Source organism: Oncorhynchus mykiss, chromosome 5 (genome assembly GCF_013265735.2).
Source record: "Oncorhynchus mykiss isolate Arlee chromosome 5, USDA_OmykA_1.1, whole genome shotgun sequence".
In the NCBI taxonomy this organism is placed as follows: domain Eukaryota; kingdom Metazoa; phylum Chordata; class Actinopteri; order Salmoniformes; family Salmonidae; genus Oncorhynchus; species Oncorhynchus mykiss.
In genome coordinates, this window is record NC_048569.1 from 20,862,069 (window position 1) to 20,933,397 (window position 71,329).

At 45.8% G+C, this 71,329-nt stretch overlaps 3 protein-coding genes across 5 annotated transcripts in view; all 3 read left to right on the forward strand.

The window, feature by feature from the left end:
- The first annotated feature begins 19,869 nt into the window (after window positions 1–19,869).
- On the forward strand, window positions 19,870–35,799 carry LOC110522818 (adipocyte enhancer-binding protein 1). Its single transcript, XM_036977024.1, has 19 exons — window positions 19,870–20,108; window positions 20,464–20,547; window positions 20,800–20,844; window positions 20,943–20,987; window positions 21,187–21,246; window positions 21,873–21,950; window positions 22,745–22,854; window positions 26,242–26,381; window positions 26,736–26,820; window positions 27,632–27,776; window positions 31,328–31,407; window positions 31,715–31,838; window positions 31,960–32,156; window positions 32,359–32,532; window positions 32,659–32,790; window positions 33,261–33,516; window positions 33,746–33,885; window positions 34,055–34,154; window positions 34,707–35,799. The coding sequence occupies exons 3-19, from the start codon at window positions 20,832–20,834 to the stop codon at window positions 35,312–35,314; spliced, it is 2,487 nt and encodes an 828-aa protein (XP_036832919.1). The 5' UTR covers window positions 19,870–20,108; window positions 20,464–20,547; window positions 20,800–20,831; the 3' UTR covers window positions 35,315–35,799.
- Window positions 35,800–36,052: 253 nt separating this feature from the next.
- On the forward strand, window positions 36,053–48,569 carry LOC110523395 (synaptobrevin homolog YKT6). Its single transcript, XM_021602058.2, has 8 exons — window positions 36,053–36,338; window positions 36,737–36,881; window positions 37,380–37,462; window positions 37,605–37,705; window positions 39,015–39,119; window positions 39,318–39,383; window positions 46,766–46,867; window positions 46,982–48,569. Exons 2-8 carry the CDS (start codon window positions 36,778–36,780, stop codon window positions 47,015–47,017), a joined length of 597 nt encoding a protein of 198 aa, XP_021457733.1. The 5' UTR covers window positions 36,053–36,338; window positions 36,737–36,777; the 3' UTR covers window positions 47,018–48,569.
- A 12,376-nt stretch (window positions 48,570–60,945) lies between these two features.
- Window positions 60,946–71,329, forward strand: part of ccar2 (cell cycle and apoptosis regulator 2) — a 21,030-nt gene continuing 10,646 nt past the window's right edge. Inside the window, exons 1-8 of one of the 3 annotated variants that reach the window (XM_021602060.2) lie at window positions 60,946–60,961; window positions 67,846–67,919; window positions 68,006–68,091; window positions 68,319–68,439; window positions 68,652–68,799; window positions 69,123–69,222; window positions 69,305–69,442; window positions 69,551–69,764. In XM_021602060.2, the coding sequence (XP_021457735.2) occupies window positions 67,908–67,919; window positions 68,006–68,091; window positions 68,319–68,439; window positions 68,652–68,799; window positions 69,123–69,222; window positions 69,305–69,442; window positions 69,551–69,764 (819 nt within the window). In that variant the 5' untranslated portion in view covers window positions 60,946–60,961; window positions 67,846–67,907. Of the gene's footprint in view, window positions 60,962–61,600; window positions 61,818–67,845; window positions 67,920–68,005; window positions 68,092–68,318; window positions 68,440–68,651; window positions 68,800–69,122; window positions 69,223–69,304; window positions 69,443–69,550; window positions 69,765–71,329 lie in introns of those variants that run through there. The other 2 variants (XM_021602061.2, XM_036977025.1) reach the window with 2 other exon arrangements.

Consider the following 71,329-nt stretch of genomic DNA (forward strand, 5'->3'; position numbering starts at 1 on the left):
CTCCAGACACCTGCATGCGTCTGTGTTTCCTTTCTTCGTTCTCTGCCAGGAGACTGCTTTAAAACCCTGAGCCCACAGCTCTTTCCTGCTCCACCACCAAACAGGCCTGCGCTCTGTACACATCTGCACACCAAACCTTTCACCGCAGCTTTCTACAAACCAAAGCATTTTACACACCAAAGTTTTATGCACATTTTTTTCAGACTCCATGGCTACTGGAAGGAACCAACCAGAACTCATCTCTTCAAGCTCTCAGAGACTCTACAAGACAGACTGACTCCAACTGAGACTTCTTCTACACCTGAGGACTGTTGTTGGATGTTCTGTGTTGTTGCTCGTCTAGCAAATGCAAGTCATCTGTTAGCTGACGGTTCTGACTGGTCTGTGTGAGAGACTGTGGGTGGCCTGGGGCCTTTTATGCTTCACTGAAACAGGAGTTGGGCTGAGGAAGCTTCTCTTGCCTTCCTAGAGCTGGGGTCAGGTTCCACTGCCAGTGCTGGTCTTGGTAAATCTGGTTCAAGTCTGGTTTAAGCTGTAGGCTGATTTAGTCCGGTCCTGCTTCTGAGTGTAGTAAGACGATGAGGGGGGCATTGTTGGGTTTGTCGGTGTCTCTGGCCCTCTGTTGCTGTGTTCTAGGCTGGGATGGAGGTGTAGAGGGACAGGGCACCACAGGTGTCCAGACACAGGTGAGACAGGCTGGACCTGTGGAACATGGGAGAGAGTGGGAGGAAGAGAGAGAGGACGTTATGATGGATGACCCTGGTACGGAGGTGGAGGAGATCAAACCAAAGAAGAAGAAATCCATAGAGGAGGTGGAGGCAGGTAAGAGGTGACTCCTTTAGTTCTTGTTCTCCTCTTCTTCTTCTTCTTCTTCTTTGTCCTTTATCCTTTTCTTGTCCTCATTCTCTCCTTGATTGTATATTCATGGAGGTCCATCAACTAGCCATCCCTGTTACAACCTCTTGGGGACAAACTTACCAAACACTTGGCCCAGTTTTCCCTTGTTAGAGCATGTTCACTAACATGCGTGGAGACCTTGACCTTGAGGTATTGACAGAGATGAACATGGTCTAGTAGAGCTCACAGCTGCATGTGTCACACACTGATGAGCTACAGACGGATCTTAATTTGATCACTCTTTTGTTGATGAGAAATGTCCTGCACAGCAGGAAATACAAACTTGCAGTGTACTTGAGTTTTTAAAAGTTTTCTAAAGTTTGTTGTTTCCGCATTTACATTTCAGACTAGAGTTGCCCTAACAAAAACTGTATCAACCCCTACAAAGATGTCCATTAATTATAATCCACATAATAATTCACATGTCCTGTTGCTGCAGGTTTATTTCCTTTCTGTAGCAAACTGGCTCAAATTAAGATCCTACATCAGTACAGACACACGGCTGTGTTCAAGTTGCAAGTTTTAATGTCACGTGCACGTGTACAGTGAAATGCCTTTCTTGCAAACTCTAAACCCAACAATGCAGTAATCAATGTCAATTAAGTACTAAAAATCACATAAATGAGAAAAAAACACACAAATAAAAATAAGAAATAAGAAGAAAACAAGAAAGAAAGAAGCTATATACAGGGTCAATTCCAGTACCATATTTACAATGTGCATGGATACTGGAGGAATAGAGGTAGATATGAATAGGGGTAAGGTGACTAGGCATCAAGATATATGATGGACAGAGTAGCAGAAGTTTATATAATGCGTGTACCTGAGTGTGTGGGCGTGGGTGTAGATTCAGAATAAATATGTCTGCATGTTATGTGTGTGTTGGAGTGTCAGTATGCGTGAGTGTGTAGAGTCCTGTGAGTGTGCATAGAGACAGTGCCACATATAAAATACAAGGGTCAACTCAGATAGTTTGATTAGCCATTTTGTTAGCTGTTATGACTTAGGGATAGAAGCTGTTCGGGAACCTGTTGGTGTGGCTAGAACATTTAACGATTTTCCGGGCCTTCCTTTCACACAGCCTGATATAGAGGTCCTGAATGGCAGGGAGCTCAGCCCCAGTGATGTACTGGGCTGTCCGTACCACCCTCTGTAGCACCATGCGATTGAGGGCAGTGCTGTTGCATAACAAGCAGTGATGCAGCCAGTCAAGATGCTCACAATAGTGAGTGCAGCTGTATAACGTTTTGAGGATTTGAGGGCCCATGCCAAACCTTTTTAACCTCCTGAGGGTGAAGAAACCATTTTAAGTCCTTAGTGATTAGGACACCGAGGAACTTGACGCTCTCAACCCCCTCAACTGCAGCCCTGTCATTTTGGATGGGAGGCGTACTCGCCCCCCGTTTCCTATATTTCACGATCAGCTCCTTGGTCTTACTGACATTGAGGGAGAAGATGTGGACCCGGCACCACACTGCCAGGTCACTGACCTCCTCCCTGTAGTAATGGCGCCAGAGGGGATGACTGGCGCTTTACGGGCTCAAAACCAACTGTGCAATTATTAATATTTTTCTGCATTGTTTGTAACTTATTTTGTACATAATGTTGCTGCTACATAATGTTGCTGCTACGGATTACCAACAATGACGAGACAGCCTACAGGGAAGAGGTGAGGGCCCTGGGAGTGTTGTGCCAGGAAAATAACCTCTCAATCAACAAAACAAAGGAGCTGATTGTGGACTTCAGGAAACAGCAGAGGGAGCAACCCCCTATCCACATCGACGGGACCGCAGTGGAGAAGGTGGAAAGCTTAAAGTTCCTCGTCGTACACATCACTGACAAACTGAAATGATCCACCCATACAGACAGTGTGTGGTGAAGAGGGCGCAACCTCAGGACCCAGAATATATTTGGTTTGGCACCTAAAACCCTCACAAAGTTTTACAGATGCACAATTGAGAGCATCCTGTCGGGCTATATCACCGCCTGGTACAGCAACTGCACTGCCTGCATCCGCAGGGATTTCCAGAGGGTGGTGCAGTCTGCCCAAAGCATCACTGGGGGCAAACTACCTGCCCTCCAGGACACCTACAGCACCCAATGTCACAGGAAGGCCAAAAAGATTATCAAGGACGACCACTATCCGAGCCACTACCTGTTCACCGCTATCATCCAGAAGGCGAGGTCAGTACAGGCGCATCAAAGCTGGGACCGAGAAACTTAAAAACAGCTTCTATCTCAAGGCCATCTGACTGTTAAATAGCCATCACTAGAACCTTAGAGGCTGCTGCCCTAGATAGACTTGAAATGACTGGTCACTTTATTAATGGAACACTAGTCACTTTAATAATGTTTGCATATTTTACATTACTCATCTCATTTTAATTGTTTTATTTATTTCACCTTTATTTAACCAGGTAGGCAAGTTGAGAACAAGTTCTCATTTACAATTGCGACCTGGCCAAGATAAAGCATGTCACGTTCTGACCTTTATTTCCGTTGTTTTGTATTTATTTAGTATGGTCAGGGCGTGAGTTGGGTGGGCAGTCTATGTTTGTTTTTCTGTTTTCGGCCTAGTATGGTTCTCAATCAGAGGCAGGTGTCATTAGTTGTCTCTGATTGAGAATCATACTTAGGTAGCCTGGGTTGCACTGTTTGTTTGTGGGTGATTGTCTATGTTGATGGCTTGTTTCAGCACAGTCCATATTTATTTCACCTTTATTTAACCAGGTAGGCTAGTTGAGAACAAGTTCTCATTTGCAACTGCGACCTGGCCAAGATAAGGCATAGCAGTGTGAACAGACAACACAGAGTTACACATGGAGTAAACAATTAGCAAGTCAATAACACAGTAGAAAAAAGGGGAGTCTATATATACATTGTGTGCAAAAGGCATGAGAAGGTAGGCAAATAATTACAATTATGCAGATTAACACTGGAGTGATAAATGATCAGATGGTTATGTACAGGTAGAGATATTGGTGTGCAAAAGAGCAGAAAAATAAAAATAAATAAATAAAAACAGTATGGGGATGAGGTAGGTGAAAATGGGTGGGCTATTTACCAATAGACTATGTACAGCTGCAGCGATCGGTTAGCTGCTCAGATAGCAGATGTTTGAAGTTGGTGAGGGAGATAAAAGTCTCCAACTTCAGCGATTTTTGCAATTCGTTCCAGTCACAGGCAGCAGAGAACTGGAACGAAAGGCGGCCAAATGAGGTGTTGGCTTTAGGGATGATCAGTGAGATACACCTGCTGGAGCGCGTGCTACGGATGGGTGTTGCCATCGTAACCAGTGAACTGAGATAAGGCGGAGCTTTACCTAGCATGGACTTGTAGATGACCTGGAGCCAGTGGGTCTGGCGACGAATATGTAGCGAGGGCCAGCCGACTAGAGCATACAAGTCGCAGTGGTGGGTGGTATAAGGTGCTTTAGTGACAAAACGGATGGCACTGTGATAAACTGCATCCAGTTTGCTGAGTAGAGTGTTGGAAGCAATTTTGTAGATGACGTCGCCGAAGTCGAGGATCGGTAGGATAGTCAGTTTTACTAGGGTAAGTTTGGCGGCGTGAGTGAAGGAGGCTTTGTTGCGGAATAGAAAGCCGACTCTTGATTTGATTTTCGATTGGAGATGTTTGATATGGGTCTGGAAGGAGAGTTTAGAGTCTAGCCAGACACCTAGGTACTTATAGATGTCCACATATTCAAGGTCGGAACCATCCAGGGTGGTGATGCTGGTCAGGCGTGCGTTTAGTACCTTGAGCGTGGCTGAGGTACACCCGTGACCGGCTCGGAAACCAGATTGCACAGCGGAGAAGGTACGGTGGGATTCGAGATGGTCAGTGACCTGTTTGTTGACTTGGCTTTCGAAGACCTTAGATAGGCAGGGCAGGATAGATATAGGTCTGTAACAGTTTGGGTCCAGGGTGTCGCCCCCTTTGAAGAGGGGGATGACTGCGGCAGCTTTCCAATCCTTGGGGATCTCAGACGATATGAAAGAGAGGTTGAACAGGCTGGTAATAGGGGTTGCGACAATGGCGGCGGATAGTTTCAGGAATAGAGGGTCCAGATTGTCCAGCCCAGCTGATTTGTACGGGTCCAGGTTTTGCAGCTCTTTCAGGACATCTGCTATCTGGATTTGGGTAAAGGAGAACCTGGAGAGGCTTGGGCGAGTAGCTGCGGGGGGGGGGGAGCTGTTGTCCGAGGTTGGAGTAGCCAGGCGGAAGGCATGGCCAGCCGTTGAGAAATGCTTGTTGAAGTTTTCGATAATCATGGATTTATCGGTGGTGACCATGTTACCTAGTCTCAGTGCAGTGGGCAGCTGGGAGGAGGTGCTCTTGTTCTCCATGGACTTCACAGTGTCCCAGAACTTTTTGGAGTTGGAGCTACAGGATGCAAACTTCTGCCTGAAGAAGTTGGCTTTAGCTTTCCTGACTGACTGTGTGTATTGGTTCCTGACTTCCCTGAACAGTTGCATATCGCGGGGACTATTCGATGTTAGCGCAGTCCGCCACAGGATGTTTTTGTGCTGGTCGAGGGCAGTCAGGTCTGGAGTGAACCAGGGGCTATATCTGTTCTTAGTTCTGCATTTTTTGAACGGAGCATGCTTATCTAAAATGGTGAGGAAGTTACTTTTAAAGAAAGACCAGGCATCCTCAACTGACGGGATGAGGTCAATGTCCTTCCAGGATACCCGGGCCAGGTCGATTAGAAAGGCCTGCTCACAGAAGTGTTTTAGGGAGCGTTTGACAGTGATGAGGGGTGGTCGTTTGACTGCGGCTCCGTAGCGGATACAGGCAATGAGGCAGTGATCGCTGAGATCCTGGTTGTAGACAGCGGAGGTGTATTTGGAGGGCCAGTTGGTCAGGATGACGTCAATGAGGGTGCCCTTGTTTACAGAGTTAGGGTTGTACCTGGTGGGTTCCTTGATGATTTGAGTGAGATTGAGGGCATCTAGCTTAGATTGTAGGACTGCCGGGGTGTTAAGCATATCCCAGTTTAGGTCACCTAACAGAACAAACTCTGAAACTAGATGGGGGGCGATCAATTCACAAATGGTGTCCAGGGCACAGCTGGGAGCTGAGGGGGGTCGGTAGCAGGCGGCAACAGTGAGAGACTTATTTCTGGAGAGAGTAATTTTCAAAATTAGTAGTTCGAACTGTTTGGGTATGGACCTGGAGAGTATGACATTACTTTGCAGGCTATCTCTGCAGTAGACTGCAACTCCTCCCCCTTTGGCAGTTCTATCTTGACGGAAGATGTTATAGTTGGGTATGGAAATCTCAGAATTTTTGGTGGCCTTCCTGAGCCAGGATTCAGACACGGCAAGGACATCAGGGTTAGCAGAGTGTGCTAGAGCAGTGAGTAAGACACACTTAGGGAGGAGGCTTCTGATGTTGACATGCATGAAACCAAGGCTTTTTCGATCACAGAAGTCAACAAATGAGGGTGCCTGGGGACATGCAGGGCCTGGGTTTACCTCCACATCACCCGCGGAACAGAGAAGGAGTAGTATGAGGGTGCGGCTGAAGGCTATCAAAACTGGTCGCCTAGGGCGTTGGGGACAGAGAATAAGAGGAGCAGGTTTCTGGGCATGGTAGAATATATTCAGGGCATAATGCGCAAACAGGGGTATGGTGGGGTGCGGGTACAGCGGAGGTAAGCCCAGGCACTGGGTGATGATGAGAGAGGTTGTATCTCTGGACATGCTGGTTGTAATGGGTGAGGTCACTGCATGTGTGGGGGGTGGGACAAAGGAGGTATCAGGGGTATAAAGAGTGGAACTAGGGGCTCCATTGTAAACTAAAACAATGATAACTAACCTGCACAACAGTATACAAGGCATATTGACATTTGAGAGAGACATACAGCAAGGCATACAGTAATCGCAGGTGTTGACTTGGGAGAGCTAGCTAAAACAGTAGGTGAGACAACAACAGCTAATCAGCTAGCACAACAACAGCAGGTAGAATGGCGATTGATTAGGCAGAGAGGGTCGGATTAACTACACACAGAGCCTAAGTGCGGCTGGGGCCGACAGATAAAACATAAACAAGCAGAATGGATTACCGTGAATTAATGGACAGTCCAGCATGCATCAGCTATGTAGCCAAGTGATCAGTGTCCAAGGGGCAGCGGTGGATGGGGCAGGGAAGCTGGACTGGCGAGTGTTATCCAGGTTAGAAAACTAACAATGACTAAATAGCTTGTAGCCAGTTAGCTTGTTAGCTTCTGAAGGTTCTTGAGTGTGTTCTAAAAATGTAAAGATAATAGCGGTTCCGTATCACATTGGGTGAGGCAGGTTACCGGAAGGTATAAACAAATTAAAAATCGAAAAGGGATAGAAAGTAAATATGGGTTCAGTGAGTGTTTGGGACGCGGCGATTCAGATGGTTAGCAGGCCTGTGCTAACAAGCTAACAGTTAGTAGACGGTGCTAAACACGGTAGCAGTTAGCGGACCGGGCTAAACAAGCTAGCAGTTAGCAGGCCGAATTTGCAAGCAAGGCGATAGCAAGGGCTAGAGAGTTAGCCTTTGGGGACGTCGCGATGGGGGGAGTCTGTTTATTCCTCTTCATGCGGTGACATCAATGGACCGGTCGTGGGTCTGGATATGTAGCCCAGGAGCTCAAAATGTTCCGTTTGCGATGGGAATCCGGGGGTGAAAAATAAAAATAAAATAATAGATAGGTCCGTTATGCTCTGGTTAGAGTCGCGTTGTTCGAACTGGCGAAAGCTTTCCGAGCTAAAGGTTAGCTGATGACCGGTTAGCTGACCGGTTAGCTGAAGACCGCTAGCAATGTTTTGCTGAAGCTGGTAGTTAGTTGGCTAGTTGGCTAGCTTCAGTTGAGGGGTTCCAGATCCGAAGTAAATATAAATACTTTAGGAAAAAAGCTACGTTGGGTGAGGCGGGTTGCAGGAGAGTATTTAGAAGAAGTTGAGGTTCAGCAAAAAGTTTTAAAGATATGTGAAGAAAAAAAAACGAAAACGAAACGAAAACAAACGATATATACAAGGGACACGACAACACGACACATCCTACTGCTATGATTAGCTTCACGGTTGTTATTTTGTTTACTGGTTTTGTATAGTTTTCAGTGTTCACTACTTTCTTTATTAAAGATTGACCATGGACACTTACCACGCCGCGTATTGGTCCTCAGATCCATCTCGCCTCTCCTCTTCAGATGAAGAGGAGGACGGCCGTGACAAAGCAAAGCAGTTCGACACATACAACGACACAGAGTTACACATGGAGTAAAACAAACATACAGTCAATAATACAGTATAAACAAGTCTATATACGATGTGAGCAAATGAGGTGAGATAAGGGAGGTAAAGGCAAAAAAAGGCCATGGTGGCAAAGTAAATACAATATAGCAAGTAAAACACTGGAATGGTAGGTTTGCAGTGGAAGAATGTGCAAAGTAGAAATACAAATAATGGGGAGCAAAATAAATAAATAAATAAAATAAATACAGTAGGGAAAGAGGTAGTTGTTTGGGCTAAATTATAGGTGGGCTATGTACAGGTGCAGTAATCTGTGAGCTGCTCTGACAGTTGGTGCTTAAAGCTAGTGAGGGAGATAAGTGTTTCCAGTTTCAGAGATTTTTGTAGTTCGTTCCAGTCATTGGCAGCAGAGAACTGGAAGGAGAGGCGGCCAAAGAAAGAATTGGTTTTGGGGGTGACCAGAGAGATATACCTGCTGGAGCGCGTGCTACAGGTGAGTGATGCTATGGTGACCAGTGAGCTGAAATAAGGGTGGACTTTACCTAGCAGGGTCTTGTAGATGACATGGAGCCAATGGGTTTGGCGACGAGTATGAAGCGAGGGCCAGCCAACGAGAGCGTACAGGTAGCAATGGTGGGTAGTATATGGGGCTTTGGTGACAAAACAGATTGCACTGTGATAGACTGCATCCAATTTGTTGAGTAGGGTATTGGAGGCTATTTTGTAAATGACATCGCCGAAGTCGAGGATTGGTAGGATGGTCAGTTTTACAAGGGTATGTTTGGCAGCATGAGTGAAGGATGCTTTGTTGCGAAAAAGGATTGGATTGGAGATGTTTGATGTGGGTCTGGAAGGAGAGTTTACAGTCTAACCAGACACCTAGGTATTTGTAGTTGTCCACGTATTCTAAGTCAGAGCCGTCCAGAGTAGTGATGTTGGACAGGCGGGCAGGTGCAGGCAGCGATCGGTTGAAGAGCATGCATTTAGTTTTACTTGTATTTAAGAGCAATTGGAGGTCACGGAAGGAGAGTTGTATGGTATTGAAGCTTACCTGGAGGTTTGTTAACACAGTGTCCAAAGAAGGGCCAGAAGTATACAGAATGGTGTCGTCTGCGTAGAGGTGGATCAGAGACTCACCAGCAGCAAGAGCGACATCATTGATGTATACAAAGAAGAGAGTCGGTCAAAGAATTTAACCCTGTGGCACCCCCATAGAGACTGCCAGAGGTCCGGACAGCAGACCCTTCGATTTGACACACTGAACTCTATCAGAGAAGTAGTTGGTGAACCAGGCGAGGCAATCATTTGAGAAACCAAGGCTGTCGAGTCTGCCGATGAGGATGTGGTGATTGACAGAGTCGAAAGCCTTGGCCAGATCAATGAATACGGCTGCACAGTAATGTTTCTTATCGATGGTGGTTAAGATATCGTTTAGATATCATCATATGTACAGTTGAAGTCGGAAGTTTACATACACTTAGGTTGGAGGCATTAAAACTTGTTTTTTAACCAATCCACACATTTCTTGTTAACAAACTATAGTTTTGGCAAGTCGGTTAGGGCATCTACTTTGTGCATGACACAAGTCATTTTTCCAACAATTGTTTACAGGCAGATAATTTCACTTATAATTCACTGTATCACAATTCCAGTGGGTCAGACATTTACATACACTTAGTTGACTGTGCCTTTAAACAGCTTGGAAAATTCCAGAAAATGATGTCATGGCTTTAGAAGCTTCTGACAGGCTAATTGACGTCAATTGGAGGTGTACCTGTGGATGTATTTCAATGCCTACCTATAAACTCAGTGCCTCTTTGCTTGACATCATGGGAAAATCAAAAGAAATCAGCCCAAAACATTGTAAACTTCCACAAGTCTCATTGATCCTTGGGAGTAATTTCCAAATGCCTGAAGGTACCACGTTCATCTGTACAAACAATAGTACGCAAATATAAACACCGTGGGACCACGCAGTCATACCGATCAGGAAGGAGACGTGTTCTGTCTCCTAGAGATGAACGTACTTTGGTGCAAAAAGTGCAAATCAATCCCATAACAACAGCAAAGGACCTTGTGAAGATGCTGGAGGAAACAGGTACAAAAGTATCTATTTCCATAGTAAAATGAGTCCTATATCGACATAACCTGAAAGGCTGCTCAGCAAGGAAGAAGCCACTGCTCCAGAACCGTGATAAAAAAGCCAGACTAAGGTTTGCAACTGCACATGGGGACAAAGATCAGACTTTTTGGAGAAATGTCCTCTGGTCGGATGAAACAAAAATAGAACTGTTTGGCCATAATGACCATTGTTATGTTTGGAGGACAAAGGGGGGGGGGGACGACGACGACTTGCAAGCCGAAGAACACCATCCCAACCGTGAAGCATGGGGGTGGCAGCATCATGTTGTGGGGGTGCTTTGCTGCAGGATGGACTGGTGCACTTCACAAAATAGATGGCATCATGAGGAAGGAAAATTATGTGGATATATTGAAGCAGCATCTCAAGACATCAGTTAAAGCTTGGTCGCAATTGGGTCTTCCAAATGGACAATGACCTCAAGCATACTTCCAAAGTTGTGGCAAAATGGCTTAAGGACAAGAAAGTCAAGGCCATCACAAAGCCTGACCTCAATCCTATAGAAAATTTGTGGTCAGAACTGAAAAAGCATGTGCTAGCAAGGAGGCCTACAAACCTAACTGTTACACACGCTCTGTCAGGAGGAATGGGCCAAAATTCACCCAACTTATTGTGGGAAGCTTGTGGAAGGCTTCCCGAAACGTTTGACCCAAGTTAAACAATTTAAAGGCAATGCTACCAAATAGTAATTGAGTGTATGTAAACTTCTGACTCACTGGGAATGTGATGAAATAAACAAAAGCTGAAATAAATAATTCTATCTACTATTATTCTGACATTTCACATCCTTAAAATAAAGTGGTGATCCTAACTGACCTAAGACAGGGAATGTTTACTAGGATTCAATGTCAGGAATTATGAAAAACTGAGAATGTATTTGGCTAAGGTGTATGTAAACTTTCGACTTCAACTGTGTATACTGTATTCTATTCTATTCTACTGTATTTTAGTCTATGCCGCTCTGACATTGCTCGTCCAAATATTTATATATTCTTAATTCCATTCCTTTACTTTAGATTTGTGTGCATTGTGTGTATTTTTATGAAATTGTTAGATATTGCTTGTTAGATATTACTGCACTGTTGGAGCTAGAAACTCAAGCATAACATTTGATAAACATGTGTATGTGACCAATAACATTTGATTTGATTTGATTTGCTGCCGTCTCACATGACTGAAAATACCTTCTGGACATCAGAATAGCGATTACACACCTCAAACTGCACAAAGATTTTTTTATTTAACGAGTCTGACGCAAGGAATATACTGCTTTCTTGAGACCAGGCCAGAATGCCCATCCTTTGCGTGAAGAAAAGACGCAGAAAAAGGGGGCGGAGGTCGGGGTGCCTTGTGAGAATTTGTAGGCGAGTGAGTAAACCTCCACTTGTCTCACCATGATCTGTTTCACCTGTCCTTGTGCTTGTCTCTACCCCTTCCAGGTGTCGCTTATTATCCCTGGTGTATTTATTCCTGTGTTTCCTGTCTCTGTGCCAGTTTGTCTTGTTTGTCAAGTCAACCAGCGTTTTTGTGTCTCAGCTCCTGCTTTTTTTCTCTCTTTTCTCACCCTCCTGGTTTTGACCCTTGCTTGTCCTGACTCTGAGCCCGTCCTGCCTGACCACTCTGCCTGCCCTGACCTCGAGCCTGCCTATCGTCTTGTATCGTTTGGACTCTGACCTGGTTTATGAACTCTCGCATGTACCCAACCTGCCTTTTGCCCTTTTGCTATAATAAATATCGGAGCTCAAACAGCTGCCTCCCGTGTCTGCATTTGGGTCTCGCCTTGTGCCCTTATACCACCACTACCATCCTATATACTGGATGATCTACAATTAAGACATAAAAAACTGTAATATCTTATGTTTCACAGAGTCGTGGCTAAACGACGACATGTATAAATAGAGCTGGCTGGGTTTTCTGTGCATCGGCAGAACAGAGCAGCTACGTCTGGTAAGATAAGGGGCAGGGGAGTGTGTCTATTTGTCAATAACAGCTGGTGCGTGATCTAATATTAAAAAAGTATTGAGGTATTGCTCGCCTGAGGTAGAGTAGGTTAGGGAGGGTTTGGCCGGTAGGGATATCCTTGTCTCATCACGCACTAGCGACTCCTGTGGCGGGCCGGGCGCAGTGCACGCTAACCAGGTCGCTAGGTGCACGGTGTTTCCTCCGACACATTGGTGCGGCTGGCTTCCGGGTTGGATGGTCGCTGTGTTAAGAAGCAGTGCGGCTTGGTTGGGTTGTGTTTCCGGAGGACGCAGGAGTTGTAGCGATGAGACAAGATAGTAACTACTAACAATTGGACACCACAAAATTGGGGAGAAAAGGGGGTAAAAAAATATATTAAATCTTTCTGCGCCCTCAGACGAACCATCAAACAGGCAAAGCGTCAATACAGGACTAAGATTGAATCCTACTACACCAGCTCTGACTCTCGTTGGATGTGGCAGGGATTGAAAACTATCATGGACTGCAAAGAAAAGCCCAGCCGTGAGCTGCCCAGTGACGTGAGGCTACCAGAAGCTAAATGCCTTTTATGCTCACTTTGAGGCAAGCAACACTGAAGCACGCATGAGAGCTGTTCTGGATGACTGTGTGATCACGCTCTCTGTAGCGATGTTGGCAAGAGATTTAAACAGGTCAACATTCACAACGCCGCGGGCCAGACGGATTACCAGGACGTGTACTCAAAGCATGCACAGACCAACTGGCAAGTGTCTTCACTGACATTTTCAACTTCTCCCTGACTGAGTCGTAATACCTACATGTTTCAAGCAGATCACCATTGTCCCTGTGCCCAAGAAAGCGAAGGTAACCTTTCTAAAAGATTACCTCCCCGTAGCACTCACGTCGGTAGCCAAGAAGTGCTTTGAAAGGCTGGTCAAGGCTCACATGAACGCCATCATCCCGGAAACCTTAGACCCACTCCAATTCACATACCGCACCTACAAAATCCACAGATGACACAATCTCAATCGCACTCCACACTTCCCTTTCCCACCTGCACAAAAGGGACACCTTTGTGAGAATGCTATTCATTGACTACAGCTCAGCGTTCAACACCATAGTGCCCACAAAGCTCATCCCTAAGCTAAGGACCCTGGGACTAAACACCTCCCTCTGCAACTGGATCCTAGACTTCCTGACAGGCCACCCCCAGGTGGCAATGATAGGCAACAACACATCTGCCACGCTGATCCTCAAAACTGGTGCCCCTCAGGGATGCGAGCTTAGTGTCCTCCTGTACTCCCTGTTCACCCACGACTGAGTGGCCAAACATGACTCCAACATCATCATTAAGTTTGCTGATGACACAACAGTGGTAGGCCTGATCAGAGACCTAGCAGTGTGGTGCCAGGACAACAACCTCTCCCTCAGTATGAGCAAGACAAAGGAGCTGATCATGGACTACAGAAAAAGGTTGGCCGAACATGCCCCCATTAACATTGACTTGGCTGTATTGGAGTGGGTAGAGTGTTTCAAGTTCCTTGGTGTCCACATCACCAACAAACTATCATGGACCAAATACACCAAGACAGTCGTGATTATGGCATGACAGCACATTTTACGCCTCAGGAGACTGAAAAGATTTTTGCATGGATCTCCAGATCCTCAAAAAGTTCTACAGCTGCACCATCGAGACCATCCTGAACGATTGCATCACTGCCTGGTATGGCAGCTGCTCGGCATCTGACCGTAAGGCGCTACAGAGGGTAGTGCACACGGCCAAGTACATCCCTGGGGCCAAGCTTCCTGCCATACAGGACCTATATACTAGGCGGTGTCAGAGGAAAGCCCCAATAATTGTCAAAGACTCCAGTCACCCAAATCATGGAATTTTCTCTCTGCTACCACACGGTAAGCGGTACCGGAGTGCCAATTCTAGGACCAAAAGGCTCCTTAACAGCTTCTACCCCTAAGCCATAAGACTGCTGAACAATTTTTCAAATAGCCACCCGGACTGTTTACATTGATCCCGCTGCTGCTACTCACTGTTTATTATCTATGCATAGTCACTTTACCACTATCGACATGTACAAATTATCTTGACAAATCTGTACCCCCGCACATTGACTCGGTGCTGGTACCCCCTGTATATAGCCTCATAATTTTATTGTGTTACTTTTTCATTTTAGAATTTTAGTTTTTGTAAATATTTTATTAATTATATTTATTGATCTGCATTGTTGGTTAAGGGCTTGTAACTAAGCACCTGTTGTATTCGGCGCATGTGGCAATTTGATTTGATTTGTAGTTGGTTTCATCATTGCCGGTGATCAGGCCTACCACCGCCGTGTCATCACCAAACTTTATGATGGTGTCGTGCATGGCCACACAGTCGTGGATTAACAGGGAGAACAGGGGGGGGGGACTAAGCACAGACCCCTGTGGGTCCCCCTTGTTGGGGGTCAGCGTGGCGGAGATGATGTTGCCTAACCTCACTTCCTGGGGGCGGCCTATCAGGAAGTCCAGGATCCAGTTTGCAGAGGGAGATGTTCAGTCCCAGGGTCCTAGGTTTGGTGACAAGTTTAGAGGGAACAATGGTGAGCTGTAGTCAATGAACAGCATTCTCACATAGGAGTCCTCTTATCTAGGTGGATAAGGGCCGTGTGGAGTGCAATTGAGATTGTGTCATCTATAGATTTGTTTGTGCGGTGTGCAAATTGGAGTGGATCTAGGGTGTCTGGGATGATGGAGTTGATATGTGCCATAACCAGCCTTTCAAAGCACTTCATGATTACAGATGTGAGTACTACAAGGCGGTAGTCATTGTGGCATGAAGCCTTAGAGTTCTTGGGAACAAAATTGATGATGATCAGTTTAAGACGTGTGGGGATTACAGACTACAGAATATGCCTGCCAGCTGTTCTGCGCATACTCTAAGAACTGTCCTCGAATACCATCCGGCCCCAAGGCCTTGCGAGTGTTGACCTGATTAAAAACCTCTCGGAGAGCGAGATCACCCAGTCCTCTGGGTCGGTTGCAGCCCTCAAGCACAGTATGGTGTTGTTATTGTCGAAGCGTGCATAAAATGCATTGTTTTTGTCTGGTAGAGAAGCATTGTTGGGCAGATCCCGGCTGGGTCTTCCTTTGTAATTTGTAATGGACTGCTGCCCTTGCCACATGCGGCAGGAGTCGCAGTCTTTGTAATATGATTCAACCTTATTCCAATATCCTTTTGCTCATTTGATTACTCTGCGGAAGTCATACCAGGGCTTCTTGTACTTATTCTGTCCTCAGCCGTAGGCTCAGGGTTGTCCGCGATAGCCCTGTGTGTGGTAGCACTGTCCTTTAGCTTAGCGCCAACTTCAGTGTTAATCCAAGGCTTTTGAATGGGAAAGCAGTGACTCTTCACTGTGACAATGAAGCCAGTGACGAAGGTGGTTAGCTCGTCGATGTCATTGCCGGAGATTTGGAACATATTTCAATCAGCGCCAGCAAAGCAGTCCTGTAGCATAATCTCTGATTCTGATGATCATTTCTCAACAAAGCAAGTCAAGGGTACTTCCTGTTTGAGCTTCTGCCTGTAAACAGGAACCAGGAGTACTGAGTCATGATCTGATTTGCTGAATGGGAGACGAGGGAGGGCCTTGTATACTTGCTTGTGGGTAGAGTAACAGTGGTCTAGGACTTTATCAACGCTAGTGGTGAAAGAGATTTGGCATCATGTGTCAATGACGAGGTATTAAAATCACTGGCAACAATAAAAGCAGCCTTCGGGTCCAAGTTTTCCTGTTTGTTTATAGCCTCGTACCGTTCGTTAAGGTTCAGCTTTTTATATTTTCTGGCCTGTGGTGTAATGTACACAACAGTCACGATAACAGCTGAAAACTCCCTCGGGAGGTAGAAGGGTCGGCATTTGACCATCAGGTATTCCAAGACGGTGAACAATGGGTCGAGACTTCCACTGCGCTCGAGTCAGTCACCATTTTGTTGTTGATGAAAAGGCAAACCCCTCCCCATCTCTGACTCCACTGTCCAGTCCGCTCAGAGAACGGAGAATCCGTTGAGTTGGGTAGCCATGTTGTACGAAAGCCATGTTTCAGAAAAGCAGAGAATATTGCAGTTACGAGAATCCCGTCAGTAGCAAATCCGCGATCAAAGGTCATCCAACTGTGACCGTACATTGGCCAATAGAATGGAATGAACAGGTGGCCTGTTTTCCCTTCGCCTTAATCTTGCCAGGCTCCCCCTCTCTTACCTGTGTAATGCCAGTGTTTCGTTTTGGATACCCCAAAAATTGGGTCAGAATTATAGAAAGAGCCCAGAGCATATGAGTTGAAGTTGAAGCTGGAATTAAGGCAAGTAAATATGCCGATCTGATGTTCAGAAGTTCTTGTCGGTTATAAGAAATGATAGTGGATACATTTTGTGAAAATAATATAATAAAAAATAGAAGAAAATCAACTTTTTTTTTTAAATAACAAAGTTGGGTTGGAGCTCACAAAATGGCAGCCATACGGTACAGTGCCATATTTTGTGGGTTCCTCTCTGAAACCTCTCTGCCTGATTCTATCTGGCCTGAGAGGGAGAGTAACTGAGAAGCAGAACTTTCAGAAATATTTTTAAGAAAACTTTTCTCTACAGTTCCGACATGTAGAATTGTCTTGTAAAACACGCCTGAGTCAGTTACTCCTTAAGCATCTCACTGTAAAATGACTCACAATTACTCACAGGAAACAGGAAACATTCCAGTTCAGTAGTGTGTGTGTGTGTATGTGAACTTCATCGGGATTGGTGTCCCTTCCACGGGAATGTTGAGCTAACGTAGGTTATTGCGATTAGCATGTTGTAAAAAACAAGAACATTTCCCAGGACATAGACATATCTGATATTGGCAGAAAGCTTAAATTCTTGTTAATCTAACTGCACTGTCCAATTTACAGTAGCTATTACAGTGAAATAATACCATGCCATTGTTTGAGGAGAGTGCACAATTTTGAACATAAAAAGTTATTAATATACAAATTAGGCACATTTGGGCAGTCTTGAAACAACATTTTGAACAGAAATGCAATGGTTCATTGGATCAGTCTAAAACTTTGCACATATACTGCTGCCATCTAGTGGCCAAAATGTATATTGCACCTTGGCTGTATGGAGTTGTGATTAACGGTGTGGTGTGTGGCTGATTATGGGTTTTCAGTAACTGCGTGGTGTATGTACGTGTTTGTTTCGTAGTGGAAAAGTGGAAAGACTCCCTGCTGTATGGAGTTGTGATTAACGGTGTGGTGTGTGGCTGATTATGGGTTTTCAGTAACTGCGTGGTGTATGTGCGTGTTTGCATGCATCTGCATGTGTGTATGTGTGGCTAACACTACAGTAATTCAGTGATGAGGGAGAGTGTTACTGTGATATGCACTTAGAAGTCTAAAAGTGTTTTCTTGGCAGAACCAACTTCAGTCTGTAATGACATGCACTGAGAGTCGGGAAGTAAGTTCAGGGAGTGAGTGTTTTAATAAATAAACGACACATAATACAAAACAAGAAACACTAACAGCACTCAGACATGAAACAGAAACAATGACACCTGGGAAAGGAACCAAAGGGAGTGACATATATAGGGAAGGTAATCCGGGAAGTGATGGAGTCCAGGTGAGTCTGACGACACGCAGGTGCGCGTAACGATGGTGACAGGTGTGCGCCATAATGAGCAGCCTGGTGACCTAGAGGCCGGAGAGGGAGCACACGTGACAGAGGTCTCATGACCTGGACTAAGTCCAGCCGTAATATAATATGCTGTTTAGATAAAATATTGCATTATTTGGCAATCTGATTAAATATATTATTTAAAAATGTAAGATTTTTGTTGATTTCCTGCATACCCAGACCCTTGATTATAAGAAGATTAAAATATAAATTTGTTCAAAATACCGAAAATGGGAAAGACAATGTATGACTGGGCCCAGTTGTAACAATGAAACTTACGTTGTATATGCACAGTATTACATTCTCCACTGCATGGAGCAAAGCCATAAGCCTACTAGTTCTTTCCCAAGCCATAAGCCTTCTAGTTCTTTCCAAAGCCATAAGCCTTCTAGTTCTTTCCAAAGCCATAAGCCTTCTAGTTCTTTCCAAAGCCATAAGCCTACTAGTTCTTTCCAAAGCCATAAGCCTTCTAGTTCTTTCCAAAGCCATAAGCCTTCTAGTTCTTTCCAAAGCCATAAGCCTTCTAGTTCTTTACAAAGCCATAAGCCTTCTAGTTCTTTCCAAAGGACATAAGCCTACTAGTTATTTCCAAAGCCATAAGCCTTCTAGTTCTTTCCAAAGCCATAAGCCTTCTAGTTCTTTCCAAAGCCATAAGCCTACTAGTTCTTTCCAAAGCCATAAGCCTACTAGTTCTTTCCAAAGCCATAAGCCTTCTAGTTCTTTCCAAAGCCATAAGCCTTCTAGTTCTTTCCAAAGCCATACGCCTACTAGTTCTTTCCAAAGCCATAAGCCTTCTAGTTCTTTCCAAAGCCATACGCCTACTAGTTCTTTCCAAAGCCATAAGCCTTCTAGTTCTTTCCAAAGCCATACGCCTACTAGTTCTTTCCAAAGCCATAAGCCTACTAGTTATTTCCAAAGCCATTCATGACTGAAGTAGGTAACATAAAAAGGCTGAATTGGCAGAATCCGGGACCACTGAGAGATATTTTATTTGGTTGTGCTGCATGGAGATCAAATTATGAATCAAAATTACAAGATTTATGTATTTGTCTTGTGATAAAATGTCATGATTCATGGTGCCACAGGGATCGTTGGGAGCTTCCTTGTTTTTACATTCAGACATCCATGTATCTTCATGGAAGATCGTCCCCCTTCTTTAAGCTTGAGTTTTCACTGACTTTGTAGTATAACCCCATTGATTGACAGCACTTGAGGGGCATCCTCACCCACCAATCGGATGTTAGTGGAACAGGTGAGTAGACCAAGAGAGAACAGACATTTTACTGGGTGGTGTGTTTAGCTGGCCTGGCTGTGTGTGTGAGGATGTTGACATTTACATTTTAAACAGCTATGTCATCATGGAACCATAACATAGCTGCAGGAGCTGGTCTACTTAAGTCTACTGGGAGACAACAAGCTCTTCGCTGTTCATACAGTCCTGTGTCTGTCTGCTAGTCTGAGGGTAATTACATATAGGATCGCAATCACTAATACTTTTCATTACAAACTAAACCTTTCTACAAACATATACCAAATGAAGCACTATCCACAGCTAATCAACCAGGAATAGTTAGACATATCTCGACAGCAGGGACGTCAACACAGCGGGTTTGGCCGGCTGGCTGCTTGGTCTGAAACCAAAACAAAGCAGTGACCATGTGTCATTACTGAACCACTGAACACTGTGCGAGAGGAGGAATGTGATCAGACCTGCCCTTCAGGAAATAGGGGAGAAGAGAGGGAGAAAGAGAGGGCAAAGTGATACCTGTGGAGAGATTTCCGCTGTCTACTTCTCTCTCTCTTTCATGCTGTATTTAGTGGTCCCATATTCTGTTTCAACCTTGTGTTCTCTTTCTCAATTTTTCTGGATGGGGCTGGGGTGAAGTAATTGTGGTGGTCACTTTCTCACTTACACCCACTCTCTCTCTCTCTCTCTCTCTCTCCATTTCTCTTGGCCAAAGCCAAGAAGCAGAAAGCCAACAAGGCGCCCAAAGCCCCGAAACCCACTAAAAAACCCAAAGCCACCAAGGCACCCAAGAAGCTCAAAGCCACCAAGGCACCTAAGGTCACAAAGCCCAAAGCTACCAAGGCCTCCAAGACAACAGCATGGAAGGAGGAGGGGGTGAAGCCGGTGACCAGAAGACCCAGTCTGGAAGAGGAGGAGGAGAAACTCCTGATTGAGCTGGGCTGGGATAGACGTACGTATATATATATATGGACATCTCTGTTCTAATCTGTTCCCTATGAGTTGCTTTTTTTCATGTCGTACCTTTAAAAACAAGCAGGCCATGTTCATTTAGGGGCGGCAGGTAGCCTAGTGGTTAGAGCGTTGGACTAGTAACCGAAAGGTTGCTTGATCGAATCCCCGAACGACAGTAAAATCCTGTCTTTCTGCACCTGAACAAGGCACTTAACCCACTGTTCCCTGGCCATCATTGTAAATAAGAATTTGTTATTATCTGACTTGCCTAGTTAAAAAATAAAATGTAGTGGTACAGTATAATCTCATTAATTTGCGAGACGACTGAGCCATGTGTTGTCTCTGCCCAGTAGACAGCAGACCCTCAGGACACACACCTCTCTCTGCTGGCTCCAAGACCCTGACAGAGCATGGTCAAGATTACTGGGACACCAAGCGTATGTCTGACATGACTCAACGATCTATCACTTTCAATCCAGTCTTCTCTGATTTGAAGCATGAATTTAGCTTGGCAAAGATTATGATCATATGTCACCAATAAGCTATTACAACAAAAGCAAAACACTCATGTTGTCAAAGCCATTTCTAATGTTTGTGAAAGTTGAGAGGAAACACATTGATTTTCCTGTACAGTACAGTAGTTGTTCAGCCCTCTAAGACATCTACATTTCTGTTACCATCTCTAACAGTGGACAGAGAGAGGACTACCACTGAGGTCATCATGTATGTATCAGGTAAATAGCCCATCACATAACAAATGAATTGGGCGGTACTCGAAACGACACATTTGAATAATTCAACGTATTTACCATGCATGCTAATTTTCTTTCAGAGGAAACCACAGTGCCCTGGTACGAAGAGTATGATTATGCAGACTGTACGTACATTACACGTTATGTCTGTCTGTCTGTCTTTCCTGCAATTGTTTGGTCATGTATGATCACCTGTACAATCAGCTTGTACTGTCTGCATTCGTTGTGTGATCGTGTTGGTAAGAGCACCCCTCTCTAACCCCCGTCTAACCTCTCTTAAACTCTCTTTAATCTCTCTCTAACCTCTGCTCTCTCTCTCCACAGTGGCAGCTAAACAACTCAAGGAGGAGGCAGAGAAAGCTCGCAAGGAGAAGGAGGAAAAAGGTCTGAATCTCTTTTATCTGTCTGACAGAGAGAAACCTGTAGCCCTGTCCCTTTAGAGCCCCCTTATACGTTAATTCACTTACAGAGATGACCGGATTGTTTATGCAACAAGAACCATTGTAGTCTGTAGATTGCAACATTGTCAGTGTTGGGGAGTGGAAGGAGAAAAGGACTGTGGCTGTGTGTGAGAGAGGGGACTGGGCGGGAGAAGGATAGAAAGAGAGCTTATCAAAACAGCTACTGCAATGTGTTGGGGCCCTGGGCCGGTAGACATCAGTAAGATAGACGGGGGAGAAGGGGAATGGAGAAAGAGAGGGAAGAAGGGAGAAAGGGTAGGAGGGTGTTGGGGGTTATTTTGAGTGTGTGCAGGACTGCAGGCTGTCTGCTTGAGAAGAGGTTTCAATTGTATACTTACAAATCAGTATAGTTTCATTGGATAAAGTGAAACATATGTTTACAAGAATATGCAGACTTATTGGAGGGAAAACAGAATGGCAGTGACTGTAATATTCAGTCCTCTACTAGCAGCAGCACATGTGGAAGTATTTGATGCTTGGTGAGCTGGAGAGCCATGACCGTGTGTAAACATGCCTAGTCACATCTTGTTTTCCCATCATGCATCACAGTGAAGCGGCTGAGGAAGAAGTGGGAGGAGGAAGAGGAGGAGAGGCTGAGGAAGATTCCAGTACATGCCGAACCCAAGAGTAAGAAAATCACCTCAACATTGGTTTCATCTTTATTCATGAGCAGCTTCAACTTCACTTGAGGGGCGGCAGGTAGCCTAGCGATTAAGAGCATTGGACCAGTAACCAATGTTGGTTCGTATCCCAGAAACATCTGTCGATGTGCCATTGAGCAAGTCACTTTACCCTAAAGTTTTGGTGTTTTGGTATCAGCTGGTATCAAAATGTGCAGCCAGGGGGGGAGGGAGGGGGGGGGGGGGGCAGGACAGACTTTGGGAAAACCTGCCTTTACATGACTGTCTATTTCCTGCAGCTGGACTGTTGGCCTTGTTTTCTCCTGTCTACTGCAACAACCTAGCTTTCTCCCCAATCAGACTTCTGGTCCTGCCAGAAAGACATGTTTTACTGTACAGTCAGACTAGGAGACGACTAGCATTTTCGCTCTCTTTCTCTTCCTCTTACAAGCACCAGATTACAAGCACCCATAAAAAGGAAAATGGTCGCTGCGAGAATTTTTTGGGGACGCACTTGAAAACAAACCATTCTCTTTTCACCCTTTCAGAATCTACAAAAGCATTGTGTGTATGTGTTGGTCAGTGTGCATGCGTGCCTGCGTGTGTATGTGTTTGTGTAAGATGTGGTCAGCATCAACTGAGTGTTTTCAGCCTGTTGCTCTTGACGACTACAGACCAAAATATTTAGCCGACAGAAACTTTTTTGTCATCTTTATTTGACAATAAAGCAGATAAAACAAAAATGATTTTTTTTTTTTTTTTTTTGAGTGTCACATGATTTCTGAGTCGTTTTGTTCCTAGAATGCCCTCCTCTAGGTCTGGAGTCCCATCGTGTTGACGATGACCAGCTGCTGGCCTCTTCTCAGTCTCACCACGGCTTCTCTGCTCAGCGGGGCAGGCTCAACATGCAGGTACGGTACTACATTACACTGTAGTGTAGATATACGGTGTACTACACCAGAGTGTCACGTTCTGACCTTAGTTATTTTATTATGTCTTTGTTTTAGTATGGTCAGTGCGTGAGTTGGGTGGGTTGTCTATGTTAGCAAATCATAGAAAAACTATTTCTGTGTTTGACCTGGTATGGTTCTCAATCAGAGGCAGCTGTCAATCGCTGTCCCTGATTGAGAACCATATTTAGGTAGCCTGTTTTCTATTGTGTTTCGTGGGTAATTATTTTCTGTTCTGTGTTTTATGTACAGGACTGTTTCGGTTTCATTTTGTTCTCTTTGTTGTTTTATTATTTAGTGTTCTGAGTTATAAATAAATATAATGAACACTTACCACGCTGCGCATTGGTCCTCCGATCCTTCTTACTACTCCTCCTCAGAAGAGGAGGACGAGAATTGTTACCGAATCACCCACCACAACCGGACCAAGCAGCGTGGTACCCAGGAGCAGCGGGTTCAAGATTCTTGGACTTAGGAGGAGATCTTGGATGGCAAGGGACCCTGGGTACAGCCGGGAGAATATTGCCGCCCCAAGGCAGAGCTGGAGGCAGCGAAAGCCGAGAGGCGGAGTTATGAGGAGGCAGCACGGCAGCGTGGCTGGAAGCCCGAGAGGCAGCCCCAAAAATTTATTGGGGAGGCACACGGGGAGTGTGGCTAAGTCAGGTAGGAGACCTGAGCCAACTCCCCGTGCTTACCGTGGAGAGAGAGGGACCGGGCCGTGAGGCACATGGTGTCCCCGGTGCGCAGGCATAGCCCGGTGCGATACATAGTATACATAACATCGTATCGGCCGGGCTAGAGTGGGTATCGAGTCAGGTGCCATGAAGCCGGCTCAGCGCATCTGGTCTCCAGTGCGTCTCCTCGGGCCGGGGTACATGGCACCAGCCTTACGCATGGTGTCCCCGGTTCGCCAGCACAGCCTAGTGCGGGCTATTCCACCTCGCCGCACTGGCTACGGGGAGCATTCAACCAGGTAAGGTTGGGCAGGCTCGGTGCTCGAGAGCTCCAGTGCGCCTTCGCGGTCCGGTCTATCCGGTGCCACCTCCACGCACCAGCCCTCCGGTGGCAGCCCCCCGCACCAGGCTGTCTCTCCGTCTCCTTCCTACAGGTGCTCCCGCCTGCTCAGCGTTGCCAGAGTCTTCCTGCTGCCAGAGTCTCCCGTCTGTCCTGAGCTGCCAGAGTCTCCTGTCTGTCCTGTGCTGCCAGAGTCTCCCGTCTGTCCTGAGCTGCCAGAGTCTCCCGTCTGTCCTGAGCTGCCAGAGTCTCCCATCTGTCCTGAGCTGCCAGAGTCTCCCGTCTGTCCTGAGCTGCCAGAGTTTTCCGTCTGTCCTGAGCTGCCAGAGTTTCCCGTCTGTCCTGAGCTGCCAGAGTTTCCCGTCTGTCCTGAGCTGCCAGAGTCTCCCGTCTGTCCTGAGCTGCCAGAGTCTCCCGTCTGTCCTGAGCTGCCAGAGTCGCCCGTCTGTCCTGAGCTGCCAGAGTCGCCCGTCTGTCCTGAGCTGCCAGAGTCGCCCGTCTGTCCTGAGCTGCCAGAGTCTCCCGTCTGTCCTGAGCTGCCAGAGTCGCCCGTCTGTCCTGAGCTGCCAGAGCCGCCCGTCTGTCCTGAGCTGCCAGAGCCGCCAGTCAGCCAGGAGCTGCCAGAGTCTCCCATCTGTCCTGAGCTGCCAGAGTCTCCCGTCTGTCCTGAGCTGCCAGAGTTTTCCGTCTGTCCTGAGCTGCCAGAGTTTCCCGTCTGTCCTGAGCTGCCAGAGTTTCCCGTCTGTCCTGAGCTGCCAGAGTCTCCCGTCTGTCCTGAGCTGCCAGAGTCTCCCGTCTGTCCTGAGCTGCCAGAGTCGCCCGTCTGTCCTGAGCTGCCAGAGTCGCCCGTCTGTCCTGAGCTGCCAGAGTCGCCCGTCTGTCCTGAGCTGCCAGAGCCGCCAGTCAGCCAGGAGCTGCCAGAGCCGTCCATCAGCCATGAGCTGCCGGAATCGCCCTTCACTCTGGAGCTGCCGGAGTCTCCCGCCTGTCCGGTGCTGCCGGAGTCTCCCGTCCATTCGGGACCCATTGCTAGGGTCCCCAGTCCGAGGTCGGCGGCGAGGGTCGCCGCGTTAAAGAGGCCACGGAGGCGGGTAAAGAGGCGGAGAAGGACTATGGTGGAGTAGGGTCCACGTCCCGCACCAGAGCCGCCACCGCGGACAGACACCCACCCAGACCCTCCCCTATAGGTTTAGGTTTTGCGGCCGGAGTCCGCACCTTTGGGGGGGGACGGGTACTGTCACGTTCTGACCTTAGTTCTTTTATTATGTCTTTGTTTTAGTATGGTCAGGGCTTGAGTTGGGTGGGTTGTCTATGTTAGTTTTTCTATGATTTGCTATTTCTGTGTTTGGCCTGGTATGGTTCTCAATCAGAGGCAGCTGTCAATCGTTGTCCCTGATGGAGAACCATATTTAGGGAGCCTGTTTTCTATTGTGTTTCGTGGGTAATTATTTTCTGTTCTGTGTTTTATGTATGCACCGTACAGGACTGTTTCGGTTTCATTTCGTTCTCTTTGTTGTTTTATTATTTAGTGTTCTGAGTTATAAATAAATATAATGAACACTTTCCACGCTGTGCATTGATCCTCCGATCCTTCTTACTACTCCTCCTCAGAAGAGGAGGACGAGAATCGTTACACATAGTACTGCCGCAATTAAGTCTCACCACAGCTTCTTTGCTCAGAGAGGCATGCTCAACGTGCAGGTACACACAGTATGCTACACTATCACTGGCATACCAGGCACAAATTCCCCGATATCCGGGTACTCATGTCAACATGTTTGCTTTCAGAGCATATTTGATCCCAAATTATAAGGGGGAGCAATACCTCGGTGTCTCAGGCATCCATCGCTCATTGAATACATTATTGTGATTGGTCATACCAAACCCAATAATAAAACAACAACAATAACAACAAAATAATAGGATATGAACATGTCATATGCCATGGCAAATATGTTGAGAATGACAGGCAATTGGCAAAATGTGTAGAATAGCATGAGATTAGCTATATAACTGCACATTTTCTCTTTCCCCCATAGTTAAATGTGCATAATTGTAGGAAGTTAGCTGTTGCTCCCCCCCCCCCCCCCCCCCCCCCTTGCGGACCTTGTGTGTGTGTGTGTGTGGGGGGGGGGGGGGGGGGGGGGGGGGACATACACCATAGTACGGCAGTTTATAGATACAGAATGTTGTAATACCCATTATACTTGTTGTATTCTAATGTTCCTGTATACAAACGCACAAACCAAATCTTCACATAAAATCATGAGAAATGTCAGGACACACACAGCCCCGACACATCTGACGAGAGAGGGGGCTATTTTGTCTTCCCAGAGCTCTGGTAATGAGGAGGGTGTGTACGGGGGTGCGTGGTGTGCTGAGCCAGAGGAGAAGAACCACTGGTTTGAGGTGGACGCTCGCAGAGAGGTGGAGTTCACTGGAGTCATCGTACAGGGCAGGAACTCAGACACAGCGTAAGTCCTAATGCCTGGTATCACTGCACTGGGATCACTGCACTGTGGTCACTGCACTGTTCACACAGCCAGGGCCAGGTGGAATCCCCATTAACCTGCACAATTGATTTGAAATGAACAACACATGAAATTAATCCAAACCAAACAGCATATACTGTACATCAATAGGTTGAGTTGTATCCATTAGATAAGCAGAATGCTGTAAAAGGGATTATAGAGAAAATGTCAAAGGAAATGGAATCTTACCTGTGGAATCATCTGGCATTTTGAATGTTAGAGATATATGTTGGATATTCGTATGACTTGTAAAGTCTCTCTCTCTCTCGCTCTCTTTTTCTTCTCTCTGTATTTCAGGGAAGATTTTGTGTCCACGTTCTACGTGTCCTTCAGTAATGACAGTCGTGATTGGACGGTGCTCCATGATGGCTATGCTGAGTGGGTCAGTAACCTCTCTTACGATTGATCAGTACAGCCGGCAATTTAATATCCAAATAATCACTTAATTTTCCTCCTCTCTAACCTCTTCCCTCACCATACCTTTCCTCCCCATACCCTCTCCTCTCCTCTCCATACCCTCTCCTCCCCATACCCTCGCTTCTCCTCCCCATACCCTCTTCTCTCCATACCCTCTCCTCCCCATACCCTCTCCTCTCCATACCCTCTCCTCTCCTCCCCATACCCTCTCCTCTCCATACCCTCTCCTCTCCTCCCCATACCCTCCCCTCTCCTCCCCATACCCTCTCCTCTCCTCTCCTCCCCATACCCTCTTCTCTCCATACCCTCTCCTCCCCATACCCTCTCCTCCCCATACCCTCTCCTCTCCATACCCTCTCCTCTCCTCTCCTCCCCATACCCTCTCCTCTCCATACCCTCTCCTCCACCTATACCCTCTCCTCCCCATACCCTCTCCTCTCCTGTCCATACCCTCTCCTCTCCTCCCCATACCCTCTCCTCTCCTCCCCATACCCTCTTCTCTCCTCCCATACCCTCTCCTCTCCTCCTCATACCCTCTCCTCTCCATACCCTCTCCTCTCCTCCCCATACACTCTCCTCCCCATACACTCTCCTCTCCATACCCTCTCCTCCCCATACCCTCTCCTCTCCATACCCTCTCCTACCCATACCCTCTCTTCTCTTCTCCATACCCTCTCCTCTCCTCCCCATACCCTCTCCTCTCCTCTTCATACCCTCTCATCTCCTCCCCTCTCTGTCCCTCTTTCTCTCCTCCCTCCTTCCCTCCCTCCCTCCAGTTGTTCTATGGGAATGTGGATAGGGACTCTCCAGTGATGGTGCAGTTTGATTGGCCAACCGTGGCACGTTACATCCGTGTCCTTCCCCAGAGCTGGAACGGCAGCCTGTGTCTCAGAGTTGAGGTCATGGCCTGCCAACTGACCAGTGAGTACAGTACAATGCATAACCCCCTCAACCCTCCATAAACTCCAGAAAGTCATCACATCCCTAACTCCAACACCTTCATAATGCCTAAAATGACAATAATCACCTCCTCAACATCCCCGTTACCATCCCCATCACCATCCCCTTCCTCAACATCCCCATCACCATCCCCTTCCTCAACATCCCCGTTACCATCCCAATCCTCAACTTCCCCGTTACCATCCCCGTCCTCAACATCCCCGTTACCATCCCCATCACCATCCCCGTCCTCAACATCCCCGTTACCATCCCCGTCCTCAACATCCCCGTTACCATCCCCATCCTCAACATCCCCGTTAACATCCCCGTCCTCAACATCCCCGTTAACATCCCCGTTACCATCCCCATTTACCATCCCCTTCCTCAACATCCTCGTTACCATCCCCATCCTCAACATGGTCCTCAACATCCCCGTTACCATCCCAATCCTCAACTTCCCCGTTACCATCCCCGTCCTCAACATCCCCGTTAACATCCCCGTTACCATCCCCATTTACCATCCCCTTCCTCAACATCCCCGTTACCATCCCCATCCTCAACATGGTCCTCAACATCCCCGTTACCATCCCCATCCTCAACATCCCCGTTACCATCCCCGTCCTCAACATCCCCGTTACCATCCCCATCCTCAACATGGTCCTCAACATCCCCGTTACCATCCCCATCCTCAACATCCCCGTTACCATCCCCATCCTCAACATCCCCGTTAACATCCCCGTTACCATCCCCGTTTACCATCCCCTTCCTCAACATCCCCGTTACCATCCCCATCCTCAACATGGTCCTCAACATCCCCGTTACCATCCCCATCCTCAACATCCCCGTTAACATCCCCGTTACCATCCCCTTCCTCAACATCCCCGTTACCATCCCCATCCTCAACATGGTCCTCAACATCCCCGTTACCATCCCCATCCTCAACATCCCCATCCTCAACATCCCCGTTACCATCCCCATCCTCAACATCCCCATCCTCAACATCCCCGTTACCATCCACGTCCTCAACCATCCCCGTTACCATCCCCGTCCTCATCCATCCCCGTTACCATCCCCGTCCTCAACATCCCCGTTACCATCCCCGTACTCAACCATCCCCGTTACCATCCACGTCCTCAACCATCCCCGTTACCATCCCCGTTACCATCCCCGTCCTCAACATCCCCGTTACCATCCCCGTACTCAACCATCCCCATTACCATCCCCGTCCTCAACATCCCCGTCACCATCCCCGTCCTCAACCATCCCCGTTACCATGCCCGTCCTCAACCATCCCCATTACCATCCCCGTCCTCAACATCCCTGTCCTCAACATCCCCGTCCTCAACATCCCCGTTACCATCCACGTCCTCAACATCCCCGTTACCATCCCCATCCTCAACATCCCCATCCTCAACATCCCCGTCCTCAACATCCCCGTCCTCAACATCCCCGTTACCATCCCCGTCCTCAACATCCCTGTTACCATCCCCGTCCTCAACCATACCCCTTACCATCCCCATCCTCAACATCCCTGTTACCATCCCCGTCCTCAACCATCCCCGTTACCATCCCCATCCTCAACATCCCCGTTACCATCCCCATCCTCAACATCCCCATTACCATCCCCGTCCTCAACATCCCCGTTACCATCCCCGTCCTCAACATCCCCGTTACCATCCCCATCCTCAACATCCCCGGTACCATCCCCGTTACCATCCCCATCCTCAACATCCCCGTTACCATCCAAGTCCTCAACATCCCCGTTACCATCCCCATCCTCAACATCCCCGTTACCATCCCCTTCCTCAACATCCCCGTTACCATCCCTGTCCTCAACATCCCCGTTACCATGCCCGTTTACCATCCCCGTCCTCAACATAACCGTTACCATCCCCGTCCTCAACATCCCCGTTACCATCCCCGTCCTCAACATATCCGTTTACCATCCCCGACCTCAACATCCCCGTCCTCAACATCCCCGTTACCATCCCCATCCTCAACATCCCCGTTACCATCCCCGTCCTCAACATCCCCGTTACCATCCCCGTCCTCAACATCCCCGTTACCATCCCCGTCCTCAACCAATCCCCGTCCTTAACCTTCCCCGTTTACCATCCCCATCCTCAACATCCCTGTTACCATCCCCGTCCTCAACCATCCCGTTATCATCCCCGTCCTCAACATCCCCGTTACCATCCCCGTCCTCAACATCCCTGTTACCATCCCTGTCCTCAACATCCCCGTCCTCATCATCCCCGTTAACATCCACATCCTCAACCATCCCCGTCCTCACCATCCCCGTTACCATCCCCGTTACCATCCCCATCCTCAACATCCCCGTTACCATCCCCGTCCTCAACCATCCCCGTCCTCACCATCCCCGTTACCATCCCTGTCCTCAACCATCCCCGTCCTCACCATCCCCGTTACCATCCCTGTCCTCAACCATCCCCGTCCTCAACATCCCCGTTACCATCCCCGTTACCATCCCCATCCTCAACATCCCCGTTACCATCCCCGTCCTCAACCATCCCCGTCCTCAACATCCCCGTTACATCCCCCGTTACCATCCCTGTCCTCATCATCCCCGTTACCATCCCGTTCTCAACATCCCCGTCCTCAACATCCCCGTCCTCAACATCCCCGTTAACCATCCCCGTCCTCAACATCCCCGTCGTCATCCCCGTCCTCAACCATACCCCTTACCATCCCCATCCTCAACATCCCTGTTACCATCCCCGTTCTCAACATCCCCGTCCTCAACATCCCCGTCCTCAACATCCCCGTTACCATTCCGTCCTCAACATCCCCGTCACCATCCCCGTCCTCAACCATACCCCTTACCATCCCCATCCTCAACATCCCTGTTACCATCCCCGTCCTCAACCATCCCCGTCACCATCCCCGTCCTCAACCATACCCCTTACCATCCCCATCCTCAACATCCCTGTTACCATCCCTGTCCTCAACCATCCCCGTTACCATCCCCATCCTCAACATCCCCGTGACCATCCCCATCCTCAACATCCCCGTTACCATCCCCGTCCTCAACATCCCCGTTACCATCCCCGTCCACAACATCCCCGTTACCATCCCCATCCTCAACATCCCCGGTACCATCCCCGTTACCATCCCCATCCTCAACATCCCCGTTACCATCCAAGTCCTCAACATCCCCGTTACCATCCCCATCCTCAACATCCCCGTTACCATCCCCTTCCTCAACATCCCCGTTACCATGCCCGTTTACCATCCCCGTCCTCAACATAACCGTTACCATCCCCGTCCTCAACATCCCCGTTACCATCCCGTCCTCAACATCCCCGTTACCATCCCCGTCCTCAACATCCCCGTTACCATCCCTGTCCTCAACATCCCCGTTACCATCCCCGATACCATCCCCGTCCTCAACATCCCCGTTACCATCCCCGTTACCATCCCCGTGCTCAACATCCCCGTTACTCCCCAATGAATGATCGCTCCCATGTGTATTCAGCCATATGCTTCCAATGTCTGCTCACCCCTTCCCACAGGCAGCTTCCGTAGTGAGAATGAGGTCAACCCCACAGACAACCTTGACTTCAGACACCACAACTATAAGGACATGAGACAGGTGAGTGTTTAATGAGAGTGTGACGGGTGAGATTGATACTGTCCTTCATCTCTTCCTCATCCCTCTCCTCTCCTCCCTTACTCCTCTCTCACTATCTCCCTCCTCTCCCGCTCCCATTCTCCCTCCATCACACCTCTTCCCACCTCCCTCCCTCCCTCTCTCCCTCCATCCCCCCCTCATCTCTGCCACTCTCCCTTCTCCCTCCATCACACCTCTTCCCACCTCCCTCCCTCCCTCCCTCCATCATCTCTGCCACTCTCCCTTCTCCCTCATCCACTTCTTTCCTCCCTCCCTCTCTCCATGTCAGATGATGAAGGTGATAAATGAGGAGTGTCCTAACATCACTAGGATCTATAACATTGGGAAGAGCTCTGCAGGCCTGAAGATGTATGCCATGGAGATCTCTGACAACCCCGGGGAACACCAGACAGGTGAGTGTGTGTGTGTGTTTGTTTGTTTGTGTGTGTGATAGTTGAGCCATACAGCAAAGGAACACACACACATACTAAGTGATCACAAAACACCATCACAGGATGTCATCTTCCTCACCAGGTGAGCCGGAGTTCCGCTACACGGCGGGTCTCCATGGTAATGAGGCACTGGGGCGGGAGCTGCTCCTCCTGCTGATGCAGTTCATGTGTAAGGAGTATAATGAGAACAACCCCAGAGTGCGCCGCCTGGTGGAGGGAGTGAGAATACACCTGGTTCCCTCACTCAACCCAGACGCCTACGAACTGGCCTACGAGATGGTGAGGGACCTGGGCTCATTCCAGAAAGATGCTCCAACAAGGAATATACAGTATATGTTTAAGCTGATGAAACTGGAACCAATGTTACATTACATACTGTCCTTCCATATCCGGTTTCTCACACCCCTCAAACTCCCTGCTCTTAATCTCTCCAATAGAGATCCTTTCTTTATTATTTTCTAGCCTCCTCTCTCGTCTCCAGGGCTCTGAGATGGGGAATTGGGGTCTGGGCCACTGGACTGAGGAGGGATACGATATCTTCCAGAACTTCCCGGACCTCAACAGTGTTCTATGGGGGGCAGAGGACAGAGGCTGGGTCCCACGCATTGTACCTAATCACCACATCCCACTCCCAGAGAACTTCCTCAATGGCTCGGTGGGTGTTAGAGCTACAGATGTTGTTTTTAATATTTATTTATTTTGTATTGTTAATTTTCCAATTATACTACAGTTTGTATTTCTGGTGCTAGATCTACATTTCTCTCCCACTCTCTCTCTGTAGGTTGCCCTGGAAACCAAAGCCATTATTAACTGGATGGAGCGGACCCCATTTGTGTTGGGAGCCAATTTGCAGGGTGGAGAGAAAGTGGTGGCGTACCCGTTTGACATGCAGCGACCTCCAAAGGCTACATGGGTGGGTTCTGTTCTGACTGGAATAGGATGAATCAGCACTGGCAGGGCCGGATTACCGAACAAGCACTCAGATGTGCCAGGGCCCTGACTTCCATGGTGCCCCCAATCCCAAATCATGGGGTTGGGGTAGCAAAGTGTTCTCTCAGCATCATGGCAAAATGTGAACAAAAGCATAAGATGAGCTATGAAACATTAAGAAACATTAAAAACAATTCCCTGCCTCATTGCAAAAAGTGTACAATTACAGGAAATGTTCTTACAACTGCCCTGATGCCCCAAATGCTGTAGTCCGGCCCTGAACACTGGTGTCCAAAAGTAGTCCACTATTTAGGGAATTTCTATGTAGGGAATTCTATGTACCCAATGAATTATATTTGCACTGGGAGCCAAGAGAATAGTGTTCCATTTCAGGCCCAGCCCTGGTCTCTTCTATAACATGATCATATGTCTTATTCCTCTGTCTTCCAACAGACTTTGGGGTCTCAGCGTGAGTTGAGACCCGGTGTGAACCATGAGATGAATGAGGAAACGTGGGCCCGGATGCAGCGTCAGAATGGGGACGCGCTACGAGAGACGTCTGACGACACCATGTTCCGCTGGCTGGCCATGTCGTACGCCCACAGCCACCTGACCATGACGGAGACCCAGCGGGGCTCGTGCCACACAGACGACATCTCTGGGGGACAAGGCATCATCAACAGGGCCAGTTGGAAACCTGTGGTGGGAAGTGAGTCTCTATGGGGAGGGGGAGAGATGTGAATAGTAGTAATGAGGGAAAGGGAAGAGGGAGAGTCAGTGGAAGAGGGAGAGAGATGGCGAGAAAAAAATGAAAGGAGAGAGTATGACAAAGAGAGAATGAGGGCGGAAGAGAAAAGTACAGAAAAATCTGGTGAGAGAGCTCCTAATTAACCCAATATCATGTATTCTTCCCTCCCCGCCACGCTGTAAATTCCCAGGTATGAATGACTTCAGCTACCTGCACACTAACTGCTTTGAGCTGTCTGTCTTCCTGGGCTGTGACAAGTTTCCTCATGAGAGTGAGCTTCCTCTGGAATGGGAGAACAACCGGGAGGCACTACTGTCCTTCATAGAACAGGTGAGAATACACTGTTTTTAAACCATTCTCATACTTGTTTTAATGTATTTAATGTGTCTTTACTGGAAACTGTACTGTATGTTGCTGATGAGTAAATACTTGATTGTATTGCATCCAGTGATGTCATCTGAGCATTGAGCCCTTATATAGGTGCTGTTTCCTGTGCTAGGTGCATCGTGGGATAAAGGGCATAGTGAGGGACATGGAGGGTAAACCCCTGGCCAACGCCACCATTTCTGTGGACGGCGTCAAGCACGATGTCAAGACTGGTAAACCTGCATTCACACCCAAACTTGAACCCGATCTAACATTTCTGGAGATACCTGAACATAGCTGTGCAGCGATGCTCCCCATCCAATCTGACAAAGCTTGAGAAGATGGGAGAATTTCCCCAAATACAGGTGTGCCAAACTTGTAGCATCATACCCAAGAAGACTCAAGGCTATAATCCCTGCCAAAGCTGCTTCAACAAAGTACTGAGTAAAAGATCTGAATACTTATGTAAATGTATTTTTATTTTTTATTTTATTTGCAAAACTTTCTAAATACCTGTTTTTGCTTGTCATTATGGGGTATTGTGTGTAGATCGATGAGGGGGGGAAAACAATTTAATCAATTTTAGAACAAGGCTGTAACGTAACAAAATGGGGGGAAAAAGTCAAGGGGTCTGAATACTTTCCGAATGCACTGTATAACACCAAATGACATCTCTGATCCACTTTCTCTCTCTTTCTGCTCTCTCTTTCTGCTCCCTCCCTTTCTCACACCCTCTTCCTCCCTCCCTCTCTCCCTCTTCTTCTCTCTCACCCCCCAACCTATAGCTGCGGCTGGTGACTACTGGCGGTTGTTGAACCCCGGGGAGTACCGTGTGACGGCTCGCGTCGACGGCTACACGCTCCAGACCCGGCTGTGCATTGTGGGCTACGACTCCGGAGCCACCCCCTGTAGCTTCACCCTGGCCAAGTCCAACTGGGACCGAATTAAGCAGATTATGGTCCTCCACGGCAAGAGGCCCATACGGCTTGTTACCAAAGCACCCCCCCGGGTAGGAAGTGACATCAGCGGTGGGTCAGTTGGCAGCGTAGACGCAACAAAGATGGGCGCCACTGGCGGGATGGGCGGGACGTCGGCCAACTCCCATAATGCAGAGCGTCTCCGGCGGTTACGGCTGATGCGCCTGCGCAAGATGCACCAGCAGAGACTCAGGTATAACTTCTCCACCGCCACGCCCGTTGCCACGACGACCACCACGGCGGCCCCCACAACGACAGCGGAGCTGGAGACAGAGAGCACTACTTCCTGGTATGACTCGTGGTTCCCTGTGGAGAGTTCGTACACAGAGCCCACACCTGCCGAGGTCTTCACAGAGATCCAGGAGTCAGAGCCTACACAGGACTACACCTCTGAGTACAAGTTCGAAGATTACTAAGGTGAATTTAATTAAATTGCTAAAGTAACAAATTACAGTTTTTAAAAACACAATCATTATTCAAATTGTGTGAAATTAAAAACATATTTAATTCCTTGCAGAGCTGAAAGAAAATATAGCATTTAAAAAAAACACTTTTTATAAATAATACTTTCTCTGTGCTCTTCCATTTATGTCTCATGATGGTCTGTATTCTGATATTTTTTGTAATGCTCACACATAGATCAGAGAATAGTCTGCATTCTCTCTCTGCAGAGCAGGGAGTTAACAGCATGTTTTTCATATTATTTACTTAAGCAAGCCTATTCTGAGACGTAGATATAGGGTGCTTCAAATGTTTCACAATAAAAGAGTATAAACAGGTTATTTGACACACGCTGAAGTCATGCTTTGCCTCAAAACGTGGATTCTTATGTTTGGTTAGATATGATTACTAATATCTATGGAAACTGCGGTGTGTTTGTATTATTACATTAAAAGTGTTCAAAAAGTATATCTTTGTTGTTTATATGATGTTGCAAGGCCTTCACCTACAGAGAAATAGGACCACAAACACAACTAAATATTCATTTTGATGACATATTATCCTAAGTATTGCGGTACAAATAATAGTGTTTATAACGAAGTCAATAATAACAGTATATTTCTTTAAGTTATTGGAAGGAGAATTTGTAACAGCTGCTAGTGAGTGATAGTGGAAGGGGTAGGTACCTTTCTCCCGCTCAACTTTTGGAATTCTGTAAACCGGGATATCTCTGAGGATGGACGTTTTCCGCTAATGACGTAGTCAACATCCTGTGTAGTTTGGAAAAGGGGAGTTTTTTTGCTAGCAATATCTCTGGTTATAGTTAATACCACCATCGCTTAACTAAACAAGCTAGTGAAACTATATTCAAAATACATTTGTATTTATTTTAAACTTGTTAAAATTGTACTGAAATTAATTAGTTAACGTTAAGCTAGCCTACTCATACTATAGCCGGTAATTTCTGGTGGATCAAGTTTGTGTCGAGGAGAGAACAAGGTAAAACTACTTTATCTTACTAGCTAGCTATGTTTCAAGTCTGTCGCAGTCTTTAATCGGCTAAACTGTCATTAGCAGCAACCTGTTGATTTGCTGAAATGTTGGAAGTTGATTTGATAGTGACAGTTGTGCCCTGTAGCTTTCAGACGCTAGCTAGTTCGCTAAAGTTATCTAGTTGCTAATGTTAACTGCTAGTTACAGATAACGTTGTTTGGTTATTGTACTACAGCAAAAACGGTGCCTAATACTGCTGCCAGTATGTCCAATAACTTAATTCAGATCATGTTGTATAGTTAATCAGAGAGAGAGAGATAATGTCACACATCAGTGTGGATAATTAGCATGACAGCAGCGGCGTGTAGCTGAAAGTGACACAGGACTTGATCTCATCGTTGCAGGCTGCCTGCGTTAGAAGACAAAAGAGATTGTTCACACCACCATGAAGCTTTTCAGTCTGAGTGTGCTGTATAAAGGGACCACCAAGTCTAACCTACTGAAAGCTGCCTTCGACCTGTCATCCTTCAGCTTCTTCCAGAAGTCCAGGTAGGATTGGCTCTTTGTCTATGTATCTATGGGCCAGTTTCCCTGGACACAGATTAAACCTAGTCCTGGACTAAACAATACTTTAAATTAAGAATTTCCATTAAACCTCCTATGTGATTAGTCAGTGTTTTGGGAAACCAGCCCTATCGTTTATGACAGGGGGGGGCAGGCTTACCCTCCATTTGTGGAGTAGAGCTATCCTAACCTCCCGCAGGACTTTGTTCCATCCCCAGTAATATAAATACACACATTCTACTAATCAGCTGCTCCTTGATTAGCTAAATCAGGAAGTGTGTTCGTGTAGGGCTGGTGCTATTAGTAATGCACACCCACTAGCTCTCTTGGAGAAGGGTTGGCCACACCATGTTTCAATTATGACATGTCACCTGTTTCTTTAAAAAATTAGTGTTTAAAAAAGCAGTGTTGCCCAGGTTTTCCGATTGCTACATGAGTATTAATTGAGACTTGCTTCATTATTTGTGTGTGGTTGTGTCTCAGTGTTCAGGAGTTCATGACATTCACCAGTGACCTCATAGTTCAACGCTCGTCTATAGGGAGCCGAGCCTCTGTCAAAGAACAAGGTTAGTGTGAGGACGACATACACACCTAGGCAGCTCTCTCTCTTACACATACACACCACACACAATACCACCCACATTCACTAACTCCACGTTAGCCCCCATAGGTGTCTCAGAGACTGAATGTGTGTGTGTTCCCTCTCAGAGTACCTGTGTCACGTGTATGTAAGGAACGACTCCCTGGGTGCGGTGGTGATTGCTGACGGAGAGTATCCCTCTAGAGTGTGCTTCACCCTACTGGATAAGGTAGGAGAGTATCCCTCTAGAGTGTGCTTCACCCTACTGGATAATGTAGGAGAGTATCCCTCGAGTGTGCTTCACCCTACTGGATAAGGTAGGAGAGTATCCCTCTAGAGTGTGCTTCACCCTACTGGATAAGGTAGGAGAGTATCCCTCGAGTGTGCTTCACCCTACTGGATAAGGTAGGAGAGTATCCCTCGAGTGTGTTTCACCCTACTGGATAAGGTAGGAGAGTATCCCTCGAGTGTGCTTCACCCTACTGGATAAGGTAGGAGAGTATCCCTCGAGTGTGCTTCACCCTACTGGACAAGGTAGGAGAGTATCCCTCTAGAGCAGGGGTCTCCAGCTTTTTCTAGCATGAGAGCTACTTTTAAAAGAATGTCACAAGCTACTCCATATTTTATATATTTTTAGCTTTTAAATAGGCACATTTTTCTATTCTCCTGTACCCTAAAACTCTTCCCCGGGTCCTTAGTGTACAAGAGATGTTTTATATCAATATACCTTGTAAAACAATGGGACTAAGGGGTCCCATAAAATTATATTATGTATTTTCAAGAATTCAGTTTTCCTCTGGGGGTTTTCTCCAATTTTTTTCTCTCAATGTTACAATTATTCATACAGAAACAATGTAAATGGATGTTCTGAGTCCTTGTCAATGCTTAAATCACATTAGAAGACCAATTTTGAGTCAGAAAAACAAGTGTAATTCCCGTTTAATTGCGCATTTAGAAAGAGTGGAATGTGTCGTCTAGTGGTGTTACTGATTGAATTACTGCTGCAGCTTGTCATGGCAGAATATGCAAAACAACGGCCACCAAATTGTTACAAATAATCTTGTCAGCTAAGCCTACTTTATAGTTAACATTTAATTCGAGAAGGTTTTTGTGGAAAGTCTTTCTGTCTACCCACAAGACTGTTATCATTACTAGCATCGCTAACTGGCTACATAAGGAGTGATAGGCAAACGCGCCAGACAGACCGGGGCAATACTGCTGAAAATTAATTGGCAGATATTGTGTTACGTTTGACCATATTCACCTATTCTTGTGATCTGCCTTACATTCAGACCCACTTACTGAGCGGAGTCGGAGAACTAGATGAGTTTCTGCATTTCCTATGTTAGGGCCATTAGTCATGGATTGTTAGTCATAAAATATTACTGCCTCTGAGGATTTACCATCTGTCTTTTTGAAATTCAATTTAGAAACTCAGAGGTTTGATTGATGCATGTATCCTGCTTCGGATGAGTACTCAGTCCTGACTACTCTCTCCTTCTCTCCCCTCCCTCCTTCTCTCCTCCCCTCTCTTTCAGGTGCTGGAGGAATTTTCCAGACAGGTGAGCAGTATAGACTGGCCCTCTGGTTCTCCTGACACTGTCCACTATACTGCCCTGGACAGCTACCTCGCCAAGTACCAGGTAACACACACACTCCCTCTCACAGGTTAATCACAATTGATTTATTTACATTTTGATTTGCATTAGAATACATCAATATGTTGCACACGATTGAGCTGATCTGGAAGTGAGTTCCATAGATGGACTTCTTATAACAACAAGTGTTGCAATGTGGGGTTTTGTTTATGCGTTAACTTAACCCTGTTTATTTGCCTGTAGAATCCTCGGGAGGCGGACGCAATGAGTAAAGTACAAGCTGAGCTGGACGAAACCAAAATAATTCTGGTGAGTTGAGTTCTCGTGTGTGTGTGTGTGTGTGTGTGTGTGTGTGTGTGTGTGTGTAATAACAAAATGTAACATTCATTTTAATTAAAGTGTAAGAACATTTTCTGAAACAAATAAGGAATAAGCAGCCTTTATACAGAGAGAACAACTGTGATGACAGAGTTGAGTGACTGAAATGTGTCATGATTCTACAATAAATGTCCATGGAGTCTTTTTGAAATGTGCTCGCATATCTACATCCATAGGTAGTATCCAAAGAGATATCCAAAAGTACTTTGATGTAAGAGAACTCCACACACAGCACTTGCAAATAAATATCTGATTTAATCTGCCAATGTTTCAGTCTTCGTCAAAGCAACTCTTTGCCAACAGCAATACTCTTCAATGTTTACCAAATGCATTGATTCATTCATTATATCTTATTTGAACAAGAGCAGTCACATGAGGGCTATGTCATCCTACCTGACCCAGTAACTGGGATAAAGGTTATGACACATCCGGATAGAAATATATTGAATAGAACAGACATGCTAATCTATTATCTAGAGTAAGAAATCCTGTCTGCTCTAAATATGACATTTCTGTTTGCACTGTTGTTGGTGCACATAGAATTGTGTTGCACCCTTCTAAATGTGACTCAGATGTTAGTTGGAATCTACTGGTTGGAACATATTTTACTCCAAGGGAACTGTCGAGTTCTTCTCTCTTATGAAGAGTACTGATTTTTAAGTAAATCATACTTGAGCATCTGCTACAGGTGTTGGACCCTTAAGGTTTCTCTGCTGGTGCTGTTTTAAGTTTGCTGCGGTGCTACTACATTTTCCAGACGTTTCTCCCCTGTGTGAGAAATATGCCTTCTCAGTTGCCTTTTCAGATTTGACTCCTGGTTGAAACATTTCCCACAATCGTTGCATGTTTGTTGTTTCTCGTTTCTCTCATGTGTGAATCCTCATATGTCTGTTCAGCTGTGTCTTAGAGATGAAGCATTTGACCTATTTTTACGTTGATATGATTTCTTCCGAGTGTGAGTAATCATATGAGCTTTCAGGTGATCCTCACGGTAGAAGCATTTCCCACATTCTTGACATGTATATGAATCAAATGAAATGTTATTTGTCACGTGCGCCGAATACAACAGGTGAACCTTACAGTGAAATGCTTACTTAAGACCTTAACCAACAATGCACTTTTAAGAAACACCCCCCAAAAAGTTACAGATAAGAATAACAAATAATGAAAGAGCAGCAGTAATTAACAGTAGCAAGGCTATATACAGGGGGTACCGGTACAGAGTCAATGTGCAGGAGCACCGGTATTGAGGTAATATGTACATGTAGGTAGAGTTATTAAAGTGACTATGCATAGATATTAACAGAGAGGCAGCAGCGTATGGGGGGGGTGGCAATGCAAATAGTCTGGGTAGCCATTTGATTAGCTGTTCAGGGGTCTTATGGCTTTGGGGTGGATGCTGTTTAGAAGCCTCTTAGACCTAGACTTGGCGCTCCGGTACCGCTTGCCGTGTGGTAGCAGAGAGAACAGTCTATGACTAGGGTGGCTGGAGTCTTTGACAATTTTTAGGGCCTTCCTCTGATTCTCTCTGCTGCTCTTGCTGTCTCAAACTTTGAAAGCCAACTTACATTTACTCCTGAGGTGCTGACCTGTTGCATCCTCTATAACCACTGTGATTATTATTTGACCCCGCTGGTCATCTATGAAAGTTTGAACAATGATCTGGCTTTAATGGCCATGTACTCTTATATTCTCCACCGGGCAAAGCCAGAAAAGAACTGGCCCCCCCTCAGATCTTCCTCTCTAGGTTTCTTCCTAGGTTCCTACCTTTTCTAGGGAGTTTTTCCTAACCACCGTGCTTTATCTGAATTGCTTGCTCTTTGGGGTTTTATGCTGCGCTTCTGTATCAGCACTTTGTGACATCTGCTGATGTAAAAAGGGCTTTCTAAATACATTTGATTGATATGCTTGATCAGAGCAGAAATATTTTTTATGCATTTGCCACGTTCTTTACGCTGACATGGCTTCTCCCCTGTCTGACATCTGATATGGATAGTCAGATCTGACTTTTGGATTAAACATTTCCCACAATCCTTGCACTCATATGGTTTCTCTCCTATGTGAATCATCATATGCTAAAGCTTACCATATGCTTCCCAGTCCAAATAGTTTGCACCTAATTTTATGATTTTTTTTTCCCCCCTTCTTGAGGCTAGTCGAAGTCTTCACACCTTCGGTGATTGGTCAATAGTAAGGATTCTTCAATGAAGTGTTTTTTTGTCATTTAACGGAGAAGGCTATTTATTTTTTTTCATTTGAGAAATGCTGCACCAAACATCTTAGTAAATTGTCAAATCGCACAATTAAGACCTCTGCAGAAAGGTCAAAATATATTACAGATTTCTTGATTGATCTTAGATTAATTGAGACTATTTTGAGGAAGTGAATATTGGCTATTTGTTGCCACGATGTCTCAAACTGTAATATTTTCGCACATTTTTCAACAAAAGGTCTTTAAAGGGAGTATGCGAGGTACAGATGTTCGCTTCGCCTAGCCGAGTTGTGCTAGGAGCAAACCAAACCTAATGTGGACGCCTTTAGTCAGTATGTCCTTACGGTATAAATATTTGTCACATTCTTGGCACCTACACTGAGTATACCAAACATTAGGAACAACTTCCTAATATTGAGTTGCCACCCCCCTTTTGCCATCAGAACAGCCTCAATTCGTCGTGGCATGGACTCTACAAGGTGTTGAAAGTGTTCCACATGGATGCTGGCCTATGTTGACTCCAATGCTTCCCACAGTTGTGTCAAGTTGGCTGGATGTCGTTTAGTTGGTGGACCATTCTTGATACACACATGTAACTGTTGAGTGTGTTAAACCCAGCAGCATTGCAGTTCTTGACACAAACTAGCGCGCCTGGCACCTGCTACCATACCCTGTTCAAAGGCACTTACATCTTTTGTGTTGCCCATTCACCCTCTGAATGGCACACATACACAATCAATGTTTCAGTTGTTGCAAGGGTTAAATGTCCTTCTTTAACCGTTTTTCTCCCCTTCATCTACACTGATTGAAGTGGATTTAACAGGTTACCTCAATAAGGGATCATAGCTTTCACCTGTAATCACCTGGTCAGTATATGTCATGGAAAGAGCAGGTATCCTTAATATTTTGTATACTCAGTGTATATGGTTTCAACCCTTAGTGAATCATCACATGCCTGGTCAGATCTGACTTGGATGAAACAATTCCAACAATCTTTGCAATTATATGGCTTCTCCTTTGTGTGAATCATCATATGTCTGGCCAGATGTGTCTTAAAGATGAAGCACTTTACACATTATTTGCATTGACATGATTTCTTCTCTCTTCTTTTACAATCAGGAGAGAAACATTTGCCATTAACATGACAAATGTTTAGTTTCAGCTTTAGTGTGAGTTTCCAGGTGATCTATCAAACTCACTGTGGACTCAAGGTCTTTCTCGCGCACACCACAGAGATGTTCATTATGCTTAATGTGTTTGGTTCGCACATGAAAAGTTAAATAAAGCAGTGAAGTAATATTACTTTTAGACGCCTTGCAACAATGAGAAGCAGCATGTCTTTAACTAGGAGATTTCAAACAGGACAACTTTCGGTTTATGCTGCCTGGCAGAAGTCCTCCACTCTTCTGCAGTTCAGAGTAGTCTGGATTTACTGCAGAGAGGGGCTGAGGGTCACTGATCTTAAAAAATATAAAACAATTCTTCTACTTTGACATTAGAGTATTTTGTGTAGATTTTTGACAAAATATTATGACAATGAAATCTAGTTCAACCCCACTGTAACACAATAAAATGTGAAGAAATCCAAGCGGTCTGAATACTTTGGCAAAGCACTGTAAATATAAGGTGGATGAAGGAGTATGTAAACATTGTTTAAGTGACCAGTGTTCCATGTCTCTATATACACTACCGGTCAAAAGTTTTAGAACACCTACTCTTTCAAGAGTTTTTCTTTATTTGTACTATTTTCTACATTGTAAAATAATAGTGAAGACATCAACTATGAAATAACACACATGTAGTAACCAAAAAAGTGTTAAACAAACAAATCTAAATATATTTGAGATTCTTAAAATAGCCACCCGTTGCTTTGATGACAGCTTTGCACACTCTTGACATTCTCTCAACCAGATTCATGAGGTAGTCACCTGGAATGCATTTCAATTACCAGGTGTGCCTTAAGTTAATTTGTGGAATTTCTTTCCTTCATGCATTTGAGCCAATCAGTTGTTTTGTGACATGGTAGGGGGGCATACAGAAGATGGTTCATATTATGGCAAGAACAGAAATAAGCAAAGAGAAATTACAGTCCATCATTACTTTAAGACATCAGTCAATCCGGAAAGTTTCTTCAAGTGCAGTCGCAAAAACCATCAAGCGCTATGATGAAACTGGCTCTCATGAGGACCGCCACAGGAAAGGAATGCCTTTTTTATTTTTTTAACCTTTATTTAACCAGGCACGTCAGTTAAGAACAAATTCTTATTTTCAATGACGGCTTAACTGCCTGTTCAGGGGCAGAACGACAGATCCCTTGTCAGCTCGGGGATTTGAACTTGCAACCTTCCGGTTACTAGTCCAACGCTCTAACCACTAGGCTACCCTGCCGTCCCTCATTAGAGTTACCAGCCCATTAGAGTTACCAGAATTTGCAGCCCAAATAAATGCTTCACAGCGTTCAAGTAACAGACACATCTCAACATCAATTGTTCAGAGGAGACTGTGAGTCAGGCCTTCATGGTCGAATTGCTTTAAAGAAACCACTACTAAAGGACACCAATAAGAAGAAGACTTGCTTGGGCCAAAAAACATAAGCAGTGGACATTAGACCAGTGGAAATTTGTCCTTTGATCTGGAGTCCAAATTGGAGATTTTTGGTTCCAACCACGGTGTTGGTGAAAGGATGATCTCCGCATGTGTATTTCCCACCGTAAAGCATGGAGAAGGAGGTGTTATGGTGTGGGGTGCTTTGCTGGGGACACTGATTTATTTAGAATTCAAGGCACACTTAACCAGCATGGCTACCACATCATTCTACAGCAATACGCTATCCCATCTGGTTTTGGGCTTAGTGGGACTATCATTTTGTTTTTCAACAGGACAATGACTCAACACACCTCCAGGCTGTGTAAGGGCTATTTTACCAAGAAGTAGAGTGATGGAGTGCTGCATCAGATGAACTGACCTCCACAATCCCCCAACCTCAACCAAATTGAGATAGTTTGAGATGAGTCGGACCGCATAGTGAAGGAAAAGCAGCGAGCAAATGCTCAGCACATGTGGGATCTCCAAGACTGTTGGGAAAGCATTCCAGGTGAAGCTGGTTGAGAGAATGCCAAGGAAAGCTGTCAAGGCAAATGGTAGCTATTTGAAGAGTCTAAAATAATAAAATATTTAACACTTTTTTTTGGTTACTACATGATTCCATATGAGTTATTTAATAATGTTTATATCTTCACTATTATGTAGAAAATAGTAAAAATAAAGAAAAACCCTTGAACCCTTGAGTAGGTGTTCTAAACGTTTGATCAGTAGTGTCTAAGGTGCAGGGCAGAGTACCGGGCGGTGGCTGGCTAGTGATGGCTGTTCAACAGTCTGATGGCCTGGAGATAAAAGCTGTTTTTCAGTTTCTCGGTCCAGGCTTTGATGCACCTGTACTGTCTATCTGCTATATGGGAGCAGAGTGAACTGGCTATGGCTCGGCTGACTGATGTCCTTAATGATCTTCTTGGCCTTCCTGTGACACCAGGTGCTGTAGATGTCCTGGAGGGCAGGCAGTCTGCCTCCGGTGATGCATTGGGATGACTGCACCACCCTCTGGAGAGCAATGCGGTTGCTGGCTGTGCAGTTGCTGTACCAGGCGGTGAAGCAGCCAAACAGAATGCTCTCAACGGTGCATCTGGAGAAGTTTTATGAGGGTCTTGGCTGAATTTCTTCAGCCTCCTAAAGTTGAAGAGGTGCTGTTGCGACTTCTTCACCACAGGTTCCATTTCAGGCCCTTGGTGATGTGCACACCAAGGAGTTTGAAGCTTTTGACCCTCTACTGAGGCTCAATCAATGTGGAAGGGGGCGTGCTCTCTCTGATAGTCCACAATCAGATCGTTAGTTTTGTTGACGTTGAAGGAGAGGTTATTTCCCTAGAACCATTCCGCCAGGGCCTGTAGGTTGTCTCGACGTCATTGTTGGTTATCAGGCCTACCACTGTTGTGTCATCAGTAAACTTGATGATCGAGTTGGAGTTGTGCATATACGGCAATAGATGTCGGTCAATTGGTAATATTCATTTTGTATTCTTTTAATGTATCTTTAGGGGAAAGTAATCTAAAAGTAATCAGAATACTGAGTTTGGATTACCCATTTTTGTCATTTAACTTCAACAGATTACATTTATAAAGTAATCTACCAAACCCTGTAAATTTATCATCTGATTTATGTGATATCTAGCTAGTTGATACAAACCTGCTCTGTGACTTTCTCTGGTTTGAAAACCAAATCCAGTACCATCTGTAGACGTCCTATTCCAAAGAGGAGAACGGACATTTCTCTGCTAACGTTTTTCCACGGCCTGGGATTTCTCAGAAGCAGCCACTGTTAGTCGTTCAGTAAGAAACACATTCAACGGCTGTAGTTTGGACATTTTGAGTTCAAAATTGAGAGGTTTATATTACCACACAATCCTGTGTGCCTTATCCACCCCATTCCTGTTTCCGATTGTGGCACACAGCTTTTTTGTCTTCAACTTAGGCGGAGGTTTCAACCTAAAACCACCATGTCAACCAAAACTACTACTTATTTGGCCCCCAAATTGTTTTTTGACACCTTTTATTTAACTAGGCAAGTCCGTTAAGAACAAATTCTTATTTACAATGACGGCCTAGGAACAGTGGGTTAACTGCCTTGTTCAGGGGCAGAACGACAGATTTTTACCTTGTCAGCTCGGGATTCGATCTAGCAACCTTTCGGTTACTGGTCCAACGCTCTACCTACCGCCCACAAGCTAATAAGCTACGATGCAGTCTTGCTATGAAACCGACTGTTAACACTGTACTTGCTAAGTCTAGGGGTCCTAGGCTTGCCTAATGGTTCTGTAACCTGAATGAATGTGTGGATAAATGTGAGAAGAAGAAAAAACATGCCCAAACAAAAGATTCATGGCACCAAGAAAAAACAGCTTGCAGAGCTGTGAGGCTGCTACATTTCCACTTCTACCCACCATTTTCATGTCAATAACAAGAAGTTGTTTACCCGTGGTGTAGTGAACATGTTAAATTTGTCATTCTATCCCTTTTTAATGACTTCTCCACCTCATCTCCTCTCTCAGCACAACACTATGGAAAGTCTGTTGGAGAGAGGAGAGAAGCTAGATGATCTAGTCCAGAAGTCCGAACACCTGGGGAACCAGTCTAAAGCCTTCTACAAGACGGTGAGAAACAAATTGGAACACACACACACACACACACACAATAATTCATGAGAGGACATACAGTATTAGATTGCTAGTGTAATCATACTGAATGTGTGTGTGTGTTCTCCCCAGGCGCGGAAGCAGAACTCTTGCTGTGAGGTCATGTGATGTTGCTGAACCCCTCTTGATCTCCTCACCCCCCCGGATGTGCCATGACTATCAGCCTTCATATTATACTTCTTACTCTGCGTGTGTGTGAGCGTACTGGCGAAATGGTTGTGTGGTGAAGTGTATCAGGTGATAGTTGTTGGAGCCTTTTTGCAGTTGATTAGGCCTAAGTGCTGTTTTCTGAATATGTTCAGTGAATTCTATACATTCCTAGTTGTGAAAAAGTACATGAATTGTTTGTGTGTGTGAGAAGTGAACATTGTGCATCAAAGGTGTGTGATTGTGTGTTCTCTGTATTGTGTGTGTGGGTGTGTGTGTGTGTACAGTAAAGCAGGGGTTATTAAACCTTTTCAGCCTGTGAACCAAATGAGAAAGTTGATGTTTTCTTGGGACCCAAGCTCATGAAAACATGCCCCCTTTTTGGGGGTCCTAAGAAAACATCATGAAAACATGCCCCCTTTTTAGGGGTCCTAAGAAAACATTTTAGTGGCCCCCCTGTTGATGGCGGAGAAAGAAATGGTTTCTGCAATTCTACACATTGTGCCATGGGGCAGAGCATTTTTATCTGCAGTTTTACAGCTAGTTTCCTGCAATTCTACCCATTTTGACATGGCTTACATCATGTTAATATGGTATCTGAGTGAGAGTAGTTACCAAAATCAATGTGCTCCTGTACAGTGTTGAAAAAAGTACCCAATTGTCATAATTGATTAAAAATAAAGATGCGTTAATAGAAAAGTGAAAGTCACCCAGTAAAATAGAGTAAAAGTATTTGGTTTTAAATATACTTAAGTATCAAACGTGATTGTAATTGCTAAAATATACTTAGTATCAAAAGTTAAAGTATAAATCATTTCAAATTCCTTATATTAGGCAAACCAGATGGTACGATTTTGGTTTTTAATTTATGGATAGCCAGGGGCACACAATTTACAAACAAAGCATTTGTGTTTAGTAAGTCATACCAGATCAGGGGCTGTAGAGATGACCAGGGATGTTCTCTTGATAAGTGTGTGAATTGGACCATTTTCCTGTCCTGCTAAGTATTTGAAATGTAAGTACTTTTGGGTGTCAGGGAAAATCTATGGAGTAAAAAGTACATTCTTGTATATATATTTTTAAAGTACAGACACAAAAAAACCTACTTAAGTAGTGCTTTAAAGTATTTTTACTTAAGTACTTTACACCACTGCCCTTGGCCACGTGGCCTGTTGGTATTTTGCCATGATTACTACAAGTTTAGATAGCTGGCTAGACTGAATTACCAATCTAAAAACTGTTAGCTGACATGGCTAATTGAGTGACTGACATAACGAGAAAACTGGTGATGCACAACCACATTTCTAAATAGCACCTTGTGTATTCTACTATTCTAACTAAGTTTCAACAGTAAGTTGAGACCCCGACTGAGTTCCTAAAAAAAAAGAATTTGAAATGCATTTATTAACATCTACATTTGCCACATTTATTCTATACAGACACCTTAATGCAAACTTTTAAATGATATTATGTGAGCTAAGCCTACAAATAAAATATATAAAAACGTCTACATTTGAGATTACTAATGTTACTGTCCCCACTACAAAATATTGTTACGTTACAGCCTTCTTCTAAAATTGATGAACTACATTGTTTTCCTCATGTACACACAATACCCCATAATGACAAAGCAAAAAGAGGTCTCAAGTCTTCTTGGGTATGACTAAAAGGTGGGCACACCTGTATTTGGGGAGTTTCTCTGCAGATCCTCTCAAGCTCTGTCAGATTGGATGGAGAGTGTTGCTCTACAGCTATTTTTAGGTCTCCAGAGATGCTAAATTGGGTTCAAGTCCGGGCTCTGGCTGGGCCACACAAAGACATTCAGAGACTTGTCCCGGAGCCACTCCTGCTTTGTCTTCGCTGTGTGCGTAGGGTTATTTTCCTGTTGGAAGGTGAACCTTCGCCCCAGTCTGAGGTCCTGAGCACTCCAGAGCGCTCTTCATCAAGGATCTCTCTGTACTTTGCTCTGTTCATCTTTCCCTCGATCCTGACTAGTCTCCCAGTCCCTGCCTCTGAAAAACATTCCCACAGCATGATGCTGCCACCACCATGCTTCACTGTAGGGATGGTGCCAGGTTTCCTCCAGACGTGATGCTTGACATTCTGGCCAAAGAGTTAAATGTTGTTTCTCATGGTCTGAGTCCTTTAGGTGCCTTTTGGCAAACTCCAAGCGGGCTGTCATCTGGCTTCCGTCTGGCTACTCTACCATAAAGCCCTGATTGGTGGAGTGCTGCAGAGATGGTTGTCCTTCTGGAAGGTTCTCCTATCTCCGCAGAGGAACTCTGGAGCTCTGTCAGAGTGACCATCGGGTTCTTGCTCACCTCCCTGACCAAGGCCCATCTTCCCTGATTGCTCAGTCTGGCTGGGTGGCCAGCTCTAGGAAGAGTCTGGGTTGTTCCAAACTTCTTCCATGTAAGAATGATGGAGGCCACTGTGTTCTTGGGGACCTTTTAATGCTGCAGAAATGTTTTGGTACCCTTCCCCAGACAATTCCTTCGACCTCATGTCTTGGTTTTTGCTCTGACATGCACTGTCAACTGTGGGACCTTTTTATATAGTGTGGTGGAATTATTGAAATCAAAAGGAGACTTTTAGATTTCCTAAAAATAATCCAACTTTATTCTTTAATTACTGCAGTAATGGAGCTGGTCGGTAATCACCCCTGGAGGTGATCACTGAGAACTTAATGAAATGGTTTGAGCCACAGCATTTTATAGCAAAGTCCATCCTTCTTCAGTCTATATGACAAACAACAGATGTATGGATTGGGTCACAAGGTTAAGATTTGTATGAAAGATAATTATAATTCACAGCAGACAGTATCGGCTGTAAAAACAGTTCTCATTGTGTAGAGACCAGGGTCTGGCCCCCAACTCCATACGGGAGCCATCTCCCCCTGGTACACCAGTACAGAAACATTAACTCATGCTCTGGAATGTGGTATCACCCAAAGACATCGTAAATCTCCTATCAGTGTTATCTCCCAGAGGCCCACTTTCAGTTCACACAGACACAATAGAGTTATAAGAACCCTCTATTCTGTTGCATTAAACAACCATTTGATGCAATAAAAGTATTATAACATACTCTTGTAATTTCCACCATAATAGACAGGTGTGTGGCTTTCCAAATCATGTCCAATCAATTTAATTTACCACAGAATGACTCCAATCAAGTTGTAGAAACATCTCAAGGGTGATCAATGGAAACACAATGCACCTGAGCTGAATTTAGTCTCATAGGAAAGGGTCGGAAAACTTATGTAAATCATGTATTTTTGTATTTTTAATACATTTGCAAATATTTCTGAAACTGTTTTCGCTTTGTCATTATAGGGTGTTGTGTGTAGATTGATGAACATTTCCTATTTAATCCATTTTAGAATAAGGCTGTAATGTAACAAAATGTTGAAATAGTCAAGAGGTCTGAATATTTTCCTAATGCACCTGTAGCATCAGCAATCCAAAGTGGATCTCAACCCATACTTTAAGAAAGGCTGCAGTAAAGCATCGGGTAACATGGTACCAGATAAGAGTCTTTCATTCTCTGCCGAGAGATTCCAAACTCCGGCAGGCCTTGCAACGTGCCTTCTCTCTCCAGCCTGGCCTGGGACCCGACTCCCTACCCTTCTCCTTGTTCACTCCACACCTGAAATGAGTCCAAGCCACCAGCCAAATTCTGGTAAATGGTCTGAGATGCTGCTGACATTTTTCATCCAACAGAGATAATGGATGATGGACATACGGTTATTTTCAGGCCCTTGGACTATAAGGAACTCCCTCCAGCTCAAAGTTCCACCAATGCATCAGTGTGTACACTCCAGGAACCACAGCCTCACTGTATGTGCCAAATGTTCTAAAATAAACCTTCATGCCGGTTCATCTTATATTATTGTAGCGATTTTTTTGACAATTGTTTATTTACTTGAGTAAAACCCTCACACCTGCATCCATTCTGTATATTCAGGTTAACCTGCCTACCGACCATAGGTATGTACAGTGAATTGCGAAAGTATTCGGCCCCCTTGAACTTTGCGACCTTTTGCCACATTTCAGGCTTCAAACATAAAGATATAAAACTGTATTTTTTTGTGAAGAATCAACAACAAGTGGGACACAATCATGAAGTGGAACGACATTTATTGGATATTTCAAACTTTTTTAACAAATCAAAAACTGAAAAATTGGGCGTGCAAAATTATTCAGCCCCCTTAAGTTAATACTTTGTAGCGCCACCTTTTGCTGCGATTACAGCTGTAAGTCGCTTTGGGTGTCTATCAGTTTTGCACATCGAGAACCTGAATTTTTTTCCCATTCCTCCTTGCAAAATAGCTCGAGCTCAGTGAGGTTGGATGGAGAGCATTTGTGAACAGCAGTTTTCAGTTCTTTCCACAGATTCTCGATTGGATTCAGGTCTGGACTTTGACTTGGCCATTCTAACACCTGGATATGTTTATTTTTGAACCATTCCATTGTAGATTTTGCTTTATGTTTTGGATCATTGTCTTGTTGGAATACAAATCTCCGTCCCAGTCTCAGGTCTTTTGCAGACTCCATCAGGTTTTCTTCCAGAATGGTCCTGTATTTGGCTCCATCCATCTTCCCATCAATTTTAACCATCTTCCCTGTCCCTGCTGAAGAAAAGCAGGCCCAAACCATGATGCTGCCACCACCATGTTTGACAGTGGGGATGGTGTATTCAGGGTGATGAGCTGTGTTGCTTTTACGCCAAACATAACGTTTTGCATTGTTGCCAAAAAGTTCAATTTTGGTTTCATCTGACCAGAGCACCTTCTTCCACATGTTTGGTGTGTCTCCCAGGTGGCTTGTGGCAAACTTTAAACAACACTTTTTATGGATATCTTTAAGAAATGGCTTTCTTCTTGCCACTCTTCCATAAAGGCCAGATTTGTGCAATATAAGACTGATTGTTGTCCTATGGACAGAGTTTCCCACCTCAGCTGTAGATCTCTGCAGTTCATCCAGAGTGATCATGGGCCTCTTGGCTGCATCTCTGATCAGTCTTCTCCTTGTATGAGCTGAAAGTTTAGAGGGACGGCCAGGTCTTGGTAGATTTGCAGTGGTCTGATACTCCTTCCATTTCAATATTATCGCTTGCACAGTGCTCTTTGGGATGTTTAAAGCTTGGGAAATCTTTTTGCATCCAAATCAGGCTTTAAACTTCTTCACAACAGTATCTCGGACCTGCCTGGTGTGTTCCTTGTTCTTCATGATGCTCTCTGCACTTTTAACGGACCTCTGAGACTATCCCAGTGCAGGTGCATTTATACGGAGACTTGATTACACACAGGTGGATTGCATTTATCATCATTAGTCATTTAGGTCAACATTGGATCATTCAGAGATCCTCACTGAACTTCTGGACAGAGTTTGCTGCACTGAAAGTAAAGGGGCTGAATAATTTTGCACGCCCAATTTTTCAGTTTTTGATTTGTTAAAAAAGTTTGAAATATCCAATAAATGTCGTTCCACTTCATGATTGTGTCCCACTTGTTGTTGATTCTTCCCAAAAAAATACAGTTTTATATCTTTATGTTTGAAGCCTTAAATGTGGCAAAAGATCACAAAGTTCAAGGGGGCCGAATACTTTCGCAAGGCACTGTAGCATGCCTTCTTGACTAAAATACCCTCTTCTGTTTGATCATTCAAACTTCTCTTACCGCTCTTAAATGTAACCATGGGCTTGCAATCATAATCAATAAAATCATTTGAACCATATCAAGATTTGTGGTGGTTATATGAATCTGAATTCCACTTGCTTTCTACGTTGTGTCCATAATTTATTTTAACACCAGTTCATAATTACATACAAAGCATGTCCCCAAATAACTTTTTATTTATCTTTTTGTACTTTTACCCCTTTTCCTCCCCAATTTTTTGTGATATCCAATTGGTAGTTACGGTCTTGTCCCATCGCTGGAACTTCCGTACAGACTCTGGTGAGGCGAAGGTTGAGAGCCATGCGTCCTCCACACTGCTCGCTTAACCCGGAAGGCCAACCGAACCAATGTGTCGGAGGAAACACTGTCCTGCTGGCAAAGTCAACTTGCAGGCGCTCGGGCCGCCACAGTGAGACACTAGTGCGCGATGGGACAAGGAAATCCCGGCCAGCCAAACCCGGATGACGCTGGGCCATTTGTGTCCTGCCTCATTGGTCTTCCGGTCACGGCCGGCTGTAACACAGCCTGGCATCGAACCTGGGTCTGTAGTGCCGCCTTAAGCACTGCGATGCAGTGCCTTATGCCTTACTTCTGTGCCACTCGGGAGGCCCCCCAAAGAACCTTTGGTTAGAGGGAGAGCCCTCTGGGACTGACATGATTTATGGTAAACAGAGACCTCTGGGACTGACATGACATGATTTATGGTAAACAGAGACCTCTGGGACTGACATGACATGATTTATGGTAAACGGCTTAAAGAGCAAAAATACAAAACATGTAATAAACGTTTTCTGAATTCTAATTACAAAGAAACAATAAATGCAATACCCACGTGTATCCATCTGAAATGACCACACATACATAGCATGTGTATAGGAAATACCAGAATTGGGGTCAATTCCATTTCTATTATTGACAATTCAATAATAGAAAATTACTTATTGAAAAACAATTTTAATTCTTCAATTCGGATTTCATTGAACACTAGTAAAGATAAGGAAGTTCATTCGCATCAGTGGAGGTGCAGAGTAATGCAGTCAACATTACTGTGTCGTGTTTAGGAGGGAATGCACATTATATTAATTTGACAGGTTTTCTAACCAGGCAAACTCCGATGTTGGCTCACTTTAAGAGTAATGGTGCTGCTGATAGGTTCCTCATCTGGGTTGTATTCATTAGTATGCACTGTTTCAAAACGTAGCAAAATGTTTTCCAACAGAATACAAAAACAAGTGTTTCTTATTGGATAAGTTCAGATTGTCCCCTCCTGTTTCAGTCCGTTTTCTTCCGTTTGGGGCCTGATAGTGGACACTTCGGCTGCATCTCATTCTACAGTGGCTTCCTCAGTTTGTTTCCCCTCCATCTGCACTGATCTGGAAACTGGTGATGTCATAGGTGAATTTTATTTGCTTTCACGTTGACATGGAATCCTAGGATTTGCTAGCCTTGCCCCCTCGGCTCCTCACTCCGGTGTAGCAAAAACTCTTCAAGTGGTTCTTGCCTCAGAAGTCCTTCTAGGAAGAGAAGGGAGGGATGGATGAAGAGAAGGGAGGAATGGATGGAAGGAGGGATGAGACAAGGTTAGATCAGTGTATTCATTACACTTTGAAATGTAAATGCCTGCTTACCGTTTGCTGCTCCCAGTGTGAAAGAAATAACCATGAGAAAAAAGTGAATGGAATGTCGGCAAACGGCTTGCTACTCCCCAGTGTGGTCTTTGTTGAGCTAGGTTAGGGTTACGGCTAGGGTTAAAGGGTTATGTCTGGGTTAGAGTTAGTTAGGACGGAGCCTTACCTTGATGGTTGTCTTGATGACCCCGTCAGGTTTGGGCTTCTCTCTCCTCCTGCCTGACATTGGGTTGGCCCTCCCCTCAGCGTCGGAGGGACTGAAACGGACAATAAGAAATGGTTTAAATTCACCATAATCTGAGTGTAAGGTTGAAATATTATAGAAGAGGTCTCTAAGCAGTGTGCGTCTTACTAAGGTATTTCAGGATGTTTTTTAGGTGTGGTTGATGACGGCAGGGTGCAGGTCTTTAACGTTGTCCTCAAAGTATGTTTGAGTGACAGAACAACGGACCAATCAGTTAAGGGAGAAGAAAGAGAAACAGAAGGGAGAGAAACAGAGGAGAGAGAAGCCCATTCACCTTGAGTGAATGGGCACACAATCCAAACTCATATACTACCAGGTGTGAGGTGAACAGGTATGCTATGATATCACAGAGGTGTGTGTACGTACCCGATTAGCAGTATCTGAAGCCCTCGATCTCCATCTTAAACCCATACGGCTTCAAAACCCACTCAGCGTTATCTGAGAGACAGAGAGAGATGCTAGGTCAAACAGTCTATATCAATTAGATCCACACAGATGCTAGGTCAAACAGTCTACATCAATTAGATCCACACAGATGCTAGGTCAAACAGTCTACATCAATTAGATCCACACAGATGCTAGGTCAAACAGTCTACATCAATTAGATCCACACAGATGCTAGGTCAAACAGTCCATATCAATTAGATCCACACAGATGCTAGGTCAAACAGTCTACATCAATTAGATCCACACAGATGCTAGGTCAAACAGTCTACATCAATTAGATCCACACAGATGCTAGGTCAAACAGTATATATAAATTAGATCCACACAGATGCTAGGTCAAACAGTCTATATCAATTAGATCCACACAGATGCTAGGTCAGTTAAACAGTCTATATCAATTAGATCCACACAGATGCTAGGTCAAACAGTCTACATCAATTAGATCCACACAGATGCTAGGTCAGTTAAACAGTCTATATCAATTAGATCCACACAGATACTAGGTCAGTTAAACAGTCTATATCAATTAGATCCACACAGATGCTAGGTCAGTTAAACAGTCTATATCAATTAGATCCACACAGATACTAGGTCAGTTAAACAGTCTATATCAATTAGATCCACACAGATACTAGGTCAGTTAAACAGTCTATATCAATTAGATCCACACAGATGCTAGGTCAGTTAAACAGTCTATATCAATTAGATCCACACAGATGCTAGGTCAGTTAAACAGTCTACATCAGTGGTTCCGAAACGTTTTATAGTCCCTACCCGTTCAAACATTCAACCTCTAGCACCAGGATCAGCGCTATCTCAAATGTTGTTTTTTACCATCATTGTAAGCCTGCCACACACACACACACTGTACGATATATTTATTAAACATAAGAATGAGTGTGAGTTTTGTTACAACCTGGCTCGTGGGAATTGACAAAGAGCTCTTATAGGACCAGGGCACAAATAATAACCATCTTACATATAAAACCTTATTTGGTCATCGGAAATTGTGAATATCTCACCACAGTTTGAGAAGGGTGTGCTTGAAAAGATGCACATAACTCTGCAATGTTGGGTTGTATTGGAGAGAGTCTCCGTCTTAAATAATTTTCCATAAACAGTCTGTTCCTGTATTTAGTTTTCATGCTAGTGAGGGCCGAGAATCCACTCTCACATAGGTGCCTGGTCAGTTTCTTAACAGCGCGATTTGCCAAGGCAGGATACTCTGAGTGCAGCCCAATCCAGAAATCTGGCAGTGGCTTCTGATTAAAAATTCAATTTTCACAGAACCGCTTGTTGCAATTTCAATGAGGCTCTCTTGTTCAGATATCGGTAAGTAGACTGGAGGCAGGGCATGAAAGGGATAACGAATCCAGTTGTTTGTGTCGTCCGTTTCGGGAAGGTACCTGCATAATTGCGCACCCAACTCACTCAGGTGCTTCACTATATCACATTTGACATTGTCCTTAAGCTTGAGTTCATTTGCAAACAAAAAATCATACAATGATGGAAAGACCTGTGTGTTGTCCTTGTTAATGCAGACAGAGAAGAGCTCCAACTTCTTAATCATAGCCTCAATTTTGTCCCGCACATTAAATATAGTTGGAGAGTCCCTGTAATCCTAGATTCAGATCATTCAGACGAGGAAAAACATCACCCAGATAGGCCAGTCGTGCGAGAAACTCATCATCATGCAAGCGGTCAGATAAGTGAAAATAATGGTCAGTAAAGTCAACTTTAAGCTTGTCTCCAAATTGTAAAAAAACATGTCAATAATTTGCCCCTTGATAACCAGCGCACTTCTGTATGTTGTAAAAGTGTTACATGGTGGCTGCCCATATCATTGCATAATGCAGAGAATACACAAGTTCAGGGGCCTTGCTTTAACAAAGTTAACAATTTTCACTGTAGTGTCCAAAACATCTTTCAAGCTGTCAGGCAGCAAGAGCCTCTCGGGGGATGCTGCAGTGTACCCAAGTGGCATCGGGAGCAACTGCTTTCACGCGCGTTACCACTCCACTATGTCTCCCTGTCATGGCTTTTGCATCATCAGTACAGATACCAACATGAGAAGCAGCTACGTTTGGCTACATACGGACCGATGTGATTGGATGTTAATTATTTGACTAGACTACCTGTAATTGGCATTGTGTTGTTAATTCTCTGAACACTAGATGGTTTAATTTTATTTTGGGCAGTGAAACGAAGCTACTCAGGTGAGAAAAAAACCTCCCAAATGTATAGCCCCATTGGAAAATATAAATGGACTGTTTGAAAATGTGAAGAAAAAAATGTACAAAAAAATGCATTTAAAAAAAAAATGTGAATCACATTTTTATCTGGCGGTTTTGTGCGTACCCCAGTTTGGGAATACCTCGTCTACATCAATTAGATCCACACTTAGAGACGCTAGGTCAGTTAAACACACATCAGATAGAAACACCTGTGCCTGTGCGTACATCCTGTGAGTGTGTCCTCCACCTCGGCCAGCAGGGGGAGCTCTGTGTGAGATGAAGGTGAAGGTGTGACTGGGTCGTCTGCTTGCACCATTCTACAGATGGAGAGCGAGGCTGAATTGCTGAGCTTTATCCACCCTCTTATAGAGCTCTGCTCAAATGTAGTGCACTACAGGAGGAATAGGGTGCGATTTGAGACGTAACCTTTGTGTGTTATTTCAGAGTTGCAGCTTGTTTCCATCTCTACGTGAACAATAAAGTTGTATTCTGTTGTGGTGACACTTACCGTCCGACGCAGTGGATGTAGGACTCAACGGTGATGGGGAAGTCAAAGTTGATGAAGTTGGAGACATTCTGGAAGTCGATTCTTCTGGAGACTCCTTACTCCTTAGCTCTGTGGGGGTCAGGGGTGAGGTCAGAGGTGAGGGGTCAATGTACCGTCACCTGGGGTGTATTAACTATGAAGCAAATGTAACAAAACGGGGAGGGACCATACAGAATTTGTCCAATAGAAACTCTTCTTTTCGTTGCAAAATGTTTTGTTTGAAGCGTTTTGCAACTGTTTGCTACGGTATGCACTAATGACTACATCCCTGCATTAGTGTAGAGTAGAGGACTTCCCTGGCACAAAGGGCAGTCAGATGGCGGATCATGGCCTGTACCTGCTGCCCCATCTCCTTGGTAGGAAACAGGATAAACACTTTCACATGCAAGGTTCAAGATTTTACTCCAGCTGGCCGTTCTGTCAGTTAGATTTTACTCCAGCTGGCTGTTCAGTCAGTTCGATTTTACTCCAGCTGGCTGTTCTGTCAGTTAGATTTTACTCCAGCTGGCTGTTCTGTCAGTTAGATTTTACTCCAGCTGGCTGTTCTGTCAGTTAGATTTTACTCCAGCTGGCTGTTCTATCAGTTAGATTTTACTCCAGCTGGCTGTTCTGTCAGTTAGATTTTACTCCAGCTGGCTGTTCTGTCAGTTAGATTTTACTCCAGCTGGCCGTTCTGTCAGATTTTATTCCAGCTGGCTGTTCTCTCAGTTCGATTTTACTCCAGCTGGCTGTTCTGTCAGTTAGATTTTACTCCAGCTGGCTGTTCTGTCAGTTAGATTTTACTCCAGCTGGCCGTTCTGTCAGATTTTATTCCAGCTGGCTGTTCTCTCAGTTCGATTTTACTTCAGCTGGCTGTTCTCTCAGTTCGATTTTATTCCAGCTGGCTGTTCTCTCAGTTCGATTTTATTCCAGCTAGCTGTTCTCTCAGTTCGATTTTACTCCAGTTGGCTGTTCTCTCAGTTCGATTTTATTCCCGCTGGCTGTTCTCTCAGTTCGATTTTACTCCGGCTGGCTGTTCTCTCAGTTCAATTTTATTCCAGCTGGCTGTTCTCTCAGTTCGATTTTACTCCAGCTGGCTGTTCTGTTAGTTAGATTTTACTCCAGCTGGCCGTTCTGTCAGTTAGATTTTACTCCAGCTGGCCGTTCTGTCAGTTAGATTTTACTCCAGCTGGCCGTTCTGTCAGTTAGATTTTACTCCAGCTGGCTGTTCTGTCAGTTAGATTTTACTCCAGCTGGCTGTTCTGTCAGTTAGATTTTACTCCAGCTGGCTGTTCTGTCAGTTAGATTTTTCTCCAGCTGGCTGTTCTGTCAGTTAGATTTTACTCCAGCTGGCCGTTCTGTCAGTTAGATTTTACTCCAGCTGGCCGTTCTTTCAGTTACATTTTACTCCAGCTGGCCATTCTGTCAGTTAGATTTTACTCCAGCTGGCTGTTCTGTCAGTTAGATTTTTCTCCAGCTGGCCGTTTTGTCAGTTAGATTTTACTCCAGCTGGCCGTTCTGTCAGTTAGATTTTACTCCAGCTGGCCGTTCTGTCAGTTACATTTTACTCCAGCTGGCCGTTCTGTCAGTTAGCGCCTGGGTGGGGGGATTAAGTGTCTGAGCAAGCTAGTTAACTAATTAGGAAATTAAATAAGCACAAAAGCCTGAGCATCTCGTTTGTTTATTTCTGAAGGGCTGTGCTTTCTCCATGACAACTTCTTGAATTTCCTGTAGCAGGGGTGATTGTTTAACCCTTCTGTTGCGTTTGTTTCGGGTAAATTAATTCTGTGTTCCCGAATTAATTTTAAATCCATAATAATACATATTTTATTACCTACTGTTGTGTTATGTCTTTTTTATCAACTTAAGTTCTTGCGAACATTACAAGTTTTTAACTTCTATTTGCTATTTATGGCCTGTAGGCCTCATTGACCTGAGTTCATACAACTTGTTTTTGAGTAAAAAAAAGCATAATGTATGGATTATTTTTACTATAACAAATACTCAGATGAAACATATTGTGCTATTTATCACAGACTACTTTGTGTCAAAGTTTAACAAGGACTCTCCTCCTCTCTAGTGTCATGATCAAAGATATGATCAACAGCCTCACATACAGTATATCGTTTGGTAATTGTGCTGCCACAGAATGAATTGTGAGCAAGGCCTCAAAAAAGCTTTATATACCAGAGCTGCAAGAACATTTCTATATATTATTGAAACAATGTTGGAATTGTTTGTGAAAATGCCAACAGGTGTGGTTCCTATGGGGGAAAGATTCCTGTGGGGGTTGCCATGGAAGCCAAGAAGGGGAGTGAGATGTGTGTGGTGCAAACACACATGCATGTGGGGGTCTGGGAGATGAAGTGTGTCCATCTGATGAATGTGCATGTGCCTGAACTAAATTTTATACACTAATTGTAGTCTCACCCATTCATTTCTAATGACCAGTCATTTTTGACCGGGAACACCACAGTTCCACAGAACACCAAAGTTAAAACACCCCAAATGTAATGAAAATCATCTAAATGTATTTTGTGTGTTCAGATGCCCTGTGTGGACAAATTCATGGACATTTATAACAATCTGATTAAATAAATATTTTTCAGAGAAAACTTGTAAATCGACCCAATTCGACCGGAACACAGCAGGACGGTTAAATAACATCTAGCTAGCTACATACTATGCATAATTTGGTTAATTCCATTTACTCTTGAATATGTAAATTAGTTCAAATTCAGGACGATTGACAGGCAAAGTAAACACATTCACAAGCTAATGTTGGCTAGCTAGGTTAGAGATCCTAGCTGCTTTCAGTGTCTACTGATGTATGGTTCTGTAACCGTTTGATATCACAATTGAGGTCATGCGATTTAACACTTCATTTATCCTCATATTTTCATCGGAGAGAAGATAATCTAAACCCATTTCATGGAACTGCAGCCTGTCGGTAGCCATCTCTTGTCTCTAGTGCTTGACTAGTTCCACTAGTTATCACAGCCACAAAGTCAAAATTGGTGCCTGGTGCTCCCACGCGTGTGTACTTCGCTTGAAATATACGTCATTCATCACGTGAACACAGTGACGCGAAGAAAATGTTCATAGAGGACCGTGTTCGAGAGGAACAAAACCGTAATGTATCATGGGTAATTTATTACTGACTGACCTACAAATAATAATGGGTAGTTATTAATGATGCAAGGTTATTTGTAGATCCGTCAGTAGGCAGTGGCCTGCACTGTCAAATAAACCCAATAATAGCACAGGTGGAACAATGGGTTAGTTATAACAAATATTTGATGATAGAGGCCTCTAGGGCCCAAAATGCCGTTTTAGCATGGCCAGCGCCATTGAGGGCTTCCACCATTTTAATGTAGTCAACCACAGATTATCCATTTTATTGGCGAGATACTCAACTGGCCGCTCTATGTTGAAAATAAATGTTTTCAAAGATGGAAGGCAGTCGGGAGGAGGCAAGATCAAGTGGGACCATTCTAGCCAATGAGAGGGCAGATATAAAGTATTTTTCCAATGATTTATGTATTATTCTCAAAATTGGCTGGATTTCACGTATCCTACTTATATCAGAACACTCGTAACAACCTAAGCATTACGAAACTTATATTCGATCAAATAAGCCACACGTAGCAAATAAGCCATTACATTTTTTGTTGACCAATTTCGGCACTCTCTCATTGACCTCCATACAAAAATGCATCACTTGGTGAGCGAAAGAAACGAATCAACGCCACCTGCTGGAGAATATAGATTTTTGTCCCAGTTGTCCCTTGCTTCGCCTCTTCCTCTTTGGCTCCGCACATTAGTGTTCTAATCATTAGCCGTAGGTGCCTCCCCGTTTCGTTACGTTTTCTTCCGTTTATGAAACTTTTAGCAACATAATCTGCGTAATTATTACACCCCATGTAGCGACGGCTCCACTTCAAAACATAAAAAGCACTAACGTTTTGCCAGAGAAGGATTGCAAGGAGAGTTTGTGTCAGAGTGAGTACTGTTGCTAGCTAGCTACCTAATTTGCTATTTTTTCGAAATCATAATTACAAACGTATAGCTAGCTAGATCGCTGTGTTCAAAGTGACCGTTTGGTGGTGGTAGTTACAAATAATCTCAATTATAGCTACCGGTATTGTAGCTAGCTAACATTTTTTGTAGTAGCCAGGATCATCAACGTTAGATGAATGTGTTCGTTCATCTAGTCAGTTAGCTAGCTAGCCCAGGTTCTTATGCTCCAATCAATGATGCACAGATCTTACAGCGTATTGGCCATGAGTTTTAGCTAGCTAACTAGCTAGGTTATTCACCATGGCGTCAACCATCGGGGTTCAATATAATTATTATTTGTAATATTTCTATTGACCTGAACATTGGGTCCAGTTGAATATAAGAGGAGTCTTTTTTTTGCTTTAGAATGTACTTTACACCATAAAAGGTCTGACGACCCTCTACCCTTCCTGGGCTAAAGACCCTCTTGCAGTTTTCCTGCCAACCAAGCAATATATCTAGCCATTTTTGGGCTTTTGCTTAATCTCAGCAACATGACATATTCGTGAGCATGGATAGATAGGCAGATACTACATGCATGCTGTAGATTTGCTATCTCAATGTAGTGATTGAGGGGTAACAGCTCAAGTGAAGTTTGAACCAGTGACCCAGTGGTTATAGGGAAAGTGAACTTCACAGAGAAAGGGGGAAAATCAGAAGTGGGCTAATTGAGTGGTTGTCATGTGCAAAAAGAACAAAGATGTACGTATGGATCACTCCAATATATTGGTATCACTCCACGGTGGAGGGATACATCCGTGGTGAGGATTTACAGATTGACTCCCGTGTACACCTGTGTCACGGCTGGGGTCTGCCCCTATATATAGACCCCATGGCTGCGACACACGTTCTCTACATCATTTTTGAGGCGCCTCTAGCACCGTAGAGGATTGGAGTGATCCATATAGCTCACATAACCGTGGTCATAACCGTGGTTACATATGTAACCTTATATGTTTCACCTTATTGGATCACTCCAATATATGGGTATACCCGTACCAGATTAGTCGGTGCTAGAGGGAACTGGCCAGCCAGTGGCAAAGTCCCAGCGTGGGACCGAGACGCAGGGGTCGTCATTGTGGAAGAGGGGTCCCGGCACAGTCTCCGGAAGGGGAGACGATGCCCAGGACCGCTGAACTAACCGCAGAGGGAGGTGCCACATGTACCTGATAGTACCTAGTAAAGGCATAAGAGAAAGCCCAGATATCACTGAGGGGCACTCATCTCAGGAGTGCCCAGGACGCAGCCACACCTCGTGTTTAATATGCCACCACAGATCCCAGCACTGGCCTTCCAGCCAGGCGGTAATCTACCGTAATCGTGTCCACGATCCAATGAGAGAGCCTCTGCTTTGATAGCCCACCCCCCAGGACTCTCTCACCATAGCAGACAAAGAGCTGGTCTGCTCCACATAGGCAGCCAGTATCCGCATAGGGCACACCATGCCGGAGGGAGGCCCAGACTCCCCTGCCACTGCTGGGGGGTTGTAAGCAGAACTTTCGGGAGGAATGAAGGGTTGGGACGGAGAGATATACTCCTCCCACCGGGCTCCATCCGGTAGCACTCAGAACTTACCGAAAAAGCATGGTGCTCACCCACCCTCTTCATGGAAGTAATCGCTACTAAGAAAACCACCTTCATAGAGAGGTGTTTCATTGAGGCAGACTCCAACGGTTCGAAAAGCGACTTTGCCAAGCTGCCAAGACCACATCCAGATCTTAGCTCGCCATTGAGCGGGTCCTAGTGGGATGCAGGCGACAAACCCTCTTCATAAACCTGGAGAACAAGGCATTGCACCCCACCTGTCCATCCACCCCACATGGCAAGCAGATATAGCGGCCAAATACCCTCTCAGTGTAGAGGCTGCCATGCCCTCATCCAAGCGAGACTATAGGTATTGGAGAACATACTGCAACCCGCATGACTCGGGCACAACCTCAATACCAGTGCACCAAGAGCAGAACAACCGCCAGCGCAACTGGTATGCCGCGGTTGTAGCCGGTGCCCTTGTGCTCTGCATGGTGTTCTTTACGTCCTCCTGTAGTCCTAACATGGACCATTGGTGCCGTTCAATGGCCAAGCCCACAGACTGAGGCGGTGCGGTCTCAGACGACACAGAGTTCCCCCGGCAGGTCGGGCCTCAGGGGCAGTTGCCAAGGTGTCCCAGACAACAGGGACAGGAGAAGGCTGAACCAGGGTTGTCTGGGCCAGTATGGGGCCACCAGCAGCAGACGATGCTCCGCCATCCTGGTCCTGTCAGGCTCAGCTTGGATCAGGGGAAAAAGAGGGGGTAATGCGAAAAGCTCCAGCCTTGGCCAATCGTGAGCCAGAGCATCCAATCCTAGAGGCCCTGGTGGATCCGACATGGAGTACCACAGGGGGCTGTGTGCATTGCTCATGGAGGCAAACAGATCCATCTGCGCGCTACCGAACTTGACCCACAGGTGCTGCACGACCTGGGGATGTAGGCTCCAGTACCTAGGTTGCGGGCCCTCCCTCTAGAGCTAATCCGCAGCCACATTCAGGATGCCAGGCACGTGTGCTGCACATAGAGACACTAGACTTCCCTGAGCCCAGAGAAGGAGCTCCCATGCCATAAGATGGAGGCGGTGGGACCTCAGGCCACCCTGTGGTGTTGTCTGTTCTCACCAGGACATGTCTTCCCTTCAGATGTGGAAGGAAAATCTACAGAGCCAGCAGTACAGCTCAGACGTCTTGTCGCTCTAAGAGGGTAGCCAACAGCTGCAGCAGTTGCAGCTGCTGCTGCGGATACCACCCACCCACCCCTGCCGAAAGTGGTCTAGGCAAGATTAGATCGCCTGAACCCTTCTGGTGGACAGGCGTGCTCTCATGAGGACCGAGTCCAGTTCAGCCACCCTTTGAGTGGGCATCAGATTACTCTTCTTGCCGTTTACAGTAATGCCCAGCCCGACGATGTGGGTCAGGAGCATCGCTCTCTGACAGGACCTGGGTCCTGGTCGGGTACAAATCAGCCAATCGTCCAGGTAATTGAGGATCAACAATCCTTGGGACGTGAGAGGTGCCAGGACAGCATCTATGCACTTTGTGAAAGTGCAGGGTGCCAAGTTGATGCTGATGGGAAGAACCCTGAATTCGTAAGCCGTCCCTTCGAAAGCAAATCAGAGGTACTGCAAATGAGCTGGGTGAACAGGAACATGGAAGTACGCATCCCTCAGGTCCAGCGTCACATACCACTGGTCCCTGGACATTCCTGCAACAAGTGGGCTGGGGACAGCATGTGGAACCTCAGTACCTTCAAGTACCCATTGAGGTTGCAGAGGTCCATAATCGGTCGAAACCCTCTATCTTGTTGGGACCAGTAGAACCCACCTTTCTGATGTCTCGATTCTGCGGATGGCACCCTTGTCCATGAGTGAGGAGATCTCCAGCCGCAGGGTTTTCTTCGGGGGTCGGCCACCGGAATTGGAGTCGGTACCCCTCGCATTGTGGGTACCCCACTTTGCCCTTTGATACCGGGAGAAGCGATCGGGGAAGGGTGTGTTATGGGTCCTGCCGGGGCCTGCCTCTCCTCTGGTGCCCCGAGCGCTTGGGTCCCCCAGGCACGTCCCTATGGCGGTGGCGGTTGATACCATCACACCTGTCACAAAGAGAAGCCATAAACTCAGCCAAACCAACAAGGCCACGAAGGGGCGTCAGGGGTCCAACGCCCTGGAAGAGCTTATTTTGTGTCCTGCTTGGAGGAATAGGAACCCGGTGAGGGATAAATTATCCAGTACCTCTGGGGGAAAAAAACTAACGGGGAAACACAGGCTGTTGCTTCATCGCACGCTGTGCCCCTCCCCGCTGTCGTCCCTTAGCAAGAGGCGATGGGGCAGGAGATGGACCCCACTGTCGTTCGGGTGCAGATGGGTGGCGACGGTCTGCCTTGGACCCGGGGCCTGAGGAGGTAGCATGAACTGGTTGACTGGCAAATGTGCTCTGGAGAGCACCTAGCAGACGGGACTGGGCTAGCCAGAGATGGTGCCGGGAGGTAACCACCTGCGCCATGGCCCATCTGTTGGCTCAGGCCATATCCCTTTGGAGCAGGGAGAGCAGGCGAAACATCTCCATCGCTTCCCGGAGGAGCTCCTCTGTGCCCTCCTGCTGTCAGGGCAACAGAGTCTGCAGGTAGCCCTGCAGCAGCATGGCCGTATTGGTAAGGTGAGAGCAGAGGGACCCATATGTGGCTTTCAAGTCTGCATCAAAGACTTTTCGGGGATTCCGGCTTCAGGCGCGGTTTCCACCCTATAATCCCTTGGTCCAGGAGGACCATGGCAGGACCATGTTGTCCATAGTCGGGTTCTTCCGGAGGCCGAGTGACTCCACGTCCGCAACATATCTCCATGGTCTAGTCTTTGCTGTGAGTCAGAAGCACCCCCAGGCAGAGGCCCAGCCTTCATGCAAGGCCTCATGGAACTCAGCAGAGATGGGGACAGATGGAGTCCTCACTGTCCACCAGTTTGATGTCCATCTCAGTGGCTACCTGAGTGAGTAGGCTCCTCATAGCCTCTCGAGCTGCTGGGGGCGATGAAGCCCCGTTGCCAGCTTCTGATGGCGTGGTCGCCCCACTCACGGTGGTGAACAGCGCCAGCATCGTCCCCCAGGAACAGCCTATCACTGGCCAACAGGGAACAACTGTCGTCGCCATCGACGCTATCAACCTCCTGATGCAAGGCATGCACCTTCCGTTCAAGGTGGTCCTAGCGGTCTGACTCATACCCCCGTCCAGGACTGGCAGCAGAAGGGCCCAGTAGAGAGGCCTGAGGTGGCTTCGGCCACGCTTCCTGGGAGGGGTACTGGGCCCAGTAGAGGGATTAACAGCTCGCTGCGCACCACTCCTGAGGGAGGGAGCTCGTCCCCAGCCTGAGCCCGAGGTTGGCTGACCCACTCGCGCCAGGAGCAGACGTTCTGAGAACACCACACAAAACAGGGCTCCAGTAGGGCGTTCCACCGCCCTCTCCGTGTGGCTCAAACGCAGGCAGTGCATACATGAGGTATGCAGATCCCCAGGGTGGAAGACACCATCAGATCTGTCACAAAGGGAAGCCATAAGCTCAGCCAAGCCAACAAGGCCACGGCGCAGGGATCCGACACCCTGGGATGGCTTATGTCGTGACCCACTTAGAGGAATAGGAACCCGGCGAGGGATAACTTACCCAGTACCTCTGCAAAAACCTGGGAAGACCCATGTGGGAAAAACAGGCAGACAAAAAAACAGCAACCAGATAATGGATTTGATTTGTATGTTTTTATTTTGTATTTTTACCTCATTTATTACCTTTTAATATCCAAGCCGTAAAAACAGCACTATATCATGGAGTAACTGTGTTAAGGAACTTCAAAGTTAATGTCTCAACGTAGTGGAAGCCCACTAAGATACTCTTACACTCTGCAGGGGAAAGAACAAGAAAAAACCTTGCAGGATAATTAGCAGAGAACCAATTCACAACACACATTGCTAGTGGGCAAGTTGTGTAAGGTAAATTACAGTTTGTGGCAACGAGCCACCATACTAATGGATGCACATGGAGTCGTAGTGTAACGCTAATGAAACGCAAGTACGACAAACCACGGGCGGAAGATACAGATCAACTGCGCGCATTGAGTGGAGCACTCAAGAGGAGAGGCGGCCATGTGGCCAGCTGCTCCAGGCTGCAAACAGCCAGTGAGTATACTTCCACGCAAGATATTACACTTACCAGTAACTTACCAAGCGAACTAGAGAAAGTTTGTACTTCAAACCATATGGACATCTGCCGAGAAAACGAAAGAGAACGTGTGTCTATATATAGGGGCGGACCCCAGCCGTGACACAGGTGTACACGGAAGTAAATCTGTAAATCCTCACCTCGGATGTATCCCTCCACCACAGAGTGATACCAATATATTGGAGTGATCCAATATAGTGAAACATAACTAGAATAATTCTATTTCTATGGTTGTGTGTCAGGTCTGCCCCAGAAAGAAGTAGGTCCAGACCGATCCAGCTAAGGAGTGATACTGAGCAGATACATGGATAGCCAAGTAAGACAAACGTGTGTGTGTGTGTGTGTGTGTGTGTGTGTGTGTGTGTAATGCGTCTATAATGGTGTGTTTGTGTTCGCTCCCAGATGAAGCAACGTGTCTTCACTGGGGTTGTGACCCAGCTCCAGGAGCATTATGGGATGGTGGACCAGGAAGTGCGTTTTCAGAAGAGGTACAAAGGACTAATACCAAGTTCCAGTAGTTATGCCCCAATCTCAAATGGACCCCTAACCCACTATTATGCACATATGTCGATTTGAGAAGCTTGGATAGGTGTAAGCAATATAGCTAAAATATCCGTTTTCATTTACTAAATTATTCAATTATATGAGGTCATTCAACTGGTGGTAAACACTGTGTGTACTGCGTTAACTCTGTGTGTGTGTGTGTGTGTGTCAGTGTGGTGAAGGGGAGAGTTCCGGCACTGGGGGAGAGGGTGCTGGTAAAGGCTGTCCTGGATCTGTCTCAATCACACAGCTGGAGCGCCCAGAGAGTACAGACCCTCGCAGAACACACACAGGTAGAGTACAGAGCCTGGCCAAAGACACACAGGTAGAGTTTCTGTAGGTAATGTAGATTACTCTAGAAGGACCAGACAGTGATATTGTAGAATTTCATATTTCACCTGAGTGGTTGATTTGTTGTTATGTTAACCAATAGTGTGTCAGACAAGAGGGTTGAATAGGGATAAGGAAAAGGTATACTCTATCCTCTTCTTCCATCTCTTTTCAGACGGCAAAGTTTCCTCGTCCTCTCCTGCCCTCCATGATGCCTGCACACGCACAGAAACCGGGCATTCTGGGTAGCAAGCCGCAGCCTCTCCTCAAATCTCCCAAGATCCCTCCTCTCATCCCCAGCATCCTTCACACTGTGGCCAAGCGTGAGTGAACCTATCCCAAATCACACCCTTCTCTCCATATAGTGCATTACTTTTGATCCACCTAGGTCCATTTTGATCCACCTAGGTCCATTTTGATCCACCTAGGTCCATTTTGATCCACCTAGGTCCATTTTGATCCACCTAGGTCCATTTTGATCCACCTAGGTCCATTTTGATCCACCTAGGTCATTTTTGATCCACCTAGGTCCTTTTTGATCCACCTAGGTCCTAGGGTCACCGAAAGGCCATATACAGCCACAGAAGACGTGAACTATGTAGGGAATAGTGTTTGTTTATTTTCTTATTTCCTCTCTCACTTTCAGCGGGGTTGCTGCAGACTCCATCATGGGGGGGTCAGTTTGAGGGCTGGGGCAGAGGCATCAGGAAGAGACCTGCTGAGGCAGGGAGACGAGGAGACCGCCGGTGAGTGTGTCTGTGTGTGTTCTGTCTCTTTGTTCACCCCAGGGAAAATCAATTGTGTGCAATATTATTTTGTGTGTGTCAGGGAGGACAGCGGAGTGAGGGGTTGTGACCAGAAGAGGAGGAGGTGGAAGGAAGAGGAGGATAAGGGAGCACACCCCAAAAAGACCTCCCCTACCCCAGTTCAGAGTCCCGCCCTCTTCTCTTGCTTCCCCAGGGATTGGTGAGTCCACTTGTCATTTATTTATTTATGCAATCAGTCAATCAAAGAATCTGTAACTTTGGTAATCGATTAATCTCCAACCCGTTGTCTCCCTGCCGTCTCCCCCAGTGTGTCCTGTGACAGTCTAGAGCTACAGCGTCGCTACCCCCATCTCCCTCTCCCCCCATCCGTCTGCCACCTGTCAATCAGTTGGATTGACAGCTTTCCTCCCTCCCAGCCCCTCCCCTTTCCGCTCCCACAGCCCTGCCGTTACCACATAGGCCCCGTCGAGCCTGACCAACACATACACACTGAGAGAGAGGGCGCAGAGTGCACTGTAAAGGTAAAGCACACCAAACAAACACTCTGACTCTCACCTTCCCATTCACCACCTGTGTGTCTTGTTTGCCCACTGGATTTTATTATATACACTACCCATCAAATGTTATAGAACACCTACTCATTCAAGGGTTTTTCTTTATTTGTACTATTTTCTACATTCTAGAATAATAGTGAAGACATCAAAACTATGAAATAACACATATGGAATCATGTAGTAACCAAAAATATTGTTAAACAATTCAACATATTTGAGATCCTTCAAATAGCCACCCTTTGCCTTGATGACAGCTTTGCACACTCTTGGCATTCTCTCAACCAGCTTCACTTGGAATGCTTTTCCAACAGTCTTGAAGGAGTTCCCATATATGCTGAGCACTTGTTGGCTGCTTTTACTTCATTGACTGCGGTCCAACTCATATCCCAAACCATCTCAATTTGGTTGAGGTCGGGGGATTGTGGAGGCCAAGTCATTTGATGCAGCACTCCATCACTCTCCTTCTTGGTAAAATAGCCCTTACACAGCCTGGAGGTGTTGGGTCATTGTCCTGTTGAAAAACAATGATAATGGGACTAAGCCCAAAACCAGTTGGGATGGCGTATCACTGCAGAATACTGTGTTAGCCATGCTAGTTAACTTCTTCGGGGTAGGGGGCAGTATTTTCATGTCCGTATGAAAAACATGCCCAGAGTAAACGGCCTGCTACAAAGCCATAAAAGCTAGAATATGCATATTATTAGTAGATTTGGATAGAAAACACTCTGAAGTTTCTAAAACTGTTTGAATGATGTCTGTGAGTATAACAGGACTCAGAACTTCCAATCAGGAACTGAGAAATCTGAGGTTGGTCGATTTTCAACTCCGCTCCTATTGAAGATACAGTGGGATATTGGTAATGTTGCACTTCCTAAGGCTTCCACTAGATGTCAACAGTCTTTAGAACCTTGTCTGATGCTTCTACTGTGAAGTGGGGCCGAATGAGAGGGGATTGAGTAAGGTCTACCATGGCCTGAACTTGCGCTGACCACGCGCGTTCATGTGAGAGCGAGCTCTGTTCCATCGCACTTCTGAAGACAAAGTAATTCTCCAGTTGGAACATTATTGAAGAATTATGTTAAAAACATCCTAAAGAGGCCTCCCGGGTGGCGCAGTGGTCTAGGGCACTGCAACGCAGCGCTAGCTGTGCCACCAAAGACTCTGGGTTTGCACCCAGGCTCTGTCGCAGCCGGCCGCGACCAGGAGGTCCGTGGGGCGACGCACAATTGGCCTAGCGTCGACCGGATTAGGGAGGGTTTGGCCGGTAGGGATATCCTTGTCTCATCGCGCACCAGCGACTCCTGTGGCGGGCCGGGCGCAGTGCACGGTAACCAAGGTCGCCAGATGCACGGTGTTTCCTCCGACACATTGGTGCGGCTGGCTTCCGGGTTGGATGCGCGCTGTGTTAAGAAGCAGTGCGGCTTGGTTGGGTTGTGTTTCGGAGGACGCATTGCTTTCGACCTTCGTCTCTCCCGAGCCTGTACGGGAGTTGTAGTGACGAGACATTGGGTCTCCCAATCACGGCCGGTTGT

Coding starts and splice junctions, on each gene's coding strand:
- LOC110523395 (XM_021602058.2), top strand. CDS start 36,778: ATGAAGCTTTTCAGTCTGAGTGTGCTGTATAAAGGGACCACCAAGTCT. Junction 37,706..39,014: donor GCTTCACCCTACTGGATAAG/GTAGGAGAGTAT, acceptor CCTCTCTTTCAG/GTGCTGGAGGAATTTTCCAG. Junction 39,120..39,317: donor GCTACCTCGCCAAGTACCAG/GTAACACACACA, acceptor ATTTGCCTGTAG/AATCCTCGGGAGGCGGACGC.
- LOC110522818 (XM_036977024.1), top strand. Junction 27,777..31,327: donor CATGGCCTGCCAACTGACCA/GTGAGTACAGTA, acceptor CCCTTCCCACAG/GCAGCTTCCGTAGTGAGAAT. Junction 33,517..33,745: donor TTGGAAACCTGTGGTGGGAA/GTGAGTCTCTAT, acceptor GTAAATTCCCAG/GTATGAATGACTTCAGCTAC.